The 72,089-nt window shown below is 44.8% G+C and overlaps 1 long non-coding RNA gene across 1 annotated transcript; it reads left to right on the top strand.

The window, feature by feature from the left end:
- Positions 1-16,756: 16,756 nt before the first annotated feature.
- On the top strand, positions 16,757-41,850 carry LOC117354323. Its single transcript, XR_004538181.1, has 3 exons — positions 16,757-16,966; positions 40,904-40,981; positions 41,698-41,850. It is a non-coding gene; the product is annotated as an uncharacterized LOC117354323 (long non-coding RNA).
- Positions 41,851-72,089: the final 30,239 nt, after the last annotated feature.

Raw genomic sequence — 72,089 nt, 5'->3', positions numbered from 1 at the left:
TTCTGGGTAATTATATCTAAATTCTGAACAAGGTCTGACTTATCTTTTGAGCAGTGCTGTTTTCCTCCTCTCTCTGGGACTAGGTTTCTCCACTTCATTCCATTCTGCACCACTGCTGTTGCTGTTCTACTGCCCTCTTACTACTTCCTCCTGTCTATTTTTATTGGAGCTCAGGCAAAAAGGAACAGGTGTAGGTCATTTCCTGATGACTTGCCTGCTGCGCTGTGTGGTGTGCTGCCCCAAACCGGTCCCCCACTTGCTATCAGGTGTAACCTGCTTGGCAACATTCCTAGGAACTTTGACTCCCCGCTTATCAGTTCCTCCTGATTCAGGTTTACCCTTCCTAATCCTAGGACTAAGGAAATATCAATGGGGTATTGGTTGCTCAGTGGTGTGACCTTTATCTCTGCCAGTTTCTGCTTTTGCTTTATTTCTTGATCTGGGTTGAGGCACAAGTTGGAAATGATTTTAATTTTTTTTCCTGCCTAACCCTAGGAACAGATTTCTTTAGGCTGATCTCAACAGACACAGGGGCTTCCCTGTGACAGTACTCAGTGGTTAAGTAGGTTATAGAATACATCTCAGTAGTTAAGTTAGCTCAATGGCTGGTATAACTGCTCGTGCCTAAATGCTTGTGTCTAAACTTAGATATGTAAATGAAGAGTTATACTAGTATTCTATTATGCCAATTATGCATGTAATTGCCATTATAAGTTTGCACTTTATGTACACACTTTTAAGAATTACCCCTTTGGAGGTTCTGGGAAAGGGAGATTGGAGGATGGGTAGTCTGGAGTGGACAGTTGTAAGATACGCATGTATACTATACTATATGACTGTATACACCTGGACTGAGGCAGAAAAGTTCCACCCACCTCAGAGAATGCGTAAGCAGTTTTCAAAGGCACATATAATGGTTTTATAAAATAGTCACAACCATAGGCGTCGGAATGGGGGAGGCCCAGGGGCCATGGCCTCCCCCAAAATTGGCAGTCAGAGTCAGTTATGGCTCTACTCCCTCCACCCACCCCCTCCCAGCCGCTGTAGTTTTAAATCTTCCGGCAGCCGCTGCGCATGCATTGCTGCAGAATGAAGACTTCTGGGACAGGCCTGCTTGTTGACACTGCGCAGCGGCTGCTGGAAAATTTAAAATTACAGCGACCGGGGAAGGTAGGTAGGTTGGAAGCTAGAGAGAGGTCATGCCAAGGGATCCTGCTGGGGCTAGGACAGAGCTTTTGGGCCCCCCCCCCCCCCCCGAATGAAAAAGTGTTCTGCTGCCTATGGTCATGCCCCTTTAACAGCAATTCTATAACCGGGGTGCCCACATTTATGTGTGCATTTAGAATGTTAGCATTTGCATATGTCTGCACAAACCAATGTAAGTGCTAGCAGGGTACCTTAGCACTATTCTGCAAATAACTGCTTAACTTATACAGCATCTATATGAAGGAGATGCTGTGCACATGGATGGAACATGGGCAGGAGATGAATATTTTAATTATATATTTAATTCGCTTTTATTTTTACCCCGTTCTCCCCGTTGAGCTCAGAACAGGTTACATACATAATATACAGTCAAGACGGGTTACAATTTGACATACCGTGTGCGTCCTAACTCAATATACATCTCTTTTATTTTTCTCCTACGGCAGGGGTGTCAAAGTCCCTCCTCGAATATGCATGCAAATAGATCTCATGCATATTCATTGAGGGAAATCCTGAAAACCCGACTGGATTACCGCCCTCGAGGAGGGACTTTGACACCCCTGTCCTACGGGAATAGGCAAGGGTTTAGGTGAAGAGGTAATTTTTTTTTGCTTTTCTGAAATTTAGAAATCCTTTGAGGGATATGATCTGTGGGGGGCAGTTGATTCCAGTAGCTTGGTAATAAATGGGAGAAGGATCGTCATTCCAGGAAGTTCTTTTTCACTCAGAGGGTGGTGGATACATGGAACGCGCTACCGGAGGATGTGATCAGCAGGAGCACGCTACAAGGCTTCAAAGAGGGTCTGGACAGGTACCTGGAGGACAAAGGGATTGAGGGGTACAGATAGGAGTAGAGGTAGGTAATAGGGATAGGATTAGAGGCAGTTACAAAATTAGTCAGGGACATTGTTCAGGCAAATAGGCCTGATGGGCCGCCGCGGGAGCGGACCGCTGGGCAGGATGGACCTCTGGTCTGACTCAGCGGAGGCAACTTCTTATGTTCTTATGTCATCTGGTGTTCTGTAGTTGGAGGGCTCGACTAGGGGGTGTTTGGAGGCGTGTTTCCTCCTGGGAGTGGAGCGATCTGAAGCTTAGTTGACCTGTAGACTGGTGCCATGACTCTGGCTCCCACTTATACACATAGAGGGCCATAATAAATAAATACGTCTACGTCCGATTTGGAAGTAGGACGCTAGTCGCCCAAAGTCAGCAGCAGCAAAATGTCCATTCTCGAAAAGTACGCCTAAAACTTTTTCGAAAATCGTCTATATGTACGTCCAGGTGTTTGATTGTCCAGACCACCACTACGTCTATCTTTATACCACATTCTTGGCCAAAATTTTGTCCAAGTCCAAAACGCCCAGAGCAAAACTTTTTTTGGAGATGGGGGGGGGGGGGGGCAGCATTATGATGGACTGGCCACCTAGACATGACAACAGAGAAGTGGGGCACCTTACAGGGCACTGCTGTGAACTTCACAAAAAGGGTGCCACATAAACATCTCACCACAACTCCCTTGCAGGTCATGGTGAGCCACCCCAAAACCTGTCTACAATCCCAATAGCCCTTAGGGCTGCAAGTGCCACCTATATGGTTATACATGATAAACTTTTCCTTGCACTTATGAGACCTCATTCAGAAGACAGATAACTCCACCAGACATAATCTATTGCAAATTAACTGCAGTTTTAAAGTGGATTACTGTTTCTAAGAACATCACCGGAATGATCAAATTCAACCCTGTTTTCCTAACATACTATGAGCATTATCCGATTGTAAGGATAACTTCCTTCCCGCTCGATAATTACAAAAATAAGATACTTATTCCATGCATTATTTTTAGAACGAGTGCATACACACCTTGTTCGATTTCTGCAGCCAGAGAGAGCTTGCAGCTCTCCTATATTTAAATTTAATTAAACAAAGGAAAGCAAATGGGAATTAGGAAAGGTGCCTTAGAGGTTTTTCATTTTACACCACATAAACATGCATTTGTAGCCAAACCCGGAAGAGTGTATATTAAGCATAACAATAAGACAGTATATTATGAATTTGACTTTTTGTTGCTGCACACAGTACTAAGAGAAGTGATGTTGAAGGTGTAACGGGGTCAAAGAATACGTCAGCCCGAGAGCTCGTCTCAACGGGAGCAAATAACACGGGGCTGGAAGGCCCACGTGTTGGCCCATCGGGATTGGGTCCCGGAGGGATGCAGAGTGGGCGGTTCGATGAGGCGCAGCGCGATTGGCCTGTTTTTCTCTCCCGCTGCGAAGTGCAGAGGTCGCGGTGGGAGGGAAGGGTGGGACTTCAGGGAAGTAATGGCTGCTTCGGAACCAGCATTTTTTGGTCCTCGGCGGCGGCTTCTTCTTTCTCCCGGCGGTCCTTTTGTCTCCTGCTTCATGGCAGTTTTAGTGGCTGGGGCCTTGACGTTGGACCTTTTGGTGCTGCAGGACTCTTTGGTGTCTGGAGATGGCTGAAGGTGGTGGCGAGAGGCAGGAGAAGTTGTACATGTGCGCAGGAGAATCCTTTGATGAGGACCTAGCATCAGACCCGGTGAGTACAAGGGAGCCCAACGCTGGGTTTTTGAAGCGTGGTACAAGAGTAGCTGAAGTAGCTGCTCTTTCACATTTGGTAATCGTGGCAGAGCCAGAACACAGGGGCAGGAAGGACAGGTCAGCAGGGCATGGCAAGGCTGCTCGATCTGGGGTGGGAGCTGCGTTGGCCGTTCTGCCTGTGGAGGGCCCTGTGGTGGTAGATACTGGGGGGGGGGAAGTATTAGGAGGGAGTTGCTGTTGCCGGTTAGTCTGAGTGAGTGTGGGGTGGTGCAGGCCCTCTCTAATTCTGGGCCAGATGGTGTGGTGTCTGAGGATGGGCATGAATCTGGGGGCACAGCCCTTGCAGCTGGTGATGTTGGGGTCCTTCCTGGGAGAGGGAGCGGATCAGACCCTGGGTTATCTCACAGTTTCGGGGCAGGTGGGGGCCTGTTGCTACTGAGGGACAAAGCTTCATGTTGCCTTTGCCTACCTCAGGGGTTCCTCCTTTTGGTGCGGGGTTTTTTCCTTCATTTCCAGGTATGGGGCAGCCTGTTCATTCTCTGCAGGGAAGTTGGCTGGGTTGGCCTCAGGGGCAGTGTGTGCCCGGGTGGGGGCCGGCTTTTTGGTCGCCTTTTCCTGCTCAGTCTGCAGCTATGGGGTGGGGGCCAGAGTCACCAGTTGTCGAGCTTGGGGTCTCATGGTCTTTCCCTGCTGCTGGGTTTGCTGTTCCTCATTTGGGGTCGGTTTCTGCTCCCGTGTCTTTTCTTTCTTCACAGGATTCCAGTGCAGTGATGGTATCTACTAGCAAAGGAGTGGGAGTGGCCCTGTCGGGGATAGACCAGTCAACATCAATGACGGTGCAGCGGGGTCCTGGTCCAGGACTGACAGATGCGGTGGCTGCTGGCAGAGGCGTCACTAATGCAGCAGCTGGAGGAGCGGGTAACAGGGATAAGACGGGAGGGGGTAAGGTTTTGGGGCCCAAGCAAAGGCGGTAGGGCAAGCGGAGGGGTAGGGGACGTGCTTCATTCTTGCCTTCGTTGTCATTGGATTTTTCCTCGTCGTCTTCTTCATCGTTGAAGAGATGTAGTTCGGAGGGTCCTGATGGTTCCACGCCTGCTGTGGATGGGAAGAACAGAGGAGCCCCGGTTTTGGTGACATTGTCTGAACTTTGGGAAAAAGTTCCAAGGGCTCTGCGGCAGAAGATCAGGAAGCGTGCTTGCACTGACGTCTTTCGATTGATGGAAGGTCGCACCACGAAGAAGGGGAAGAAGAAGGCAAAGAAGGTTGGGGCTATAGCGCATCCGTCACCTGTTTCCAGAAATATATATAAATTGGATTGGGCATTTTTACGCTTGGCTAGTATATGTGGAGGGTGACTAAGAGGGACACAGGTCTCCTGCTGGCTTATGCTGATTCCATTTTAGATGTGTATCAGCACTTCAGTGGTTGGGCTTGGCTCAATTATGACGAAGCTTTCAGAGACAAGATGGAGGAGAATCTGCATATGTCTTGGGGAACGAAAGTCATTAATCTCTGGTTGACTCACATGGCGTCCAAATTTGGTGGCCCGCAAAGGGGGTCGACTATGAGTTCTACAGTGATGGATGTTGAAGTGGGGTGTTCCTTTCGGTCCTCCGGGGAAACAGGGTCTGACTTGGGAGGGTCAGGATCAGTTGCCTGTTGGAAATTCAACAAATCCTCCTGTCCTTTTCCAGACTGCAGGTTCAAACACATCTGTTTGCTTTGTGGACAAGGAAATTCTGCCCTCAAGTGCCCCAAAAAGGAACCCACTGGTGGATCTGCCTTCAGCAAATAGCCTTAGGGATTCCTTACCTACCCTGGTGCCAAGGCTATGGATTTTTAAGGGTTTTGCTGAGGGGTTTGTGATTCCATATCAGGGTTTGTTCAGATCCAGGGTAGGATGTAACTCATCTTCGATCACGCATCTTCACTCAGTTGTGCGTGACAAACTCGCCCAAGAAATCTCCCTGGGTTGGATTGCTGGTCCGTTCACTAACAGGCCTTTTCCCTTGATGTGTTTGTCACCTCTGGCTTTCGTCCCTAAGAAGATGTCCAGCCCATTTCGTCTAATTCACAATTTATCTGTGCCCGTAGGTAAATCAATTAACGATGGCATTCTACATCACTTATGCACGGTTCGCAAATTATTCGACGCGTGGGTCCAGGTGCGCTTTTGGCGAAAGTTGACATTGAATCTGCCTTTCGTTTATTGCTGGTTCACCCTGATTCTTATCCATTATTAGGTTTTCATTTCAAGGGTCACTTTTACTATGATCGATGTTTACCAATGGGATATTCCATCTCTTGTGCTTATTTTGAGACGTTCAGTACCTTTTTACACTGGGTGGTTGAGCACAGATCAGGTCTCGATTCATTGTTGCATTATCTCGACAACTTCCTATTCGTAGGCTCGCCTACTTCAGAGGAATGCAGTGTGCTGAAGACTACTTTTGAACAGATGGTGGTGGAGTTTAGAGTACCTACAGCAGCGGATAAGTCTGAGGGGCCTATTACTTTGCTTTCCTTCTTGGGCACTGAGATTGACAAAGTAGCTATGGTGAACAGACTTCTGGACTTGAAGGTTCGGAAATTGTTGGATCTTATTAGGTCTGTACTGGGGGCAAAGAAGGTGACGTTGCGTGAACTGCAGTCTTTGTTAGGATCCTTGAACTTTGTGTGTAGAGTACTTCCGATGAGTAGGGCTTTTTTGCAGTGGCTTTCTCACGCAACAGCGGGCGTTCATCATCGTAAACTTTTTATTAGAGTCACAGCAGGGATGCGAGCGGATTTGCAAGTCTGGTCTCATTTTCTCATGTCATTCAATGGTTAGTTGCCTATACAGGCCTTGGAGAAGTCCAACTACGACCTTGAACTATTTTCTGATGCTGCTGGGAGTACGGGCTTTGGGCTATATTTCCAAGTGGACTGGTGTGCAGCCCATTGGCTGCAGGAGTGGGTTGAATGGGGCCTCACAAGGAACATTACATTGTTGGAGCTGTTTCCTTTAGTGGTGGCTTGTGAACTATGGCCTGAGCATTTGAGAGATCGCAAGATTGTGTTTTGGCGTGACAATTCAAGGGTTGTTGAGGTCATCAACAGACAGACTGCTCATTGTTTGCAAGTTAATTCACTGTTGCGTGACTTGGTCCTTAGATGTCTTTCGTTGAATTTGTTCATTAAGGCACGGCATGTGCTGGGATTTCGGAATGGTATTGCTGACTCCTTTTCTCGCTTTCGTGTTTGCAGTTTCGACTACTTGCACCAGAGGCTCGAGAAGTAGGTCGTCAGATGCCTGAGCACCTGTGGCGGCTGGTGTCGAATCCATCTGGCAAAAAACAAAAGGAATTGACCCCGAAATATCTACAAAGAAGAAAATCCAGAGAAAACCAAAAAAACTCTGTGGAGTGACGATGTTCCTAAATGGACTTTATTTGAAAGTGTCAAAGTTCCAAAGGTACACTGAAATCATCCACATAAAATAATTCCATCCACATAAAAATAAATCATCCACATAAGAGCCTTAAAGGACCTAGTCCGCTAGGGATACAGGACCCAACATGGTCTGCGTTTCGACAAAAAGTCTTCTTCAGGGGTCCTATAAATAATGAGGGGTACATTAAGAATGCATGTAAGTTATGAATAGTAGTGGTGATAAGATGTGAGACTGTGAATGATATCTAACGTGCAAAGAGTATGAAAGATATGTGATAAAGGACACAGTGATGGCACTAATAAAAATGCTGAAGAGATCAGTGGCCTCTTCCACGTGGTTGCATTATCGGGCAGGATGGATGGCGGTTTATACCTTTCTTTGGTCACAGGGCTGGGAGTCTGGTGTGGTTCCTGATGAGCTTATGGCAGAATCTGTAATGGACTGTTTCATTAAGGAGCTTCCAGATGCACTGTACAGGGGCAGGTGGCTGGGTTCTCATTTTTTTGTAAGGCTTTGGGTTAGGGTAACCCTGATGCCAGATTCTTGGTCAGGTGAATGTTGGCGGCCATGGGGCGGCTGCGACTGACGGCCCATGACTTGCTGTTGAGCCTCTTGCGGGTCAGTTGTTTATTCCCCTTTTCAAGATATCCTTCTCTTTGGCCTTTTTTCGTGACATTGTGGGTGGGGGAACTGTTAGCAAATGCATCTGGAGTCACGGGGGCAGATGGAATTGGGTTGGAACATGTGCGTATCGATGGTCAAAAACAGACCAGACGGGGCGCGGTCTGTGTATTCAACTACGGCGTGTTCCAGGTAGTGTTTCATACCCAGTATCCTATGGGGAGTTCAGTCTTGCTAGTCCATGTTGAAGAGTCTCCGTTGACTTGTTATCAATTTTTGGCGGTGCTTCGGAGGACTCTGGGTAGATGTGGGCAGGATCCGTCTTTGTTCGGCACTCACTCTTTTCGGATTGGAACTACGACGAGTGCCAGGGAGTTGGGCTTGACTGATATCAATATTCAGAGGCTGGGTAGATGGTCTTCCGGAGCTTATCGTAGTTATATTAGAGTAGGGTTGCACAGATCAGGGATGTTATAATGGGGCACTGACAATTATTGGTAATTCCTATTGGGTTTGGGGAGCACTTCTTGTTTGCATCCGAGTCTGTTGTTCTATGCTTCCTGGCATGCATTACTAACCGACTGTCTGGGGGATGGCTGTCTTAGTTCTGTGATGTTTAGGTGCACCCCTGCAATCCTTTTCAATCTGGATTGTGGGAAACTCCTTCATTCATTGGGCCAGTGACAGAGCACGGATATACCCAGGCAGAGTATATCTTGGTTTGGCGCAACAGGGCATTCAAGTTTCCTGGTGGGGCTAACAGGGAATGAGATAGTTCAAGCTTCTGCCGTTACTACATGGACTGAGGTTCACGTTACCTAGATATATTGCTTATCCACCTAGGCGGCAATGAGGTTGACTAGTGGACTGGCAAGCAACTTGTCAACGCGGCTCGTGATGACTTTCGCATGGTGATGTCATGGTTCCCGAACATTATTTTAGTCTGGTCTGACGTTATTCCACACCCCCGCTGTCTGGGATCCAAAAAGTGGACAAGGGAATTGGTGAAGGTTAATAAGCAAATAGGATCGTGGGTCGTGGCAAGAAGTAGCTGGCATGTTCGACATGACTGGGTCGACGTCTCTTGTCAGGGACTGTTTGCTCGAGACGGGATGCACTTGTAAGACATTGGGTTGGATTTGTTCCTTGATGACTTTGCGACCTGTTGTGAGTCTTTGTTGAGGAGTTCCGGTAGTCGCAGCTCTGTTCACTATGGGGGAGCCTATAAGGTGATTACAGGCTTATGGCGGGTATCGAGCTACCAATTGGGGCTCATCGTGAGATGAGTATATGATGGGCAGCTGTTTGAATGAGGGGCCCCAGGCAGGCTGGGGACCCATTCTAAGGGGGCAGGGAGGTCCCTGCCACCCCCAGACCTTTGCTGGAGCTGAGGCGGGGTCATGGGCAATAAGCAGCTTGGATATCCTTCTGGAGCTCGATTGTTGTTTTGTTTAATTTGTTCAATAAACAGAGCTGCGACTCGGTTTTACCAAAAGTAGAGTCTTGTGGTTATTGTGTATTGTTAATTGTTCTAGGGTTGGTTTAAAGGAGGGGGAGGGGGAGGGGTTAGGAATTAAGGGACAACTGGGCCTTTCCAGGTCCAGATGTTAAAGTGCTACAACAGAATGTTAATAGGCAAATGTCAGCGCTTTGCTGTTTCCCTCTGCAGCTGGTCAAACAGCTGAATATAGCTTCATGCTGGTAGGTCTTTTATATATCAGAGACCCCCAGGGTCAAAGAAGGGCTATTTTATTTTAGGGGCAACTTTAGGAAAACTTATAACAAATTAACAACTAGTTTGTTTGAGGAAATTGATGGAGGGGATGCATATAAAGTTTAGCACGTAAAATATCTGTTCTTATATTAGTTCTCTTGATGGTTTTGGTGTTTTGCTTTCTTTTGTTGTTTTTTTTACTCAAAAAAAATAATGCAGAGTTTCTGATGAAAGATTTTAGTAAATCGGTTACCTCCAACCTGTACCACAAGGTTAAAGGAGTGAGAGAAGAAAGAGGTAGAGCCGAGGGACAAAGAGGACTCATATTTTGAAATATCCTGTACAACGCTGGGGTGCATAATCTGAAGGTCAAGTGTCACTTCCTCTCTCAGTCAATCACCAGTATTCCCTGTAATGTTTTTCAAATAGATGAATTCATTTTTGTGGACGTCTGAATGGGGAAAAAAGAATCCATCAAAATGAATAATCAATACCATCCGCTGACACCTTTAACTTTCATACTGAAATATTAGGTTGCCGTGCAAGATACTAACATTTTGCGCAGACACATTTCTAGAAGAAGAGAAGCGAAATGTGAGGAGACTTTTAAAAGGCCTAGTAGCTCAAGAATATTAAAAAAAAAAAATCTTTTGGATATGTAAAACTTGATTTATAAGCATTTTTTCAAAAGAAAGGATTTTTAAAAAAATATTTGGCAATATTGTGAAAGAAGTTTAAAAGGATCAGTTCAAGAATGTTAAAAAAAGCTTTCAAATATTTTAAAATTTGTTTTGTAAGCATTTTCAAAAGTAAAGGATTTTTTTTTTTTTCAATTATTGCACCATATTTTGAAAGATAATATTTTAAAATTATAATGTCGAACACAACTTTACTATAATAACCAAAGAGTACGATAGTTCCATTAACCAAAAACCGATCTGCTACACGAACATCTTGGAGAATGTAACTTAGGGCTCCTTTTATCAAGGCGCGCTACGGGATTAGCGCGTCGGATATTTCATCACGCGCTAACCCCCGCGGCAGCCTAAAATCCTAACGCCTCGTCAATGGAGGCGTTAGGTACTAGCCCGGCAAGTGGTTTAACGCACGGTATTCCGCACGTTAAACCACTACTGCGCCTTTGTAAAAGGACCCCTTAAACTTTTCATTAGTTTTCATAAGATTCCTATATATATCTATATATTATATACACAAATTGCCACGCCAATAGTTTCTTGAATCTAATAAAGAAAAAGCAAAAAAGAACATAAATCAGATTTAGGTACATGTTATTAAAGATCTAATTAATCGCCTTTCATTGTCTCTTCTTTTGAGATAGAATGTATTTATACCAATCTACGCTGCATAATGTCCTTAATGAAACATATTTGTTGCATAATATACTCTGAACCACTGTTTATTTTTATTATTATTAGGCTGAAATTATATTTAGTTGTAGATCCTAGCATTAAAATTGCCTCTCAAAGAAACTGTTGAATTACTATACAGCTTGACCAGATCTATTTTCCGATCATTTCTCCTCTTTGGTAAACAATTTTGAAAGCATCTGGAGAAAAAAAAAATTTGCGAGGTATGGCCTCATCGAATAATCAGGTTGTGCCTTAAAATAGTGCAATTTCTTTTTCCGTATTTAACGTTTCTGTCTATTAGATCTAATTATTAAAATTGTTAATAATCATCGTTGTTGTTTTTTATTATTTTAAAAAATGCAGGATTTCTAAATCCGTTGCTTTGCAATTCTACATTACATAACTATCTAAGGACTGCATGGGGCCCGTTTCCCTAAAACTTTGTCCATTGCATATGTACGGGATAATCTTAGATGGAAAAACAGTTTATGGACGTTCGTAAATGTTCAAATGTAGATCTCTGATATACAAAGTTTTAGGACTTCATTTATCTTTAAAATTTGATTTGACTCATTAAGATGGGTAATAGAAAACAAGAACTACTTTAAATGAGAGAAGTTGCTTTAAAAAATTAATTCACTTGCATTATTATAGAAAGAAAGATTTAATTTTGTGGCGAAGATTGCCCGGTTGCTGAAAAGTTCTCAGCCCAACCAAGAAGAAGAGAATGATGTGGGGGGGTCATGAAACTTAAAAGTTATTCCACACTTTTCTTGACACTTTTCGTTTCATTTCATATTATTGAAACGAAAAGAGTCAAGAAAAGTGTAGAATAATCAGTTTCATGCTCTTCTTGGGTTGGGCTGAGAACTTTTCAGCAGCCCCTCCTATAGGGACACTTCCCCTAGCTGAAGTAATTACAGGTGTGAGCTAAGCGAATGCCTTTCTCCTGTGTGCAGAATGTCTGTTGTGGAAGATGGGGGACTTAAACGTAATAACCAGATGAATGTCAAATTATAAAGCTCTCGGACTCCTATACTCCAAAGAACAATAACTGTTGTTTAAACAAAATGCTTTGCAAATTGGAGTTTAAAAAATACTTTTGTATTCAAAGTTATTTAACATAATGTTCGCTTACTAAGTAATTAGTATTAAATGATAAACATTGGATTATATTGGAGTATATTCTTGAAGTTTATTTTAAATTGACACCATCTTTTGGGGAGATGTAAAACAATGAAGGAGAAGCACCTAACTAAAATATTATGACACTATATATTTTTTTACGGATTATACAACCCGTCCACCAAATGTCCAGTGCTTTGCAAAATCAAATAACTATAAAAGCTTCTCTTCCTTTTCAGTTAAGTATTCTGGGAAAATACGAGTATTTTACTTGAGCACCTAACTTTTTGTCCACATTAATGCGATCATTATTTCTAACAATCTTATAAATATGTCAGTGTTGTAACATCAGAAATATGTTTCGTATCTCTTGGGGAAGATCAATTGTATTTTGAGATTAGTTCAGAACCGGGATATAGGATATATTTTTATCAAAAATCCAAAATATGAAAACATTGAAAAGGGTGATTTCGTATTAAACCCATGGGCTCCTTTTACGAAACTGCGATAGCGGTTTTTTAGCGCACGCTATATTGCCCCGCGCGCCAGACGCTAAAGCCAGCATTGAGCTGGCATTAGTTCTAGCCATGTAGCGCGGGTTTAGCGCGCACTAAAATTCTGCGCGTGCTAAAACCGCTATCGCAGTTTAGTAAAAGGAGCCCCAGGTGTTGTTTTCTTAAAACCTCATTCAACTAAGACTTTGTTTCAAAGGAACTTGAATCCACGCTTGGCATCTTTTGAAAGGTTCGCCACTTATTACTGTTTATATGAATAGCCCGTGATGATCTTTTTAACATAAGGACATTAATCAAACAAGGTTTGATTTAAGCAGAAGGATGTTTTAAAATTGTTTGTCCAGAACATTTGAAATAAAATAATTTTTTTTAAAACCTCCCAAATATTTCATTTTGCTTTTTAAATTTGGTGATATTCATTGCTGAAGGATCCTTTTACAATCTAAGTTTTAAGCTCCAACCCTTTATTTGGTTGAAAATAATTTTAGACATTCATTTTTTCAAATGCACAGAGGTCTATAAAAAACGATCTCCAAGTTATAACCTCTTTAAATTTGAATAAGGAGCAAAATTGGTTTTGGTTTTTTGAAAGAATATTTTAAGATTTTTCCACTTTTTCTGCGTAAATAAATAGGCCAACAGAAGTCAAGAAAAGAGTGTTATTGGATTATGGTTGACCTTTGCATTGAAGTAGATCTGGAAACCAATGTGTGTCCCTTGCTTCTGTAAAAGTCAAATACGATAGGATTTGGATTTTGCAGCTTACTTGGCGTGTGGCTGCACTGAGATTAATACATGCTAAACGTTTTATTCATCGTAAATATTGGCCTGGGTCTTAATGCTAATTAGCAGTGTTTTAATTATTAAAATGATCTCAGTCCCAAAGCTGAAAATAATGTACATGTAGAATCAAATACAGCTTTCATCCTGAAAGGCTGGCTAAATCAGAAAGCACTAGCTCAGAAGATACAAGAGTTGCTGTTACCTGGCTGATGTTTTTAACTTTAAATTTATAATACATCTCTTCCTCGAGGCGGATTTCTTTGCTTGTGTTTCTGTGTGAAGTTATTGACCCTCATTTAACTCCCCCCCCCCCAACTCCACTTCCACTTGATTACATTTTCAGATCATATCTTATCATCAATAGCGAAATAAACAATAATTTTATGTGGTACAAAATTGTTGTTATAAACAAAATCTGATGGCTATTTTATAAATCAATTTTAGGCATATTTAATGGCATTTCTCATTATTTAACCAACAAAACTAATATTATGAAGAGTTAATTATCTTTTAAAACGTCTCTTTTGACTCCTTTTTGGTTTAGAATACAGGGCTTGATTTATGAGTTCCTTCTTATCCTGAGAGTAACAGGTTCAGTCTCACTTTCGGTATGTAAAAACTATATTTTAAAATGTGCAAATTCTATCCCGAATCTTCCCTTTGGACTCCGACCCTCCTCACACACATTTTTTTTTTAATGCAAATCAAGTCTAAATGAAAATATTTTACGGCTTTGAGGCCTCTGCTTAGGACAAGGCACTGGGGTGATGAAACAGCTCTCTGTGTTCCAGATTACTGTACTTTATCTTTCTAGAGATTTTATTAGGAAAACAATGATAGCAGCATAATAGTAACAGTCGTAATAGCCTAAAAGAAATCCTAAAAGGTGCAAAAGATATATATATTTTTTTAAAAGGTATGTATCTGCTTCCATGAGTCTCAGTGCCGCCTCTTTACCTCTCTCCTTGTGACCTTGGGCAAGTTACTTAACCCTCCATTGCCTCAAGGTAAAAAAAAAACACAAAAAACCCCCCACATTCCCAACCTAGATTTGTAAGTCCTCTGGGGACAAGGAAATACCTAGTGCACTGTGCACCTGAATGTAACCCACATGATCTAGTATTGAAAAGGTGCAAGCTAAATGCAGAACATAAATTGTGTGTATACATATATATTAAATATATGCAGTGCGTCAGAATACGGAAGCTAAGCATCGGTGCGTTTGTTATTTCTCTGTCGCGTAAAGTCGTCAGGTATGCAGCACGGAAATAAATAGGTCGGCTAGCAGAGGCTTGCTAGCAGCTGGCTGCGATAAAGACATACGTCAATCAGGCCGAGCAGCAGAGGCGGCTGACAGCTCGTACATTTCACCTTCTGCCCTCACTTCAGGAATGTGCAAACTCGTAGTGATACAGCCAGATAGCCGAGAAAATTAAAATGTCACAAACAGTATTGAACCTGCAGCAAGATAACCGAGAGCTGCCGCCGCCAGCCAGGCGAGGGAACGAGGTGCTGCTGCCCTGTAGGACAGAAACTGGTTTTAGAAAGGAAGGAAGGGCTGAAGGTCGAGGGGGGGAGGGTAGGAAGGTACTTGCTCTTCCTAAACCTTTTCGGCTCCCTCATTCACATAAATCGCTGTGATAGACTTTTCAGGTAATGTGTCGAGAAGAGGAAACTTCGGATGATTTTTTTTTTTTTTTTTTTTTTTGCGTGGGGCTACCTGGCTAAGGTCACTTTCTCCTTGAGCCAATCGGGGGAGTTTCGAGCTCTTCAGAAAGGGCCTGGTAGAAGTAATCAAAGCAAGAGTTTCCAACCGGAGAGAGCAGTAGAGCTTTGGATTCTTGCCCAGAAATAGCGAAGAAGAAAAAAATTTAAAAAAATTTAAATTGAATTAGGTTGGGCAGACTGGGATGGACTATTTGGGTCTTTATCTGCCGTCATCTACTATGTTACTATAAAAACTGCAAGGCTTGGTTCAGAAGCAAATAAGGCCCTGGCCTGATTTAGGCTGGACTTAATAAATGAAACCGAAACCAATTTTCCTAGTCCTACATTAAGACATTTGGGCTTATTCTATCATTACAGATTATAACTGCGCATATTTAACCAAATCCACAAAAGTAAGCAAATGTGATTAATTCATACTACTTTATTTATACACACAGGGTAAAATATAGGTTACTGAAAACAATGCAGAAAAGGCTTCGCTAAGCTTTCCAATTTTTTCATTAAATATTTCATCCCTCTTTGTCTCTTGCTCTCTCTATTCCCCAATTGAATTGGCTCCCTGACATCCTTTGTCTTACAAATTTGACTAATTATTTTAATTGTTTTTATCCCAAAAATCTTATTAGAGAAAAAAACCCAGAATAATATTTTAAGAAAGACGGCAACATACGAGGGGACCGTTGAAAAGTCCTCAGCCCAACCGAGACGAGAATGATGTGGTGTCATGAAATTTACAAGTTATTCCGCACTCTCTTCGTCTCAATCATATGAAACGAAACGTGTCAAGAAAAGTGTGGATTAGTTTGTAAGTTTCATGGCTCCGCATCATCCTTGATTGGGCTGAGAACTTTTCATTCGTCCCTGATATATTGGCAATTCATTTCAACAGAGAGCGAAAAAATACTTTGTAAAGATTTGCTTTTCTCTAAATTGAACAGAATAGGGGGGGGGGGGTCATCTTGCAATTGTCTATTTCTTTTTGCAACGCTGACATTTTTTTCTTTTTTTTTTCTTTATTTAATTTTCATAAATACAGTTGTGCACAATAATTGATACACATACATATTAAGATTAAAGCACAATAACTTGGAGGATTTGATGACAGAAAATTATCTCCCCCCACCCCTCCCTCAATAGGCATAGTTGTTAGCTATCCTCTATCATCAGTGCGACCATCTATAACCTATCTTTGACCTTTCTGGCTATTTAAACTGGTTTCCTGAAGCTTTCCTGCTTTGTTTCCTCAAACATGTAAACTTGGCTGTCATGCCATTCCTCGGTGCCATTCAATGTGCAGCCTGTTATGTTTTGACGATGCTACATAATTAACTGAGTACAGTTCAAATAATTACTTCGACATGCATTATGTATTGCCCTGGGGATGGTACCTAGTGCAATAACATAAGATCACAATTTTAGTCAGACTAAATGTATTTGTACATAAACCCCTGGCAATTTGGAACTAGGCGTCCCATTTTGTAGTTTTCAGGGCTTGCTGTTTACGTATTTCTTTTTTTTTTTTTTCCTGGAGTCATGAAACAGATTTTTTTGATGTCCGATTGCGATGGGGGGGGGGGGGGGGGGGGAGGGGTTGTGTAATGGAAACTTGCACGGCTTGCAAACGGGTCCATGTCCCTGTGTAGGGCGCCAGTAAAACGCGAGGGGGCACCAAGGAGTTAAGCAAGACCTACGGTAACTAAATCCAGACCTAGCTAGGCCTGAAAGATAAGAGTCTGCGTGCACGTTGTTGGCGAAAAGTTTCTGAGTGCTAGGAATTGCATCCCAGATCTTATCTGCATTATGCACGTTTTGAGCGTGTAAGTAAAACTGAGTCTTAAAATAACAGAAGTCTAGAGCAGAAGGCTGGGAGCCAGCGTTACCAGGATTGATCCCACTGCCCTCCCTTGTGACCTTGGGTAAGTCACTTTAACCTCCCCTTTGCTTCTGGTACAAACTTAGATTGCGAGACCCCCAGGAACAGGAAAATCTCTACTGTTATTTGAAAGTTAACCTCCAGCTACTACTGGAAAGGCCTAAGCTAAATTCAGACAAGCGTAAAACTAATTCTACAGGGGTGACGCAGTTTAAAAGAATCCTTCATCCTACTTACCTTGCTGATATTTTGACCTACGTCTATTTTCTCCATGTATTACACTAGCACATTCCACATGCCTGGTGAAACCTTTACAGGACAGATGCCTTGTGCCTTTCCTGTAGTCATAGATCTGTTAGGCTAGCAGTGAGCGTTCAGGCTGGAGGTCTTTAGGAGTTATGCAAGCTAGACCGGAACAAAACCAAACCACTCAAGGGAAACTTCGGAGAAGAAACACAAACACACTCGATTTCCTGATTTTTTTTTTTTTTTTTTTCTTTCCTTTCCTTCCAGGATTATTTATTTTTGCAGGTCTATGAGCACAAATTGAATGCCCTTCACACTAGCTCATGGCATTCCTAGCAGACCCTTCTCTGCCTGTTCAAATAAACCAGCAGTTTCTATTCCTGCCTTATCTCTCTGGACTAGATGTCTTGCAGATTTTAGGGACAATGAAGCACAGTGGTGGTGTATATTGCATCTTGCTTCTTTTCTAGCATGAAGCCCTTGCAAAAAAAAAAAAAAAAACATTTATTTTTCGCCCTCCCAAGTATTGATTTGGATGGGGGGGGGGGTGGCATTTTCTACAGGTTTTTCATAAGAGAGGCAGATGTGGAAAAAAATAATCTGAAACTTCAGGATGATCACGTTTTTCATACTTTCTCTGGCGATTTCGATTTTACCCATCAGTATGCCCAGTGTATCATTTTCCTTTGAAATGTCATGAACTTGGTGTTTTAAATTGAACCAGCCTGGGCTGCAGAACAATGGCGATTGTCAAAGGCCTTGGGCTGGGCTTTTCTGTGTGTGCACAAAGCGTTAAAGCTCTCTCCACCACAAAACAGCTCTGTCTGCCCCCTGCTAGACAAAAGGCCACTTCCATTTTCTCTAACACTGTACCCAGAAAGAGACAAGGGCAGGCAAAGCTACTAAGTGAAGCTAACTGTTCAAAAAAAAAAAAAAAAAAGGAAAAACCTCTCCTCGCTAGCTTAAATTTTCCTAAAGATTCTTCATTCTTTTCTGCTCCAGGAGGAAGATCCTATTTGCCTAGGCTTGGCTCCTCCATGTCTTCTGCCCCTTCCACTTGCCTTTAAGCAATAATGGTGTTAGTGAATGGAGGCTTTCATTTCCTCTCTTGTAATAGTCTAATTAATGCAAAAAAAAAAAAAGGCGCCAAAATGCCTTAGCCACCGGCTTCCCCAGCAGGCCACCTGCTACAATCTAGATTTGTGGTTTACCTCAGTTTTTGAACTTGAGGACGTTAACAGTTTTACCTCCTGCAATGGCCTTAGTATCCATGTATCTATTTCAGAATACAGTGTTTGTTTAGTACCTTTGCTCTCTGGCAGGCAGCCGCAGCCCTTTCACCTCAGTGCCATAAACAGTCTGCTAATATTGGGAAAACTTGACCTTAGAGCCAGGGACTTGAGGGAAGGACTGGAGAAGGAGGACAGTTGTATAGGTGTTGCTAGAGGGTGGCATGAGGTAGCATCCTCACAGAGGGGGAGGCAGGGGGGATGGTCCACCCTAGGCATAATCTTGGTAAAGATGCGGGCACCCGTCCTCCTCCTCTCTTCCCTCCTGCTCCTTCCTCACCTTCCCCCCCTCCCACCCACTGCTGCACATGTACGGCACTTCTCTTCCCCTCTGAAACGTTCCTGGCACGAGCAGCAACCTCCAAGATGCTGTTGTGCCAGCGCCGGCTCTTCCTCTGATGTCACTTCCTGGACCTGTGCCTAGGAAGTGACGTTAGAGGAAGAGCCAGTGCTGGCACGGCAGCAGCTTGGAGGTTGCTACTCATGCCAGGAATGTTACAGAGGAACAAGGGGAAAGGAAGCGGTACGCGTGCGGCAGGAGGGGAGTGGGGAAGGAGCGTGAGGGCGGGGGAGGGGTGCCACCACCCCAGGCACCTCACCCTCGCTACACCACTGCATCCCCAAAATATGGCTTGCCATCTTAACTGAACCAGACAGTAGATGCTAGCCACAGGTCCAATGGGCCCCTCTCTCCTGCAGCCACCAAGCCAGGCAATTGGAACCTGTGCTTGAATCTTGGGGTTCTGTGTCTACAGAATCTATGAGGTTCAGTCAGATGATGTCTGAAATTGGTACACCTCCGCAGACCCAGAACTCCATGGATCAAACACAGGTTTCAATCTCGTGGCTGGTTGGACGGAGGAAGGAGGGGGCCCATGCCACCTGTGGTTGGCATCAGGGCTGCAGCCTCAGCCAGACCTGCTGGTGAGCCAGGGCATAGCTATGGGGGTAAGGGAAGAAGATCAGCCCCCACCCCCCTCAGCCAGCAAGCCAATTACATTTGGTAGTGGCAGCAAAGCTCAACAAGAAGGTCAACAGCACCTTTGTACATTGAAGGCATGCCACTTTTCTGACCACTCTATTGAAAGCATACCATGTGATCACCCACTCTATAATGGGAAGTCTGTGTTGGAGTGGGTAAGTACACAGTGTGGCGCTCATTTAAAAAAATAAAAAACAACAAAAAGATATACGTCCAAAAACAACATAAGCCAGCACTTGGATGTCTTACTAATCAAAATGTCCAAGTGATCATTCTCAAAACAAACTTTCTAGATTACAAAGCCTGAGAGCTAGTCTCAACGGGCGATATTAACGCGGAGCTGGGAGGCACGCGGGGTCGCCCGTCGGCTAGGCGAAGGGGGGGGGTCTTAGTTAGTAAGGGTAGAGAGTTAGGCAGCGGGGGAGGTCTTTCCCGCCGGGGGATTGACCTCTGATTGGATAGGTCGCGGCCGGAGGGAATGGTGGGTGGGAGGATAAAAGGGAGGGCTCTCGGAGGACCTCCAACGGTTTCCGGTCCTCCGAGGTGGCTTTGGTCTCCAGCGCGGGGTTCGCGGTGGCTTCGTTTCCCTTACGTGGAGTTCGTGCAAGAAGTGCCGGTGTTCCGCTGTGAGCCAGAGCGCCCATTGGAGCTGACGGTCGGAAGGAGCATGGAGCATGCGTCCACCAGCGCGACAGAGGAACCCGCGGAGCTGTCCCTTCTTGCTGGCAATTCGTTCGATGAGGACGTGCAGGCGCCGGTGAGTGGGACGGTATGGGTGGGGAGAGCACTACCTCAGAAGCGTTCGCGGTCGGCTGCCCGAACTGCGATCGCTTTGGAGGTCGTGTGGGAGGTGCCACTTCACGCGGGTGGTTCGGGATTGGCCTGCAGGGGTAGGATGCTGGGGGTCCAGGGGCGGCGGGGGAGGTCGGAGGAGGGGCAGAAGGGACCCTGTTGGAGAGGATAGGTCTGCTGTTGGAGTTTCTCCGGCTGTGCTTCCAGAGGGGGAGGTGTCCTGCATGCAGATTGATGTAGTCAGGCAGGCAGCGTGTGGTTTTTCCCAGGATGGGGGTGGTGAGGCAGTGGGAGGAGAGGAGGTGGTTGGTGCACGCTCCTCAACCTTAGGAACGGGTCATGGCCCGTCGGCAGGTTCTGCTGGCTGGGCGTCGCCTTGGGCAGCTGGGCTGTGGGGTCTTCTTGAGGACCTGTACCCTGGTCGACATTTCCGCCTCCGTTTTATGGAGCTGTTCCACCACAGGCTTGGGGTCTAGGCTCTCCTGGGGGAGGGGGACCAGGGGGGTTGTGGGAGTTGGAGGCCTGGGGGCGGGGGTTGGTCCCGCAGGGCTAATGTACCCTCATGCTGTGCAGGTTGCTGGCCCCTGTCCGGATTTTTTCCCACAGGGTCACGCCGTTGGATGTGAGCTTGTGGCGGGGACGTCTGCTGCTGCTGGGTCTCGTGGTGGACTGGACGAAGCTCCACGGATCGTAGTCGAAGAACCTGTGCGGGCGGCTCTCCAGCGTCCAGCTGTGGTGGTTGCTGCGGACGGCACCACTTTGAGAGTGGACGGAGTTGGACACAGACCTGGAGGTGACCAAATTACGGGTAACATGGTCCTAGGGGCTGGGACTAGTGGCATGGGGAAGAGGGGGAAAAGGAAGGGGAAGGGTTGAAAGGGCCATCGGGGTAGGTGTTCTTCTTCGTCTTCTTTAACATCTTCTTCGTCGTCTTCCTCTTCGGGGTCACCTCGGCGGGAGGGGGTGAGAGGCCAGTGCAGGAGGGTGATGACCGGGGGGCTCCTGCCCTTGTGGTGCTCTCGGAGCTATGGGAGAAGGTTCCGCGGTCTCTCCAGCACAAGATCAGGAAGCGTAGTGCGTGGACATTTTCAAGCTACTGGAGGGCAGGGTACACGAGCGGAAGAAGAAGAATAAGAAGGAGGGGGAAACTGAAAGCAGGTGCAGTATCCTGCAATGTTTTAAACTGGACGCGAGCATTTTTGCGGCTGGCTAGTGCCTGGGGACGGGATCGTCCCCCAGAATTATGGCCTCCTGCTGGCCTATGCAGACTCCATCCTCGATGTGTGTCAGCGTTTTGGTGGTTGGGTGTGGCTCAACTACGACGAAGCGTTCCGCGACAAAATGGAGGAGAACCGACACATGTCCTGGGGTACGCAGGACATTAATTTGTAGCTCACCCATATGGCGAAACCTGGGGGGTCGGGGCTGGGTGCTTCAGGTAAGCCAGGAGCTCCAGCCCCTGGGGGAGCATGTTCTTTTCATCCCACTGGGGTGCCAGGGATGGCCCCGGTCTCTGCTGGCAGTTTAACAAATCGGCCTGTTCATTTCCCGACTGTCGCTTTCGTCACGCCTGTTCCTTGTGCGGTCAGTGACATTCGGCTATCAAGTGCCCCATAAAAGGAGTCGGGGTACCTACCGCCCCTGCTAAGTGAGGTTGGGGCGCAGGGGTTGCCCACCCCGGTCAGGGTGGCTGCTGTGCAGCCTTGGCTGGACCAATATGGGGTTGCGCAGGCTGCTGCAGTTTTGACGGGGGGTTTTAGCGAGGGTTTTGTCATCCCGTGTGTGCTTCCATTGGCTACTGTGCAGGCTTCCAATGCCTCCTCGGTTTCTCAGTTGCGGGTGGAGGTACTTCGGAATTTGCGGGAGGAACTTGTGAAGACGTGAATTGCTGGGCCCTTTCAGGAGCGCCCTTTCCCGGTAATGGTGTTGTCTCTGCTGGCGATTATTCCGAAGAAGGAGCCCGGCAAATTTTGCCTGATTCACAACTTGCCCCGGCCCGTGGGGCGATCAGTGAATGACGGCATTCCGCGGGATCTCTGTTCTGTACGCTACGCTTCCTTTGACGGTGCATTACGTCTCGTTTGGCGAGCAGGCGGTGGGGCTTTGTTGGCCAAAGTGGACATCGAATCGGCCTTCCGGTTGTTACCGGTACATCCGTCCTCGTATCCGTTGCTGGGATTTCGGTTCGAGGGTTCTTTCTATTTCGATCGCTGTTTGCCGATAGGTTGTTCCATATCCTGCGCGTTCTTTGAGTTATTCAGCTCCTTTTTATGGTTCGGCGAGCAGGGAGGGATTCTGTGGTTCACTACCTGGAAGATTTTCTTTTTGTTGGGGCGGCGGGCTCCGGTGATTGTGGGCGGTTAAAATCCAATTTCGAAGGCATGGCTGCTGAATTTGGGGAGCCGTTGGCGGCTGACAAATCCGAAGGGCCTACTACTTGTCTCACCTTCTTAGGGATAGAGATTGACTCTGTTGCGATGGTAACTCTGCTTCCGCAGGGGAAGGTGCGGCAGTTGTTGGATTTGATCTCGCTGGTACGGGTCACCCGTAAACCTACTCTGCGGGTAGTTCAGTCTTTGCTGGGATCCTTTAATTTTGCCTGTCGGGTCCTGCCTATGGGCCGTGCCTTTTCATGTTGACTGGCTGCAGCGACATCAGGTATCCATGACTGCAGACATTTTGTCCTTATTACGGCGGGGATACGGGCAGATTTGCACATGTGGGCCCTGTTCCTTGCGCACTTTAACGGATCGCTCCCGATACAGCAACCTGATGTCTCTAATTTGGATCTGGAGCTGCAATCGGATGCTGCTGGAGGTGCAGGTTTCGGGCTCTATTGTCAGGGGGATTGGTGCGCTGTGGCGTGGTCGGAGAGTTGGCGGCAAGCGGGTGTTACTCGTAACGTGACCCTGCTGGAGCTTTTCCCTCTGCTGGTGGCATGTGAGTTGTGGCCGGATAGGTTGCAGAATCGGCGTGTCGTTTTTTGGTGTGACAACATGGGGGTGGTAGAGGTAGTTAATCGGCAGGCCTCAAAATGTTTGCAGATGAACGTGGTGATGCGGGAACTCGTCTTACGCTAATTACGTCTCAACTTGTTCATTTGGGCGCGCCACGTCCCAGGGATGCAGAACAGGCTTGCTTATGCTCTTTCTCGCTTTCAATTCTTGCAGTTTTGTCAGCTGGCGCCGGCAGCGAAGATAGATGGATCGCCGATGCCCGAGCATTTGTGGAGCCTGGTGGTGAACAGATCTGGTGGTTGTTGCAGCAATCCGTAGCTCTGGCTACTTGGAACCGTTACAGTCAAGGTTTCGCAACGGTGTTCGCCTTTCCGCTTACACGGGGTTGGGTTCCTGGACCTGTATCGGAGGTCCTGCTGGCGGACTTCGTAGCGGACTCTCAGCTTGCAGGTTATTCCCGAAGTGCGGCAGCAGGTCACTTGGCGGGCTTTGCTTTCTTTTGTAAGGCTTTCGGTTGGCCTTGCCCGTCGTCCGGCTTTTTGCCTCACCGGTTGATGGTTGCCTGGGGTCGGGTGGCTCCGCGGCTGTCGGATTCTCGGCTGCCGATCACCCATGCATTGCTATCGCGTCTCATCGTGGTGTTGCCAGTGGTGACGCGATCTGGTTTTGAAGCATGTTTATTCCGCGCAGCTTTCTCCTTGGCCTTCTACGAGGCTCTGCGGGTAGGGGAGTTTCTCGTACACCCGTCGGATGTTCAGGGCCTGCGAGGTCTCCTCCGCAGTCAGGTGCACATGGAGGGGTGAGCGGTGCATTTATTCATCGCTCGGTCTAAGACGGACCAGCTGGGCAGGGGGCGCATATTGGTCCTGCACCAGGTGGAGGGCTGTGCGTCGTGCCACGTCCGATCTCTGGAAGCCTTCATGGCAGTTCATCCTTGCTCGGCCTTGGCGTTGTTGGTACACAGGATGGTGCTCGTCTTTCTCGATACCAATTTCTGGCTGTATTGCGTTTGGCCCTGGGGCAGTGCGGAGAGGAGCTGGCGCGTTACGGCACGCATTCCTTTCGCATTGGGGCCGCTACCAGTGCATTTGCGGCGGGAGTGTCTTCTGTGGTTATTCAATGGCTGGGACGATAGTCATCGGAGGCTTATCGTAGTTACATTCGTCCATAGGGTCAGGCTGGGTGGGGTTTCCGGTCCGGTGGGTTGGGTTTATTGGGGAGCTCCTTGGTAGGAGACGGGAGTGAGGTGACACGGAGGTGAGTTTCGGGCAGTGCGTGGGCATGGCATGGGTGGGAGAGGGTCAGCTGGGTCACTGCATGACTGCCCCTTACTAACCTTTTGGTTTTGGCGACGTTGACTTGACTGCTGAGTTTTGCTTTGCAGATGCTGTGCGGCATGTCCTGTCGGTCTGGATCATTGGACACTCCTTTGTCCATTTGGCTGGGGAGCGTGCAGTGGTCCGTCCGTGCGGACAGCACTTGTGCCTTCGTCATCGCAGAGTACACGTCTCTTGGTGGGGACAGAGGGGCATGCGTTGGCATCAGCTGCTTCCCCTTCTGGAGGATCTTCGGCATCGTTCTCGGTGCCCGGGCCTTCTGTTATTTCACCTTGGGATAACAATGTGGATTCACTTAGTGGCAAATATTTAATTGATACAATCATCGGCGATCTGGGGGTGATTCAGGGGTGGTTTCCTGGTGCCCGACTGGTTTGGTCTGACATTATACCACGACCGAAACGTTTGGGGTCCCGCAGGTGGACCAGGGGGCTCACTAAAGTGAATCTCCAGATCGGCCATTGGGTGGAAGCCCGGGGAGGGGTACAGATTAGGCACGACTGGGTGGACATGTCTTGTTCGGGGTTGTTTTATAGGGATCGGGTGCATCTTTCGGACATTGGGTGGGATCTTTTGCTCGACGACTTTGCATCCTGTTGCGAGCGTGTGTTGGACCCTTAGCAGCAGCTCTGTTCATTCGGGGGGGGGGGGGGGCCTGTAACGAGTTACAGGCCTGTGGCGGTATTCCGAGCTACTGGCTGCTAGGCTCATCAAGGGATGAGCGGTGGGCCGGCTGGGAGCCGTGCCTGGTGGATCGGATGTCCCGGGACAATGGGGCATGTGGGGACATGCCACCCCTCGGACCCTTGCTTAGACGGCGGGGTCGGGGGCCTTTGACATCTGTGATGGTAGCTCAGGATCAGGGGCACAATGGTGATACCATTGTGTTGGTAAAATTCGATAATATGTTATTTAATGCTGTTTGTAAGATGTTTATTTAAGATATGTTAATATGTTATTTGAATATGTTATTTTGAATATGTTATTTTCAATAAACAGGATTGCGGCCAGGTTTCACCATACAGGTTTCAGCGTCTCCTTGGGTTTGGTTAGTGGTATGAGGGGTAGGGGAGGAAGTACTTGCTTTGGGGAAGTGGGCCGCTCCAGGTTCCGCTGTTAGTCTTTCTGCTCACTTTCTCTCTAGTGTGACTAAGGAGGTGTGGACTTAGCACTTGGACGTTCTGCAGAGATAATCAAACTTTTAACAAAATGTCTGGGGCACCATTTAAACGTTTGAAGCTAGACATGTTTTGAAAACAAGGGTCAAAAAGGTGCCCAAACTGACCAGATGACCACTGGGTGAATAAAGGCATAACCCCCCCCCCCCTTACTCTCCCAGTGGTCACCGACCCCCCTCCCTCCACCCAAATATGTAAAAAGAAAACCAGTTCTTCCCAACCTGGCTTACAGATTCACATGGCTCATTTATATCTTCACAGTAGAGTAGAGGAGCACGCTAAGGGTTACTGCAGTGAATTTCACATGAAAAGTCCCAGGTCAGATAATAATAATAATAATAACAGCTTATATACCGCAATACTGTTAAGTTCTATGCGGTTTACAAAGATTAAGCAAAGGTACAAATTGATTGACTTTAAGAGGGGAGGAAGAAAGGTCAGATGTCACCATAACTTGCTTATATTGTATGGTGAGCCATCCAAAACCTAATATACCTACATAAAGATGCCACCTGCAAGCATATGGGCTATTGTTGTGGTGTACAGGTGGGTACAGTACGTTTTGGATGGCTCACCATACAATGTAAGCGGGTTAACTCTACATGGGCATATCAAGCAGCAAAACTGTGGAAAGCATTACCAACTAGTATTAACCAGCAATCTAATTTTAAATGTTTTAAAAAAAGACCTATCTATTTCATGAATTTGTTACTAATAATTCCTAAATATTGTAACACTAGTTTTTAATTTGTATTACCAAAATTACTTATGTAAACCGCTGTGAACTTCATGGAGGTATTGGCGGTATACAAATAAAAATTGTATTATATATTGTATTGTTATAGTGACAGGTGCACCTTGGACTTTTTATGTGACATTCAGTCCCTCTTCGAGTGTTCCTCTGCCGTGATCAACTGTCTGTGAACAGTTTGCTAAGAATGTTGGCTGCTTGAACATCTGAAAAGCTTGCTTTTGTGCATTTTTCAGGTGGACGTCTTTATATTTGAGAATGACCATAAAAAATAGATGTACTAAGGATAAAAACATCTACATAAAATATTCTAAAAAAAAAAGATATACATCTTGCAGTTTTGAAAAAAAACACCATTTTCTCTACTGGTTTTCTGGACGTCTTTCTCAAACGGTCCAAACTCAGATTTAGACGTTCCATTGAAAATGCCCCTCTATGTCTTCAGCGCATGCAGGTGCAGATAGCTATTGTGATCTGCACAGAATTTTCATGCAGTGCTCCAGGTGCTGATTTTATCAGTATTGGATTATTGTAATTCACTTTAGGTCTCTTGAAAAATACAGATCATTCAAAATTATGCAGCTAGAGAGTTGCTAGGCTTATCAAAATCTGAGCATATTTCATTTGCATTGAAGGAGTTGCACTGGTTGCCAGTTTATTGGCATATTAGATTCTAAGTACTTATGTTGATTTTTAAAGCTTTGGGTAATGAAGCCCCACTTGCCTTGGCGTCAGTGCCGAGGTTTTTATCATCCTATTCATAGCCTGTGGTCATCTGAGAAATTATTATTGGATATTCCATCATTTAAATAAGTGAAATTGGAAGTGAATTGTACTTTTATGATTTGAATTGAGGGTACACAAATATGGAATGGATTACCAATTGAATTACACATGGTGACATCAATACTTCAATTTAAGGAATATTTGAAGGCTTTCTTTGTCTCTCAAGCTTTCTCAAAGTAACAATACTTGGTGGCTCACTATATGATGACTATATATTTTTATTGTTGTTTTATTTGTTTTTGTATATTGTCTTGTTTATATGAAATTAAGTATGTGTAACTTGTTTACTGCCTAGAACAATTGGATAGGGTGTTTAGAAATACCTTAAATAAATAAACAAGACCCCATACTGCCTTTTTGTTTTAATTGCTGGTCTTCCTATTGCATTTCAACTGTTTCTTCTTTCCCCTGCCTTTTCCTTGTCACCATTGTAAATGGAACAAAAGAATTCTAGCAAGTTTCCGGGTCTCGCCGCATCTATGTAGAAAGAACCGACATTTCAGCTATCATGCTGTGGCTTTCTTCAGGATATTATGTGAGGTCTGCAGTGTGTCTTTATATATAGTGGGTTCACAGACCTGATTGAGAACAGGGCAGTCTATGGGTCAAGAAGTTTGAATTTTTGGCGGGAAAGTTTGTTGGGCTGACCTGATTGAGAACAGGGAAGTCTGTTGGTAATGAATTTGAATTTTGGCGGCTCACTATATGATGACTAAAGAAATTGGAAAAAAACAAAAGAGAAAACTGCAGACAGTATGTACAAGATGAAGGCTGTGTTTATTAAACCAAATATAAAATACGGTAACTATTATCCCCTTTGTCTTACAAACCCTGGGACCCGACACGGTCTGTGTTTTGGAGAACACGCCTTCTTCAGGGGTCCAAAGCGTCTGTGTTAAAGCAATCAATGCGATCCAACTGAAATATATATCCTGCTAGAGACATAAATGGGGACTGCAAAGCCCAGGCAGTGCTTCTTTAGCTTCCAGCTGGCTTAGGGCTCTCTCTGATCAGGAAGCACTCCCCTAACACTATTCCTGTCATGTGTGACTTCAATATACTGTTAGCATGATATTTCTGTATAGCATTCTGTAATAATTTGGCTTGTTCAGTTTTCTTGATAGTAGAGGGGATATATGTGAAGGGGAGGGGAGACAGGGGTTTGTTGGTCCTCGATCTGTATATTTGTATTTATAAAATGACAATTGTACAGAATATTGTTTCTATTTATACTTTAATAAAAATACGTTCAATATAAAATCATAACTGAGGCTTGTGCGGATGGATCAGATGGTTTGCAGGGACAGAGCTCGCGGAGTCGGGGTGGAAATGGTTTTATAAAAAAAAATTTCAGTCTTAGTAGTTTGCTGGTCCATAGAATAATTCTTTTATTTCTGCCGGTCCACGGGTGTAAAAAGGTTGAAGAACACTGTTCTAGACTACAGGAGGGAGATGCTGGAGTATGGGAAAGAGAGAGAGAGCAGAAAGATGTTGGATGGAAGGGAAACAGAATAGAGAGAGAATGATAGACCATGAGGAGACTGAATAGGAAGCTTCTGGACTACAGGTGGGGAATGCTGGACTATAGGAGAAGAAAGAGAGCAGGGAGATGTAGCTTTGGGTAGTGAGGAGGTGAAATCCAAAAGAAGGTAGGTGAGAACTGAGGCAAGGGTAAGTTCAAAGGATATGGGGGACTTGTATCCTGTCTTTTTGTCACTTTGGCATTACAAAGCAGTGGGCACTGGAGGGGTAAGTAACTTGCCCAGGGTTACAAGGAGCAGCACCAGGATTTGATCTCGCAACCTCTGGGTACAGAGACATCAGCTCAACCAGTGAACCACAAGCATAAGAGGCATGTAGTGCTCCAAGCCGTGGTAGAAACCTCTACCGCAGCTTAGTAAAAGAGGGCCAAAGTAACTTGCCAAAGATCACGAGAAGTAGCAGTAGCAGGATTTGAGCCAGACACCCGTAGACATCAAGCCCAGTGCTCTAACCACTAGACTTCTCATCCATTAGACTGCGTGTGGCACAGTGGTTAAAGCTACAGCCTCAGCATCCTGAGGTTGTGGGCTTAAATCCCATGCTGTTCCTTAATTACTCATTGCCTCACCAGGACTAATAGGGAAAAATGCTTGAGTACCTGAATGTAAACTAGAGAAGGACATGGGGACAAATTTTTCCCCGTCCCCACGGGAACTTATTTTCCCATCCCGTCCCCGCAAGTTATTTTCCTGTCTCTGCCCCATTCCTGCAAGCTCTGTCCCCATTTGCATAAGCCTCAAACACTTTAAAATCATAAGTGTTCAAGGCTTGTGTGGTTAAGGTAGAGCTTACAGGAATGGAGCAGGGACAATGATAAAACTCGCAGGACAGCTGGGGAAATTGAGTTCCTGTGAGGACGGGGACAAATTTGTCCCCGTGTCATTCTCTAATGTAAACCACTTAGGTTATAAGTGGTTTAAAAATGTTAAAAATAAATACCGTATTTTTCACTCCATAAGATGCACCTGACCATAAGGTGCACCCTAGATTTAGAGGAGGAAAACAAGAAAAAAACCATTCTGAACTAAATTCTCCCTGCCAGGCTCTGAACCAAGCCCCCTTCCCTCCCTCCCTACCAGGCTATGCAGCCAGCCCCTCTCCCTGCAAGGCTCTGTACCCTGTCCCACCGCCCTGCCCTATACCCTGCCCCGCCTCTGGTGGTCTAGTGGTAGGCCGGGACAGGAGGGATCTGTCCCAGCCAAGTAATAATTTTTTTACACCCCCAGTACCTTTTAAATCATACCCCCGTACCTTTTAGTTTAAAACAATTTATATTGATGAATAAACAATCCAACAGCAGTAGTATACATCATACCACCTTTCCAAAACCATACTACAAACATCAAATAGAACAATTCAAAGAAGGTATCACAAAGATGAGATCATCAATTTTTTTTCCTTTGTTACATAAAGAAAAATACCCTAATTCCCCTTCCCCCACCTCTCCCCCCCCCCACCATCCAGCCTGTGAAACAGCAAAAGGTAGAACACAACATTCCAGGTGTCAGTGTTCTTAGGACCCTGGATATCAATGGATAACCCCCCCCCCCCAACAGTCAAAAATACCAACCCCCCTAATCTAAAACAAAAAAGCAGATAAATCCCAAGACTTAGCCAAAACAAAACCCTAACCCCTGGACCTTTTAAATCTCTCCTTCCCTCTCTAGACGGCTCTCTTACTTGGTGGCACACAGGTCAGCAGCGCGGAGGTCAGGTGCGAGCTTTCCGTGTTCCTTCCTGGCCCCGTGCCATTTTCTGAATGGCTGGTGTCAGTTCCCACGAGTCCCGCGAGAACTGACTCCAGTCATTCAGAAAGCAGCGGCGGGCCCTAGCGGGAGTGTGTAAAACTTGCTCCTGACATCCGCGCGCCTGACCTTAGTACCAGAGCCGTCTAGCAAGAGAGGGATACCGCTGGACCACCAGGCTGTTTAAAAAAGGTACCGGAAACGGGTGGGCGGGTGTTTGTTTTGAACAGGTGCGGTGGCAGTGCTAGGGGGGGTGTTTAGAAAAGGGGTGGCGGTAGGAGGGTGTTTTACAACAGTACGGGGGGTACAAATTTTGTATCTTCGCTACATAAGACGTACCAAGATTTCCACCCACTTTTGGATAGGGAAAAAAGTGCGTCTTAAATATTAGTTTTGCTGGGTGACTGACTGAGGGCTTCTTTATACATGTGAAAGGCAGTTTTATAAGGCACCTACAGTTATGTGCCCTTCGTGTATGTAAATTCTAGCAGAGGCACATAAAAATACAGGGTCAAGCATTTGGGCTACAAAAACCAGAGGAAGTGGTACAGTTTAAGGGGTGAAGTATTTCTGTGCATAAAAGAGGAGCAGAACTTGGAGGTGATTGTACCTGATGATCTTAAGGTGGGCAACAGATAGAAAAGGTGACAGCAAAAACCAGAGGGATGTTTGATTGCATAGGAAATGGGGACAGGCTTAAAGATCTCACTTTGGAAGAAAGATTGCAGAGGAGAGAGATGGAGACATTTTTACCTCTTCCTCCTCCCTCCAAACCCAACATCTTTCTGAGAGACAGGAAAAGGAAGAACATAAGAAATGGCTTCGCCGGATCAGACCCTAGGTCCATCCAGTCCGGCGACCCGCACCCGCGGAGGCCAAGCCAGGTGTTCCCTGTTGAGAAACCTTGTTTACTCGTATCCCTCAATGTGATTTGCGAGAAGGTGTGCATCCAACTTGCCCTTGAATCCCGGAATGGTGGTCTCCATCACGACCTCCTCCGGGAGTGCGTTCCAAGCGTCCACCACTCGTTGTGCGAAGCAGAATTTCCTGATATTTGTCCTGGGCCTGGTGCCCCTCAGCTTCAATCCATGACCTCTTGTCCGAGTCACATTGGACAATGTGAATAACGATGTTTCTTGCTCTATTTTGTCGAATCCTTTTAATATTTTAAAAGTCTCTATCATGTCCCCTCGCAGTCTTCTCTTCTCGAGGGTGAACAATCCCAGTTTTCCGAGGCGTTCTTTGTAGCTCAAGGTCTTGATACCTGTAACTAGCTTCGTGGCTCATCTTTGCACCCTCTCCAGCAGGGTTATATCCTTCTTTAGGTAGGGAGACCAGTGTTGGACACAGTATTCCAAGTGTGGTCTGACCATTGCTCTGTAAAGCGGCATTATGATGTCCTCCGATCTACTCGTGATCCCCTTCTTTATCATGCCCAACATCCTGTTTGCTTTCTTTGCTGCCGCTGCGCATTGTGCTGATGGCTTCAGGGTCCTGTCTATCAGTACCCCCAGGTCCCTTTCTTGTTCGCTCTTGCCCAATGTTACACCTAACATTTTATATTCATGTTCCTTGTTATTCTTACCCAGGTGCATCACTTTGCATTTGTCTATGTTGAACTTCATCTGCCATTTTTCTGCCCATTTCTCTAGCTGGTTCAAATCTCTCTGGAGTTCTTCTCTGTCCTTTTGTGACCCAACTACCCTACATAGTTTTGTGTCGTCTGCAAACTTGATTAAATTACTTGTTGTTTCTTCTTCCAGGTCGTTTATGAAGATATTGAACAGGATGGGCCCAAGGACCGAACCCTGGGGTACACCGCTCGTCACCTTTTCCCAGTCCGAGAACTTCCCATTTATGCCCACCCTCTGCAATCTATTTTCCAGCCATTTGCCTATCCATCTTAGTATATCTCCTTCTATTCCATGGCTTTGTAGTTTCTTCAGAAGCCTTGCGTGTGGAACCTTGTCGAACGCTTTCTGGAAGTCCAAGTATATTATATCCACTGGTTCACCGTTATCGATTTGTTTGTTCACCTCCTCAAAAAATTGAAGTAAGTTTGTCAAACATGACTTCCCCTTCCTGAAGCCATGCTGACTAGCTCTCATCAGGTCGTGAGATGAAGGAAGGGAAAAGGATTGATGAGGTGCACATGGAGGGCGGAAAAAGACAGAGACAAAGAAGAGATTGAGAAGATATGCAGAGGTGATATCATTGTCAAAGACAGTAATCAAAAATGTAATTTCTGTAGACTTTTTGGAGCTTCAGGACCAATCAGCAAAGCAGCTTAACCTTCACACAGGGCAAGATTTTCAAAACTTTAACGCCGTCGCTAAACTGTTTTCTGGTGGTTTAGCCTGCACGCATTTTAGCAGTAGATTATCAAAATGGATTATCTCTGTCTTTAGCGAGGTTTCTAGCAGTTTCTGACAACGGCATGCAAATGCACTCGTTAACATTGAAATGAGCCCTCCGGTGGATTCTTACAAATCGCCAAGGCATTTTCGAAGAGTGGCGTCAGCTTATGGCGACAAAAAGCAGCAACTGGTCCGGGGGTGCCGTTACAGTGCCAGCACTTGTGTTTTGACTTTGGCTAATGAAAAAAAAAACTGTCTATAGTTTTTTAGTGGAGGGTTGTAAAATCACACTTCTTTTGAGTTTTTGGGAGAGATAGGCATGTTTCATGCACGCTTGTTAAAAGCCAACGTTTCTTCTTGAGCGTGTGTATAATACCCTTGTCTTGTGTGTTTCTGCCTGTGCATCTTGATTAAATTTTACATTAAAAACAAATGACAAGATTTACCTGAATTATAGTAGTTTTTTTGAGAGAAAGGCATGTTTTATGCATGATTGGAAAAAGTTGACATTGCTTCTACCCTCCTTTCCCTTCCATTCGTCCAGTAGTGCAGCAGGAGAGTGTGTTTTGGGGTTGTTTTTTAATGGCATTTTTCTGTGCATGTGCCCATCAGCGATGGGCGTATGCAAATGTAGGAAATCTTCGCTGCTGTCCGCCGATCTTATTTGCATGTGCGATTTTTAAGAATGTCTTGGGCGTTTAGATTCAGTATCAAAAAGGCTGCGGTAGCAGACCGTCGCTTTTTAACGCGGGTTTTTGAAAATCCTGGCCATTGTAGTTTCGAGACTACAATGGGAACTCACGGCAGCCATTTTGATGACAGCTCTGCATGGGGCAGGAGCGTAGGACGATCGATCCTGCCCCAAGTCGCCGCTAGACCACCAGGTAAGGTCTGGGGAAGATCCAATGCAGAATTTTGTTTTTTTAAAACCGAATCCATGGGTACTGAAACCGTGGATTCGGAGGGGGAACTGTACTTCCATTCAATTAATAACTCACACAGGTAGTTTTGACCATATTATTCCTCATTTCTTCCTTTATCTATGCAGCCTATTCCCTTCAGGGTTTTCCATAAATTTCTTACTCTGTCTCACAAAATCCTTCATAGAGGCTAACCACACTCTATATTCCATCTTGAATTCTTTGATTAGTGTATGAACATTGCCTAGCCTTACCATTAGTTTTTCACATTCATTTTGATTCCACTCTAAAGAATACCTATGTAATACTTCCCGCTTTGTGGAACTTCCTGCCAATTTCATTATCAGTTACCATTCCTTTGTTTTAAAGCTGCTTTAAAACCCCACCTTTTCATCCAAGCTGTTTTGGGCTGAGCAAAGGCACCAGACTGACTGGATTAACAAAAGTACTTTTTACTTTTTTAAAACTTTTTCGTTTGCTCTTTCCTCATCTTTGATCATTTATTATACTGAAGTTCCTTTAAAATTTGTTTTTGGTATTGTGACCTCTTTGCTTGTATCCACTGAAAGAGGTAGTATTGTGACCTCTTTGCTTGTACCCACTGAAATGTGATACATTAAGAGACAAACAAACATCCCCCCCCACCCCGGATATTCAGCTGGCAGGGGTCAGCATTTTTTTTTTTAAATGCTGATCATCACTAGCTAAACTATCCCCTGATATTCATTGCTAGGCCTTGTCCAGGCGCTGGCATTGAATATCAGGAGATAATTCTGGGCGGCAGTTATGCAGACCCTGGCTGAATATCGGACTGTGACCAACCTAAGTTTATTGAACAAAATTTAAGTTCCCCTCCCACGACACATCCCCCCTCTCCCTCCCCTCTGACCACAAACCATTCCAAAAGGCCCCACCCTCAATCTCTCAGTAGGTCAGGTAGGCCCCCCATTTTTTTTATTTGGTCAGAGGTGATATTCAGCAGCACTGCCTAGGTGGCACTTGCAGCTATAAGGGCTGTTGGGGTTGTAGACAGGTGGATATGGTAGGTTTTGGGGGTGATTTTGGGGGCTCACCATGACCTGCAAGGGAGTTGTGGTGAGATGTTTATGTTGCACTCTTTTTGTGAAGTTCACAGCAGTGCCCTGTAAGGTGCCCCACTACTCTGTTGCCATGTCTGGGTGGCCAGTCCATCACAATGCTGGCCCCTCCCACATCCAAAAGATCTTGTTCTAGGCATATGAGACTTGGATGATTTTTTGGACGATAATGTAGTATAAAGATATATAGATGTATTAGCGGTCTGGACAATCAAACAGCTGGACATAGAAGTAGACAATTTTCGGAAAAAAAAATTTGGACGTATTTTTCTGTTCAAAATATTTTTATTGATTTCATAGTTATAAAATAGAAAATATACAACAAAGGCTTCCGAGGAAGCCTAACAAGAAAAACCAAGTGACAGCTCCCTTCAGTACATCATATCACAATAAGAAATATTATCGATACTCAAGGATAGAAGCAACAAATAATAATGAGAAAACTAACACAGTCTTCTGGTCATAGTACATTGCAAGATAAATACATAAATAGGATGGCAGGACCATGAATTATGTATAGTATCATAATGTAGTCTAGTATGTAAAGCCATAGAGAATACAAAAGCTTAATAGAATCTGGCATTATAAATGGAGAGAGGGTCATATTGATTCCTGAGATATATCAGATAAGGAACACCAATGAAAAGTGTGAAAGATTAAAACAAATTGATGAGTGATGTTATATCAATAAATGATCTCATAAGCATTATTTCAAAGGTCTTGAGTAGAATGGTCTATTAGTATAGACCATGTATTATCATAAGTGGATAGTGACTTAGAGCGTTCTGCCATATGTTTCTCGTATTTAGCATGTAGGCATACTGAATTCCACCAATGAGTGAGGCTGAGGTTAGAGAAGTCTTTCCAATTTTGTAAAATTAATTGAAGAGCTATGAATAACAAAAGGGTCAAAAGACGATCATGATACAAAGATAAAGGTGAGGACAGTGCCGAGGATCCCAGAAGTAAGACATCCAATGTGAAGGGGTCATTAATAATAAAAAGTTTGGTAATCATATTCCAGATAGAGGACCAAAAAATCTGTAAATGGGGACAATCAAATAACATATGTCGTAGGGAGCCTTCGGAGGATTTACAGGTCCAACAGGAGCTATCCGTGGATCTCTTAATTTTAGCTGTTTTGGACGGAGTCCAGAAGGCTCGATGATACAGAAAAATCGCAGTTTGTCTATGGGAGGCTGAGTGGAGCGATTTAAAGATCCTAATCCACAGTTCCGTCCACATACGATCAGTTAACGGAGATTGCAACACCAAATCCCACTTAGTCAGGGAAGCCGAAATTGCAGGGAAACATTTTGAATGTATATATTTATACCAATTAGATGATTGTCCATGGGATGCAGAGAAGGAAAGAGCCATAGAGTGTAGGTCTGAAGTGGTATGAAGAGAAGTTGGAGAAGGATACCTCGCAGAAAGGCAATGGTGGAGTTGAATCCAATTGAAATATTGAGAGGGAGGGATGTTATATTTGGCCATGATATCTGAAAAAGTAATCCATTTGTCATTAGTCAAAAGATGGGAAATATGCCAAATTCCTCGCTGTTGCCAAGTTTTCCAAACCATCACCGCGTTGCCTATCTTGAGTTTGGGGTTATGCCAGATAGGTGCAGATACTGAATCAGCCAATTTCATATTTGAAAGGGAGTCAATATAATTGATCGCCTGCCAAGTACTTAATATAATCGGGTTTTGTTTTGCCAATTGAGGAAGAGGAATGGCAGGAGCATGATGCAATATATAAGAATCAACTAAAGAGAGTTCCAAAGGTAACCACGTAGGATTTACATGCATAGACTCAACATTCAGCCATAAGGAGCCCTGAGACATCAAAAATGCATGGTGATATTCGCGAAAGCTAGGAAAATTGACTCCTCCCTGCTCCTTAGAACATTTCAGTTTACGGAGTGCAATCCGAGGCTGTTTGCCTTGCCATAAAAAGGAAGTGAGTAAGTGTTCAATACGAGAATAAATTGAGTGAGGGAAGAGAAAGGGAAGCATACTAAGGATGTAATTGATTTTCGGAGTGATCATCATACGTATTGTAGATAGTCTACCCCACCAGGAGAGATTAAGGGGGGACCATCTGGAAGTGCAGGAGCGAATAATAGAGAAGATATAGTCAGAGTTAAGTCGTGAGGTGGAGTCGAGAGAGGGCCCAAAATACAATCCAAGATATTTGATCTTAGAAGGGGACCATATGAAACCATATTGGGAAGAATCAGATTGAATATCTATACAGTTTAAAGGTAAAAGTTCAGATTTATTGATGTTTAATTTGTATCCAGAAATCGCCGAATAGCGATTAATTTGTTCAAGGATAAAGATAATAGATTCTGGATGAACATAAAGAAGAACATCGTCGGCATATGCCGAGAGTTTAACTGAAAAATCATTGTAATGAAAGCCAGCAATTCGAGAATCATTCCGTATAGCAGATAAAAGTGGTTCAAGAGCAAGATTGAAGAGTAAGGGAGATAGGGGGCAACCCTGTCTCGTGCCACGGGATGGAGAGAAGGGTTGGGAAAGAAGTCCATTTATCATAATTCGTGTCGTGGGATGAGAGTAGAGAACTTTAATCATAGATAAGAAGGGATCAGGAAAACCATACCAACGTAGAATATGAAATAGGAAGGGCCATTCTAGACGATCAAAGGCTTTTTCGGCATCAAGAGCCATGATTACCAGTCTATCTGCGTGAGAAGATGAGTGGTGGATAATGTGAGACAAGAGTCGGGTATTATTAGAAGAGTAACGATTATTTAGAAAACCAGATTGGTCTGAGGAAATGAGCAGAAGAAGTACGGTTTGAAGCCGAGAAGCAAGGATCTTAGCGAAAATTTTTGCGTCTACATTGATTAATGAGATGGGACGGTAATTTTTGACCTCTTGAGGGTCCTTACCCGGTTTAGGAAAGACAATGAGATTAGCTTCTGTAAAGGAGCCTGTGGAATGACCTTGATTGCACAAGAAGTGAAAGAAAGGAAGCAAATGTGGAAGTAAAATTGGTAGAAAGGCTTTGTAAAATTCTATTGTAAGGCCATCCGGGCCTGGAGATTTGTTCGGAGCCATGGAGTTAATGGCATCCGTGATTTCCTGGGAAGTGAAGGGAGAAGAAAGTGAGAGAGAATCTGTAGGAGAAAGAGTGGGGTGCGGGAAAGATAAGAAGGAATTGAGATTAGCTTCAGAGGAGGTGATTTCTGAAGAATAAAGATCTTGATAGAAATTATGGAAGGCGGATGAGATGATTGAAGGATCTGTAGTAAGTATTCCTGCGGGGTCTTTAATGGATGATATGGTAGTTTTATCCTGGGATTTTTTCAAATAATTCGCAAGCAGATGTCCAGGTTTGTTATTTTCTGCGTAGTACGAAGCCGCTTGGACGAAGACTGAATTGGCAGCAGATGAACTCAATAAAGAGTTGTATTGGATTCTAAGGTTACGAAGAGTAGTCAGGGCTGTAATATCAGTAATGTCTGAAATATGGGTAGCTTCTGCTTCACGTATGCGAGATTCAAGGTCTCGTAGGGTTTGTTTTCTAGAGGAGTGGAGTCTAGCAGTAAATTTAATTATTGTCCCACGTATGAAAGCTTTGAAGGCATCCCAGGTGTTGATCCAATTGGACTGAGTGGGGATGTTAAAATGAAAAAATTCTTGGATGGCCGCAGTAATACTTTCAGAGAATTGGTTTTCAGCAAGGAGTGAAGAGTTGAACCGCCATTGCCTACTGCGAGGTGTAAGAGAAAAGTAAGAGCAAGTCAGGGAAATAGCTGCATGATCAGAAATTGTGATAGAGTGAATATCAGAGGTGGTGATGTGAGGTAAGATAGAAGAAGAGGCAAGAAAGTAATCAATCCTGGAGTATGTCGAGTGTGGTGCTGAAAAGAACGTAAATTGATCAAGGGTGGTATGCTGCAATCTCCAGGGATCTGTTAAGTGAAGCTGGGATATAATATCATGCAATGCATACCATGATTTTGGTTTCTTGTAGGAGGCATGTGATTTCCTGTCCTTGGAAGGATCTAAAATAAGATTAAAATCACCTCCAATAATAATAGGGGTGTCAGGATCCTGTAAGATATGATTGGCCAAATTATGAAAAAATTCAGGAGAATCTAAATTTGGTGCATATATATTTAAAATGCGTAATGTGCGATTGGATATAGAAAGTTTGGCACTAACCCATCTACCATAAGTATCATGAGAGCTAGATAAAATAGAGATGGATGGATGATGTTTAATTAGGGTAATTACACCATTTTTTCCATTCAGAGCAGGGGAAAACAATGGCGCACAAAAGCCTTGTTTAAGAAATTTACTTGAGCTAGATTCATTGAGATGAGTTTCCTGAAGCAGAATAATATCTGATTTAAGATCATCAATATAAGACAATAATTTCCGCTTTTTAATCACATTATTTAGACCTTTGATATTTAAAGATGTTATTGATAATGACATTGAAAGCATGGATATATGATATTTAGCATGGTTGAGATACCTAAATAAGCCAGACAAAATTTGGTGTGGGACTTATAAGCTGTAAATAAAATTATGGCAAAAAAGGCAGAAGCTGTATGCATCTTATAACAAAAATGAAAAATCAACAAAAGGATTATAGTAGAGGAGTAAGAGATGTACCTGAAAGGAGAAAGAGCCCACTGTAATAAAACAGCAAGCAAAAAACTTTGGGTGGCCGAGGAGGGGACAGATAGCCGAGTGAACAAAATAAACTCAGCAACCATTTGATCAGTGTATTGCAAAAGGTAGCTCTAGCTGTATGCACAATTAACTAAAGTAAACAACAGGTCAAAAAGTTTAAGTGCTGTGTTTATAATGAATGAACTATGCCAACAATGGCAATCCACAGCAACCACTAAAACAAGTGAATCATCAGAATAAAGAGGCACATTCAATGTCAGTCAGCCATGAATGCCTGCTGTGGAAGTAACATTAATGAAAAACTAAAAACAATATATAATGATTATAGAGTTCAGGAGGATAAATAAATGGAAAGAGAGGCATAATAATACAGAAAGATGAACTACTCAGGCAGTCAGTGTGTCCCACTAAGGACATTAGCACTCAGATCTAGTATAAATGACATCAGATAGCAAAGCCTATGATGTCATAGGATAATACAAGTAAGGAAATTCATAAAATAAATAAAAGATTAAAATCCGTGGCACAGTAATTGAGTCATGTGTGAAAAAATTGCAGAAGACCAAACATATGTAGTAAACATTCATCATCTAAGTTTCTGGACATTTAAAAGTGTAAATTTAAAGCCACTGTACTTTCATTATGCTTACCAATTAACATCCGCACCAACGAGAAGAAAAAGAGTAAGAGGTTCAAAGGGTTTTAGCAGGTAGAGTGAGCATAATAGTCCAGTAACATAATATAATATTTAAAAAAAAAACAAAAAAAAACACAAAATGGCTGAGGTGCATGGTCTTGCAGTGCAGAGTCACATGTCTGTAAAAAGAAGAGAGTAACGAACATGCCTAGAGGTCCTGCGATGCAGTGGAAAGGTAAAATGGTAGTAAAAATGAAAAATAAATTAGAGAAGGAGTCATTCAAGCGATATATAGTAAAAGAGAGAGAAATAATCATGGAAATAACAATTGTAGAGTTAGAATAACATGTAGAAAGAGTCAGTTTCAGAGGCAGCATGGCAGATGAGCATCAGGCACAGAGGGAAACAGGCTCACACAGAGTCAATCGGGGTTGGTGAAGTCTCTTCGATGTAAGTAGCCAGAAGCTCCGGGTCAGTGAAGTCTTTTGTTTGATTTAGGTAAGTTACCCTCATTCTTGCCGGGTAGAAAAGACCGTAGCGGGCTCCCATCTTTTTTAGTTGTGGTCTGAATGCAAGCAGTTGTTGTCGTGCTTTAACAGTGTTCTTGTGCAGATCTGGGAGGAAAAGGATCTTATTTCCCTCGTGGGTCACAGGCGCTAGTGATCGGGCTTTTTGTTGAATTTCTAGGACCTGCGGGTAGCGGAGGATCCGAAGCACTATGGGTCGTGGCCGGCGATCACGCGGGAACCTGGAGGATGGAGAGCGGTGAGCACGTTCAATTTCAAAATCATGCTTAAAGTGCAGATCTAGTATTTTGGGGATGAAGGACTCCAAGAACGCCACCATATTATTGCCTTCCTGCCCCTCCGGGACCCCCAAAAGACGCAGGTTATTCCGGCGGGAACGATTACTGGCGTCCTCCATTTCTTTTTCCAGGGCCAGCGTGCGTTTCACGTGGCCCTGTAATGCCTTAACATTGGCATCTGTGGTTGCTGATTTTATTTCCAGATCAGCTATTTTCACTTTGAAGGTGGTCAGTTCAGTTTGGATTGAAGATAAGTCATCTTTAAGCTCAGAGATGGCATCCTTGGTCTCAGTCATCAGATCCTGGACTGTTTTGATTGCATTCCACAAATCAGACATGGAGGGAGCCTCAGGGCCATCCTGTGTCACCAATTTAGAGTCCTTTGCGGGAGAGGGAGGGTCGGGCTTGTGCCTTTTGCCCTTAGTAGCTGTAGCCATCGTTTATAGTGTGGATGGAGCTGGATGGAGGGGTCTAACACCAGTGCAGTGCAGCCAGAGAGTAAAAAGATGGTGAAGGTTGCTGGAGCCTGCTGTTCAGACGACCATCTTTGTCGGGCTCAACAGCGCCCCCCCCGGACGTATTTTTCAAGAATGGACTTTGGGTGACTAGCACCCTAGGCCCAAAATGGACTTAGATGTTTGTTTTGATAGAAAATAACTTTTCCATTTTATCATAGGGGGATATCCACGAGAAAGCCGTTTGGTGTTGAAACATGTTGGATATGTTCCCCTGGCCGATGGACTAAAACACCTTTACGATAAGTGATTTTTAAATATTGAATACTAAAGCGTTAATGCAATTAAAGTGATTGAAGATTGAAAATGTAAGCAAAGAGATGGTCTATTTAAGGGCTAATGACAATGTGGGTGCATGAAGCTATGAGAGTTATTGAGCTCCGAGTGTCACCACTGAAGCCCAGTAAGCATTACAGATAAAAGATCGATGAAATCCTAAGTATTTTTTTTGAATGAAATGATGATATTAGTGCATGTTCATTAATGCAAGAAATAGAAAATTTGCCATTTTACTGCTGCGATTAACATTGCCTTAGCACATGGGAAAAATCTGCATAAGGGCCCGCTAAGGCCACTTTATACCAAAGCCAGTGGTGTAGCGAGGGGCATCTGGGGGCGGGGGCCTCCCTTCCCTATACCTTTTTATCTTTGGCATGAGCAGCCACCAACTTGCTGCCCACGTCGGCTTTGGTGTAGAGAGTTGCGCGGGGACAAAAATTCCACCCGTCCCCGCCAGGATCCTCTCCGTCCCCGCCCATCCGCGCAAGGAATTGCCTCCATCCCTGCCCGTCCCCATAAAATGCAGCAATTTACTTCTGACAGGATCATCAATTCCACAGTTTCTTTTGTGTTTGCACTGTTGTTTTCCTTGTGGAAACTCTTTGGTGGAACCCTTTTTTGTTTTCTGTTCAGGTAATTAACTTATAAACCCCCTCTTTTACTAAGGCTGACGTGTCCATTATATTATATGGACAAACCCTGCTTCCAAAGCCTTCCATCCCCGTGGGAGTCCTGTTGGCTAGAGGGGGGTCCCCGTGGGAGTCCCGTGGGCCAGAGGGGGGTCCCCGTGGGAGTCCCGTGGGTTAGGGGGGATTCCCGCGCAGACCCGTTCCCGTGCAGACCTCTACTTCGGTGCTCTCTCTCACTCTCTGACTTCACTTCCTAAGCGCGGGTCCCGGAAGTGACGTCAGAGAGAGTAGTGAAGCTGCCGCAGGCATCAAGTTGGTGGCTGCTCGCGCCAAAGATAAAAAGGTATGGGGGAAGGGAAAGGGCGCACACGCAGCAGGGGGAGGAGTGGGAAGGGAGAGGAGGAGGGGGGTCGGCGCCCCAAGCAAGATGGCGCCCATGGCGGACCACCCCTCCCTTACTACGCCACTGACCACAGTGTATTAAAATGACCTCTTAATCATATAAAATCACTTCCCCGTAAACTATGGGGTCCTTTTACTAAGGTGCACTAAGCGATTTAGTGCGCGTTAACCGAGGTGCCCTTAGCATTTAGCACGTGTGCTAATCTTTAGCATGAGCTAAATCAATTAGCGCACCTTAGTAAAAGGACCTCTATGTTATAAGCATATTCAAATGGAAAGACTGTCTGCTTTGAGAAAGATTTTGGTGCACATGCACTTCACAGGTTGCTTCCTTATCTTTTTGGAACAATATGCTGCTTTCCCTGTCTCACTGAACACTGATGAAAGCTCTTTTGTTGAAGAAAGCAGAAGGCTATGGAGAGTAGGTATTGTTTTAGGCTGGTGAGTCCTGTGGGAAGAGTCTGCCAGCTAATTGTTAAGATCCACACTGCCCACATTCGGCATTTCAGCAGCTGCACAGCAGAATAACGATGCGTGTGCCTTCGTGGCGGCGTTATTCAGCATGGTCATTTTTTTTTTCAGAAAAGAGCCCAATAACTCCTGACCCAAATGCTCTTTCGCTACGTGAGGAAATGTGCCTGCAGGCTGAATATCTCCCAAAATGAGCAGCCCAGGAGTGTAGCAGCACTGAGGCCTGTTTGAAGGAAGTTGGTGTAATGAGATTCTTTCCATGAAGGGCTGCAGTAATTTATTAGAACATTCACCTGCAACTGATGCTTTGGCGCCTCCGGGATGTCACATCTTGTTATCATCGTTGTCACACCTGAAAACTTGTATAAGTTCAAAGAAACTGAAATTTGGAATGGTAGTTAAAGTAAAAACATTTTACTGAAACATATATGAAAATCTGCAAGACACCAAATAAAGTAAGGGAACGTTTTACTGACCTGAGCTAAGATTTGCACCTAGCATGCATTAACAGCTTCAGTTACGGCACATGTGATATGATAAGAGGTCTACAACATCCTGAATGATATAGAATGGGTAAATAGGAATTGATTGTTTCTTCTTACAAAAAGTACTAAGACTGAGGTACACTAAAGGAAAGTACATGATAATACTTTTAAAACAAATAGGAGGAAATATTTTTTTCACCCAATAAATAGTTAAGCTCTGGAACCTGTTACCAGAGGATGTGATAACAGCAGTTAGCATATCTGCAGTAAAAGCTATGGCTGCAAAAGTAAAGATTTTTTGACAGAAGTAGGGTTGCCAGATTTTCCAATCAGAAAAGCAGGACCCCCCTAGACCCGCCCCCAGGCCCCCCAGTTCCGCCCATCCCTGTCCTGTAATGCCCAAATCCTGCCTGTCCCGCCCTAGCCCCGCTCCCCGCTGCCTACTCTTGTCGGGCAAGGAGGATGTCCACACATGTGTGGATGCCACGCGATGACGCCATTTGCGTATGACATCACGTGGCATCCACGCATGCGTAGTCTCATCCCTGCCCAACGCGATTTGAGAAGGCTTTTCAAAGCCGTCCAGACTCCTGGACATGTCCTCAAAAGGAAGACATGTCCAGGGATATCCAGATGTCTGGTAACCCTAGATAGGAGCAGCTACATCAAACGTGGAGGGGCATTTTTGATTTGATATCCAAAACCAAATATGAACGTTTTGTAGAACATGCGCAAAAATCCAGTAGCGAACATGACCATTTTTTTTTTTTTTAAACAGCAAAACTTTTATCTTTTTGTTTCAAAAATGGTCATTTCTCAGATGTGTTTGTCCTCAGTGTGTCTGCCTTTTTGAAAAAGAAAAATGCAAAAAAAGTCATTGGGATGTAGGAGGCCAACATTTATAGTAGACTGACCACACAGACAATCCAGCAGAGCAGTGGGACGCTCTAGGGAGCACAGCAGTGAACTTTGCTTAAAAAGGCCCAGGGTCACATCTCACCATAGCACCCTTATACTGTAAGATGAGCCCTCCAAAACCCACCTAAAACCTACTGGACCCTTATGCCTGCAACACTTATCTGGCTGGCAAAGAGCTATGGAGTGCAGATATTGCTTTAGGCTAATAGGTTAGTGAGTTCTGTGGAAAAAGTCTCCCAGCTAGTCATTAAGATGCACACATTCAGTAACTGAGCACTTTACAACAGAATCAGAAGTTCATAGGTCCGTGGGAACCTTATTCAGAATAGAGCCAAATAAATCCTGGCCCACTCCAAATATTTTTTCAGTGCATAAGGAAATGTGCCACAGACTGAATTTCTCCAAATCATACAACTCAGAGGTATAACAGCACCGAGGGCAAGCAGTAAGACATTAATTTATTAATAGGTTCGTTGGCAGCAGAGTATTGTCCATTTACCCCCACTCTCTGTTTCCTATCCACCAACCAGTTTTTAAGCCACGTGAGTATTTCACCCTCGATTCCATGGTTCGCAATTTTATGAAGTAGTCATTCATGCAGGACATTGTCGAACGCCTTCTGAAAATCCAGATATACAATGTCGACCGGGTCACCCTTATCTATCTGCCTGTTTACTCCCTCGAAGAAGTGCTGGAAGTTCGTCAAGCAAGATCTTCCTTTGCTGAAGCCATGCTGGCTGGTCCTCATCAGATTGTGTCCGTCAAGGTGATCAATGATGAGGTCCTTTATCAGTGCCTCTACCATCTTTCCTGGTACTGAGGTCAGACTCACCAGTCTGTAGTTTCCCGGATCTCCCCTTGAACCATTCTTGAAGATCGGCGTAACATTCGCCACTTTCCAGTCTTCCGGAATCCTTCCTGATTTGATCGACAGATTGGCTATTAGTTGGAGCAGTTCAGCTATAACCCCTTTCAGTTCCTTGATTACCTTCGGATGGATGCCATCCAGTCCCGGGGATTTATAGTTTTTAAGTCCCGTTCTGCAACAGTTCTTGCTAGGATCTCACCATTTAGGGTGTAAGTCTCGCATGGATTTTGAATGCACCTTGGCAGTCAAAATCCATGCGAGACTTACACCCTAAATGGTGAGATCCTAGCAAGAACTGTTGCAGAACGGGACTTGGGGGTAATCATCAGTGAAGACATGAAGGCTGCCAATCAAGTGGAGCGGGCTTCATCTAAGGCTAGGCAGATCATGGGATGTATACGCAGGAGTTTCGTCAGCCGCAAGCCTGAAGTCATTATGCCACTGTATAGATCCATGGTGAGGCCTCATCTGGAATACTGTGTACAATTCTGGAGGCCTCATTACCGCAAGGATGCACTGAGGCTTGAGTCGGTCCAGCGAATGGCCACCCGGATGGTCTCGGGACTCAAGGATCTCCCGTACGAGGAACGGCTGGATAAATTACGGCTATACTCACTTGAGGAACGCAGAGAGAGGGGAGACATGATCGAGACGTTCAAATACCTCACGGGCCGTATCGAGGTAGAAGAAGATATCTTCTTTTTCAAAGGTCCGACGGCGACAAGAGGACATACATGGAAAATCAGGGGCGGGAAATTGCACGGCGACACCAGGAAATACTTTTTCACCGAAAGAGTGGTTGATCACTGGAATAGACTTCCACTTCAGGTGATTGAGGCGAGCAGCGTGCCTGATTTTAAGAAGAAATGGGATCGTCACGTGGGATCTCTGCACAGAGATAAATAGGGGAGGGTCATTGGGGTGGGCAGACTAGATGGGCCGCGGCCCTTATCTGCCATCTTTTTCTATGTTTCTATATCAATCTATCTGTATACCTTTTCTAGACTGACCGTCAACCCTGTCAGTTTCCCGTCTTCGTTTCCTGCGTATAGCCTGTTGGCTTCCAGTATGTTGTGTATATCCTCTTCGGTAAATACAGACGCAAAAAATGTGTTCAGTTTGTCGGCGATGGCTTTGTCCTCCTTTATCACTCCCTTTATTCCATGGTCATCCAACAGCCCCACCACTTCCTTCGCGGGTCGTTTCCCCTTAATATATTCCATTTGTTCCCGGAATTTTGGCCCATAGATATTCTACCTTATTTTTCATTTCCGGCATGTTCTCTCCAGTAGACTCAATTCGCTCTTTGATGTATAGGGCAATACCCCCACCTTTTTGACTTACTCTGTCTCTGTGGTATAGCTTGTATCCTGGCAGCACAGTGTCCCAGACGTTTTCCTCATTCCACCATGTTTCCATGATGCCGATGATGTCAAGGTTATCTTTTTGTTGCCATAGCTTCCAATTCCCCTATCTTATTCCTTAGGCTCTTTGCATTCATGTACATACTCTTGAGTTTGCAGCCTGTTACTTTCTTGCATTTCTTTCCCTCTTGTGTCCGTTTCGATCCATCAGGATTTCTGTCTTGTCTAAGATCCGATGAGTCTTCCCTGCAATCTACCTGCCTGGTATACCATTTCCCGAACCATCTACTCTTGGTCAACTGTTGGCTTTCTCCTTCTTCCTAGTTTAAAAACTTCTCAATTTCTCACTTGATATTGCTTGCAAGTAGCCTCGTTCCGTTTCCACTGAGGTGGAGTCCATCCTTCCTGTATAGCTTGCTCTTCCCCTAGAACGTAATTCAGTTGCGCACAAAGTGGAATCCTTCCTCAAACCAGCGCCTCATCCATGTATTGACTGTTTACAGCTCCGTCTGCCTCTTCTCGTCGGCCCTGGGTACCAGCAGGATCTCTGAGAATGCTACCCTTGGCGTTCTGGTCTTCAGCTTCCCTCCTAGAATCCGGAACTGTTCCTTCAGTGCTTCCCTGCTGTAGTTCCTGTTGCTCACGTTGTTTGTCCCCATGTGGATCACCACCGCCATATCTTCCTCTTCCATGCTGTTGATGATCCTGTGGATGCGGCTCACTATATCTTCTACCTTGGCTCCTGGTGGGCAGGTCACCAGCCAGTCCTGTCTTCATCCCGATGTTCACATACAGAATGGGGGGAACACCGCTAGGGGTCAGTAACCTGGAGAGAGACCTGGGAGTTATGGTAGATGCAACACTGAAGGCATCGGCGCAGTGCGCCACAGCCTCAAAGAAAGCAAACAGAATGTTGGGTATCATTAAGAAGGGTATTACGACCAGGACGAAGGAAGTCATCATGCCGCTGTATCGTGCAATGGTGCGGCCGCATCTGGAGTACTGTGTCCAGTACTGGTCGCCGTACCTCAAGAAGGACATGGCAGTACTTGAGGGAGTACAGAGAAGAGCAACTAAACTGATAAAGGGAATGGAAAATCTCCCATATACCGACAGATTGAATCAGTTGGGACTTTTCTCACTGGAAAAGCGGAGACTTAGAGGAGACATGATAGAAACCTTCAAGATCCTGAAGGGCATAGAAAAAGTAGACAGGGACAGATTTTTCAATTTAAGGGGCACCACAAGTACAAGGGGGCACTCGGAGAAATTGAAAGGGGACAGGTTTAGAACAAACGCTAGGAAGTTCTTTTTCACTCAGAGGGTGGTGGATACATGGAACGCGCTTCCAGAGGCTGTTGTAGACAAGAAAACATTAAATGGTTTCAAAGAAGGTTTGGATAGATTCCTAGAAGAAAAAGGGATTGAAGGGTATAGATAGGTATAGACCACTACTCAGGCAATGGGCCTGATGGGCCGCCGCGGGAGCGGACCGCTGGGCAGGATGGACCTATGGTCTGCCTCAGCGGAGGCAACTTCTTATGTTCTTATGGGCTGTTGACTTGTCTGATGATGGAGTCCCTCATGACGATTGCTGTCCTCTCTATCTTCTCTTGTCTCTCAAGCTGCAGGTCCATGTCCCTGGTGTATGTCCATCTCTCCAGCCGTACATCTGAGTCCTCTATGCACTTCCATCTTCCCTCATCCTTGCGTTGGCTTGCACCGGACTCGCCTTCCTGTGGATTCCCTCCGCTGTTTCCAGGTCTTGCTGCTGTGTTACTTATTTCTTCCTTATGGTAGTCTTCCAGGTGGTCCTCACTCCCTGTAGGTGTATCTTGGCAGTTCCACTGTTGTTGGTGATTTTCCCCCCTCATATGTCACCCCAAGGATTGAGGGGTCCAAGCCAGAGCTCCTCTCCCTATCAGGAATCCAGTTTAAGGTTCTAGGAGTTTTAGCAAAGGCAGATCGTGTTTGACGAACTTGCTGCACTTCTTTGAGGGAGTAAACAGACTGCTAGACAAGGGCGATCCGGTCGACATTGTATATCTGGATTTTCAGAAGGCGTTCGACAAGGTTCCGCATGAATGACTACTTCAGAAAATTGCAAGCCATGGAATTGAGGGTGGAATACTCACGTGGATTAAAAACTGGCTGGAGCATAGGAAACAGAGAGTGGAGGTAAATGGACAATACTCGGACTGGAAGAGCGTCACCAGTGGGGTGCCGCAGGACTCGGTGCTTGGACCCGTGCTCTTTAACATCTTTATAAATGATCTGGACATAGGTACGATGAGCGAGGTGATTAAATTTGCGGATGATACGAAGTTATTCAGAGTAATAAAGACGCAGGGGGATTGCGAAGATCTGCAACGTGACAAAATCAAGTTCGAGAAATGGGCATCGACATGGCAAATTAAGTTCAACGTGGATAAGTGTAAAGTGATGCATGTCGGTAACAAAAATCTCATGCACGAATACAGGATATCCGGGGCGGTACTTGGAGAGACCTCCCAGGAAAGGGACTTGGGAGTTCTGATCGACAAGTCGATGAAGCCGTCCACACAATGTGCAGCGGCAGCAAAAAGGGCAAACAGAATGCTAGGAATGATAAAGAAGGGGATCACGAACAGATCAGAGAAGGTTATCATGCCGCTGTACCGGGCCATGGTACGCTCTCACCTGGAGTACTGCGTCCAGCACTGGTCGCCGTACATGAAGAAGGACACGGTACTACTCGAAAGGGTCCAGAGAAGAGCGACTAAGATGGTTAAAGGGCTGGAGGAGCTGCCGTACAGCGAAAGATTAGAGAAACTGGGCCTCTTCTCTCTCGAACAGAGGAGATTGAGAGGGGACATGATTGAAACATTCAAGGTACTGAAGGGGATAGACTTAGTAGATAAGGACAGGTTGTTCACCCTCTCCAAGGTAGGGAGAACAAGAGGGCACTCTCTAAAGTTGGAAGGGGATAGATTCTGTATAAACGTAAGGAAGTTCTTCTTCACCCAGAGAGTGGTAGAAAGCTGGAATGCTCTTCCAGAGGCTGTTATAGGGGAAAATACCCTCCAAGGATTCAAGACAAAGTTAGACAAGTTTCTGCTGAACAAGAACGTTCGCTAGTAGGGCTAGTCTCAATTAGGGTGCTAGTCTTAGACCAGAGGGCCGCCGCGTGAGCGGACTGCTGGGCATGATGGACCACTGGTCTGACTCAGCAGTGGCAATTCTTATGTTCTTATGTTCTTTTCTCTGCCACTTGATTCTTATGCAAATTAGGATGCAAATTAGTTATTCAAGTCTAATGGCAAGGTCATTCAGTCTTTACTATTGGGCAACAGAATACTCCGGAGTAATAGGGGTAGCTGGTTCCTAACACCACACACCTAGTCTTCCACTATGACTAGAACCACCCCATTAGGAACTAGTTAAACCCAGCTATTCCCTGTTTAACCCTGAGTACTCTGGGGAGAGGTCGACTCTGATGTAGCCTTCCCTGGGGGCGGCACTCTCTCACGTGATGGGACATACACCCCATCACAGGCAGGATTGTCTTAGGCGCACTCATGTAGGCCAAGAAAACCCTGGCCTAAATTGCAGTGCACCTAAGAATTCAATGCCTAAGAATGCTTAAGCACCACTAGGCATGAAAAGGTGCCTAATGGTTGATTGACAACTATGCTCAACAGTGCCTAGGAGTTAGACATCCGAATTTGAGCATCGTTTCCTGAATTTAGCCCAGTATGTAAACCACTTTGATTGTAACTGCAGAAAGGCAGTATATCAAATCCCATCTTCTTCCTGGAGATTTGTTCTATTAAATCCTCTAGATTTAGTTGCTCCAAATCATCACTCCCATACAAAGTTTCCGGGGTGAGTACGACCCCCCAACATCTTCCTCAGTAAAGACCAAGGCAAAAAATTAATTTAGGCCCTCTTTTATAAAGCACGATAGAGATTTTTAATGCAGCCCGGTGCGCTAAATGCTCTGATGTTCATAGGAATTCTATAAGCGTTGGAGCATTTAGCGCTCCTGACCATGGTAGAAACCTCTACCGTGGCTTAGTAAAAGGAGGGATTAGATCTTCTGCTATGACTGTTTCTCCCTGAGCATTCTTTTTATCTCTCGGTCATTTAGCAGTTCAACAGACTCCCTCAAGCACACTGTGTTTGAAAGGTGCTTGAGACTGTTATGGGAAACACCAGCTAAAGAGCATTAAAGTCCTCCAACTTGTTTATATCTAGTGCATGAATGAAAGTTATCCAAGCATGATCTTAAGGATTGCATTGTTGTCAAGGAGTGGAATGAAATTCCCACCAAGATGGATATGTATTAATGAAAGGAAAGTTTTTATCTAAGAACAACATAAGAAGTTGCCTCCGCTGAGGTCCATCCTGCTCAGCGGTCCGCTCCCGCGGTGGCCCATCAAGCCCATTGCCTGAGCAGTGGTCTATATCTATCTATACCCCTCAATCTAATGTTCACTCAAATGGCTCTTTTCACTTATCTCCCCCTACGATTCCCCCCTTGAGCTCCGCTCAGCTGGTAAATCCCTCGTATCTGTGCCTTTCTCTTTAAATTGCCAACTCCGTCCCTTCTACCTTGCTGCACCGTATGCTTGGAACAAGCTGCCCGAATCCCTATGGCGGGCTCCATCTTTGGCAGTGTTCAAAGCCCAGTTAAAAGCCCACCTCTTTGAGAGTGCTTTCAATTCCTAACTCCTCTCACCTTGGGTTCTGCATCCCTCAACCCTTTATGTCAAGTCTGTCTGTCCAAGTTAGATTGTAAGCTCTTCTGAGAAGGGACTGTCTATAAATGTCAAAATGTACAGCGCTGCATACGTCTTTCAGCGCTATATAAGTAATAGTAGTAGAAGACAGTAGTTTCTTTAATTGGAATTGATGTGCCAGTGATAGCTGGCTGATGAAATGGAACAACACTGAGTCACATAATCCTTTAAAGCTAGAGGCCATTTGGTTTAAGTACCAGCTTTTGGGACCTGGTCCAATAAGCAATTGTTTCCAAACCATAATCATTAGTTGAATCTAGGAAATTGATGAGATGTTGAGCTATTAAAGGTGCACACCCTAAATTTAAGCTACCTATTATTCTTTTTAACCAGGGTTGCTAATAGGTCCGTTATTAAAAATAGTGGAATTGAAACTGATGAAAGGCTCAAGGAAGCAATATTGTTTTCTAAACTAAATTCAATGTTCTTTCTGGAATAGGCTAACGAGTTCCTGCCCAATCCTGAGATCCCAGTAGAGGGCTCCTCAGATAAACAAGATACTGATGAAGAGGGTCCGCAGCCAGGCGGTGAAACCGAGGCCAGCATACTGTCAGCGGATCAAACATTGCTTTAGCAAACAAATCTGCCAAGATAAATACTGTGAGTGTTTGAAGAACAAAGTTTCCTCATAATATAGCATAATTGTTTAGAAAAATTTCCCCATCATGTTAATTAGTTAATAGATAATCAAGTTTTAGTGATTTTAAACAAATATGTCTACTAAGATTGGAGATGCTCACAATTAAATTAGAAATCTGGGGTGGGGGGGCATTTTTGAAAGGGAGTCGAGGTAAGTAAAATGGACACCATTTCACATGCATTTTCCAACAGAAAATATGTCAGGATTTCCTGTTCAAAAATATATGAGATGACATACGTGCTCTAAGGACGTCCAGCATGAATAGCGAGTTTACAAACTAGAACATCCAACCTATGAACGCTTGGGGCTGCTTTTACCCAAGGTGCACTAGCATTTTTATCGCACGCACCGGATTAGCTCGCGCTACAGTGTGCGCTAGCCGAAAATCTACCGCCTGCTCAAAAGGAGGCGGTAGCGGCTAGCGTGCGTGGCAATGTAGCGCCCGTTAAGCCCCTAGCGCACCTTCGTAAAAGGAGCCCTTGATCTTGAGCTGTGTTTGGCATTTTCAGGGCACAGAGCAAGAAGTCTGCCTGGCCCTGGTACTTACTGTCGAAGCTCACTCCAGCCCAAACACAATCGGGACACAAACTGTTGACGTCTGCCTGATACTAAGCCTTACTTCCCATCTACTGAATTTGTTGCTGAAGCACAGCTAAGTTGATTTGATTCTGTTGTCTTTCCATATCGGAATCCTTTGTATGTATCTCAAAGTTTTGAGTATATGCTAAGGACATTTGGACATCCGTATATTTTATGCTTATAAAACTAATTCTCTACCTATAAAATATATTGCTCTTAAAGAGAGGAATATATTTTATAAAGAGATATTAATCTGGGGAAAGCCCTGCCTGTTTATAGCTTTGACTGAATCAAAAAAAGTTCTATGATGTCACTGTCTAACAAATTGTGGAGCGCAGCCACAGGAGGTATAATGCATATCAAAACCTTAAATAAATTAAAATGCCCCTGTTGAATAGCTATAGCACGTTCCATTCTGAAGATATGGCATAAAGAATTCCACCAAAAACTGTAACTTAGCCGATCCCAATTTTTTGTAATGTGCTGTATGGCAACCCCTGTCATGATAAGTAGCAATTTATTATTATTAGACAATATTTGGCTCTTCGCTCTCATTGATGTGCCAAATAATACCATATCATACGATAAAGCCACCGGATTTTCCAATAAATTATTTCCTTAACTCCAAATGGATTCCCTAAAACTATGTATCAATGGACAATAGAAAAGTAAATGATCTAATTTGAGGATGTTTGGGAGCCATGAACTAATTACTGTAAAGAATGAATATTACTTTTTCCCTTTGAATATACATGTCCAAGAGGGGGGTGGGGTGGGGATGATTTATTGTTTTCTTATAATTGAAGTTAATTGTTTGGGTATTAGGGGGGGTGGAATATTAGATTTGAATTAGTTTCTGATAGAATAGTAAGTGATCTTAAAGTATAAACTGTTTTTATCTTATATTGCACTTATTGGAAGTTTTTAAAATGAATAAAGAATTTTTTTTTTAAATCCTTAAATACATTTTTTTGTGAGAAGACCTCAGTGTGGATTAAAAAGTCAAATAAACGTATAAAACGTTCAATACTTCAACCCGTTTACGGGCAACAGCCCGTCACACCACACCACCATAGTCTTCATGTGTGCTGTATAAATTAAGTGAAAATAAAGTACAATCCCACTAATAATTAACATAAAAGTGTACACTTACGGTGCTGCGCTAATACATTTTGAAAGACAAGAAAACTGCACAGCCATCCCATCCAATTTAGCTACCTCAGACATACCCGAATCATGTAATAAATTATAAATATTCAACACACCTCTTTTCCTTTCATTCCATTACTCCACATTCCTCCCTATCTTAATTAATTGTCGGTTTTTCCCTATGACCGGGATAGCCAGGCAAATGGTTACTCATAATTGAAAAAATTGAGATTGCCTTAGTTTTACTTTTTGGTGAGCGAATTCATGCTTAAGTTATAAGTATGAGAAAATGAATGCTGACATGCTAGGTCATACTAAGATATTCAAATTGGTTTGGGGTCCATTGACATCTTTTGTGGCTTTATTATAGTTGTCATTTATCTATATTTTCTGTTGTTTTAGCACACATCCAAAGGAGGAGGGGTATCTTTTTTTTGTTTTATTCCCTGTTTGAAAAAAAGTTGACAGGGGTGGGGGTTTTAGTCTTTATGTATTGTTACTGACAGATTATAAGTGCTTATTGCGATTATTTATATATGTATGTATAGTGTTTGCATTTGTTGCTAGTTTGAAAATTTAATAAAGAATTAAAAAAATAAAAATAAAAAAAACTGCACAGCCATAAAAGGTAAAACAAATGAACTTATCTCAATGGGAAATCCGATGTAAGCCAAGACTCCCAGAGATGCTTCAAAACCAAAAGCCTGGATGCATAAAGATGTTACACTTCAAATGAGACAAAAGCTGCTCAAAATGTAGATGGTTCAACTGAGCTTCAGTTTCGAATAAAAATCCTTCTTCAGGAACCTCCAGTTATTGAGTGCTCAAGACAAAAGTAGCAGCAAATAAGCTGAGAAACACCCGGCACGGGTATCTGACTTTTCAATCCACACTGAGGTCTTCTCACAAAAAAATTTATTTAAGGTTACCTCCCGTGACTGCGCTCCACAATTTGTTAGACAGTGATGTCATAGAACTTTTTTGATTCAGTTTGTGCTGGTGTTCTATACATAGTTGGGTTTTGTTAACTTTGATGTTTATAGCTTTGAGCATTTGAGAGGAATTTGAATTTTTTTTTTCCAGAGCAGATTTATTTTTAAGATCGGGCAGGTAGGATTGTAGATGCAGTTACAAATTCAGGGGTCTTACACGAGGGAAAATGTGTCACAAGATAAAATATTACTAGAGAAGTAGAATGATTCATTTAGCTGGGTTTAAAAGTTACTCACTATGATATAGGCCTTTTCTGGATGAACAGTCATTCAGTGGCACATGGTAGAGCTGAGAGCTTTTCAGGAACACATGGCATTAGCTGGGAGCGCATGACCTGTAGAAGAGATGCTGCAGCAAGATCTAATCTAATCTCTTATTTGTGCGTCACTCACTACCTAAATAGGCTCAAGGCAACTTACATAAAGAAGGAGTTACATTAGAACGTGAGAGGTTCAAGTAGGAAGAGGAGGAATTTAAAGGGAATTGGAATTAGGGCAAAACTTAGACATACTAGAGTAGAGTTTCTGGAAAGGGAGGAGAAGGAAGGAATGAGTCAGAAAAGGTTGAATTTAGACACATGTAGAGATCAGCTCTCAAAAAGAAGGGTTCTCAGTTTCTTCCGAAATGTGATGTAGTCGCTTTCTGTTCTGCTAGTTTCTGTAAAGTCATTCCAAGTTTTCTCTCCCAAGAAGGAGAGCATGGAGTGAAATATTCGTTTGTGCTTGAGATTTTTTTGTTGTGGGGAGGTTTAGTTGTAGCCTGTTAAGATTTCTGCATAAGGCAGACCGTGCTGTGGAGAATAGGTGAATGAGTATGCAATGTATAAGGCATGATGTCTTGAATTTTATTCAAGATGTAATGAGTAACCAGTGGAGTTGTTTGAGGTAGGAGGAGACCAGGTCGTATCACTTCGGTTTGAATATGAGCTTTATAGCAGTGTTTTGAATGAGCTGTATTTTACGGACAAGGGTAGAGTTGATTCCCATGTAGGCGGAATCACAGTAATCCAGCTGGAACAGTATCATCATCGGCACAATTAGGGCAAAATGATGTTGATGGTCTGATGAGTGTTAGTTGTCTCTTGGTGTAGAGCAGTGGTCTCAAACTCAAACCCTTTGCAGGGCCACATTTTGGCCTCAGAAAAAAATAGCCAAAAGGAAAGATATATAAACTATAAAGAGGTGTACTTCATGCAAAATTGTCATTTCTTTAATAAGACATTAACTAAGTCTTAATAATAATATTGTAATTTATAGCTATGATCAAGAAACTGTTTTTTTTATACTTTTGTGATTATGATAAACATACTGAGGGCTTCAAAATAGTACCTGGCATGTGGTCCCCAGGCCGCGAGTTTTAGACCACTGGTGTAGAGGGTCTTCTTTCAGAGGTGGGAGATTTGTGGTTCCATGGTTAGTGTGGAATCCAAGATACAGCCTAGGATTTTGGAGGTTTTGTCTACTGTGAGGGTGTTGCCAGAATAGAAAGTGATGCTTATCAGTGCTGTCTGTTGGGCGGTATGAAAGTAGAGAACTTTGGTTTTAGAGGTATTTAGCTTCAGTTTGTGAATTGTTGCCCAGGTTTGGATTCTTTCTATGTTATCTGAGATTTTCTTGGGAGTGTCAGTTTGATTGTTGGTTAGAGGGATGAGGACAAGAATGTCATCCGCATATGACATAATGCTCTCATCCTTGAATTTGATGTCTTCAAGTGAGCTCATGAACTGGTTGAATAGGATAGGGGAGAGCGGGGAGCCTTGTAGAACTCCTCAGAAGGCCTTTCAGCTATTGGAGAGGACCCCCCCATCCTTTTTGAAAATGTATTCTCTGATCTGAAGAAAGTCAGGAAACCAGCTTAGAACAGTAGCTGTCACTCCTATCTCAGAAAGTTTTGTTAAGAGAAGATGGTGGTCAGCAGAGTCAAAGGTGGCAGAGATACTGAATTGAAGGAGTATTGCCTCTCGGCCCATACTTAATAACTGTTTGATTTTACTGATCAGGGTAAGATGTGGTGCATGTCCCACGACCCCCAAGAGAGAGAAAACACGGTGAATTGTCCTTTTTTATGGATTCTGTGGAATTGAAATCTGGTAGGCAGGAACCCAAAAGCAGTATCCAGTCCCTGAGGCTGGCATAGTATTATCCAATCCCAGAGTAGAATTTCATTTCAAAACATTTTTCCTGTTCCTGATTGAATTTTAATAGTGTTTGTTGTCTTATCTCAGTCTGAATGTCTTCAGTTCTGCTATGTATTGGCTGGGTAGGGCCTGATTAGATCTTAATAGTATCTTTTCAATCTTGGAGTTTCAGGTGATTAACTATCTTGAATGGTTATAAAGCTAGATTCACTAAACCCTCTGATCCTGTCCCAAGAATCACAAAATCAGTTATACTGGTTTTGCGATCGTTCCCCAACCCCAACCCGATTCATTAAACTGCTGCCGATCAAATTTCCTACCCGATCCGATCCACCCATGCAAATGAGGGGAAATGGCATGCAAAAAAAGGAAGCCATCGATTCACTAAAACACCGATTGCATTTGCCAATCCAATAGTAAGCGACTGCTGAGGACCAGTCACTTACTATCCTTGCCGACTCTTCCATCCTTACAACCCCATATAAATCAACCATCAATACTGTAAAATATCTTTAAAACCACGGGCTTTTAACCCAACAAAAGTGCCCCCCGAACCCCAAAAAATGCCCTCCACACCGAAGTCCCTGAGGCGCCTCAGGCCCCTCCCAAGGGAGGAGCCCGAGGCGCCTGAGCCAATCAGGGCCTTAGGCCCCTCCCCGTGCATCACATGATGCACCAGGGCAGGGCCTAAGGCCATAGTTCTTCGGAGGATGAGGCCTGGAGCAGGAGGGACTGAGCACTCCTCTTACTCCCAACTTTTTAAAGGTATGGGAAGAGGGGCCGGACCTGGCCGATGACGATGAGGGGTTTGCAATGGCAAGAGGGAGTTGGCATCCCATGGGTTAAAACCACAAGCACAAAAATTTTTTTTTAAAGTTTTCTCTTCAACTCTGCCGGGCACAGATTGCCAGCGCATGCGTCAGGATCGCTGGAGAGCAGTCTGTGCAGTCGGTGGGGGCGTGATTCCGATCGACCTCATTTGCATGAGGGCGATTTGTGAATCAGCATCCCAGACACGGATCAGATCATTCATGGTTCGGATCCGATCTGTGCCCTTAGTGAATCTAGCCCTTTGTTTCAAGCAATAATTTCTGTAATTGCTAAATCCAGCCAAAAATAATCATATCTTGGCTCAGGCAATAAATTTATACTTTAAATCCAGCAACATCAATCATATCATACTATATATACAGCTCTTCTAAACCTACAAAATTCCAGTTACACTCAAGTAGTTATGTTTTTGGCAAATGGTTGCTAAATTACCTAAGGCTAATAAAAGAGTATTTTTGCATACTGTCATATTTTCTTCCACAGACAAAAGACTTAGGCCCAGATTCACTAAAGATAGTGATTCAATCGGTGTTGGCCGATTCCTGGCCGATTTTAAAACAGCGATTATTCACTATCTTTTGTGCATTCAAATGATTTGCACGCAAACTCCCATCTCAATCGCTCAGTGAGCGATTCAGTCAGGGCAGCCCTGACAGTAGTGACAGGAGAAGCAGCCTCCTGTCACTGCTGTCAGGGCTTCTGCCGGGTTGTTGTTTTTTCGGAGGGGGGGGGGGTTAATGGCACTGATATTTTGTGTATATTACACACGCAAAATTTCTTGCCAATAAAAAAAATGAAGAAAAAAAAAGCCTCCCGCCCCCCCGACAGCACTCCCAACCCCCCAAAAATTGCAGGAGAAATGCCCACCCCCACCATCAGGATGCCCCCTGGCCTGGCTATCATCTCCCCATTCTGGGCCCCGCCCGGTGGTTCCTTTAGTCGAGAGCAGGGTTCCCCTCCTGCTTCTGAGGCCAGCTCCTGCATAATGTCAACCTTAGGCCCTGCCCCAGTGCATCATATGATGAACTGTGAGGGGCCTAAGGCCCTGATTGGCTCAGGCACCTCCAGCTCCTCCCTTGGGAGTGGCTTGAGGTGCCTGAACTAATCAGGGACTTCCTTAGGGTTGAGCCTAGGGAAGTCCCTGATTGGGGAATACAGGGAGTGGGAGGGGAGGGGATCCAATTTTAATTTTGCAAGGGGCACCAGAAACTTTAATTTAGGGGCACTTTTACTTAGTTGCATGCCTTTAATGCAGGTTATTTTCCTGCATACTAAGGCCATTTTTACCACAGCTGTCATTTTTATATTACTGGCTATGAACTAATGCTGCCTTTAGTGCACAACTGTTAAAAAATTTATCCCAGGACAAGCAGGCAGCATATTCTTAACGCATGGGTGACGTCACCGACGGAGCCCCAGTACGGACCTTTTTAACTAGAAAGTTCTAGTTGGCCGCACCGCGCATGCGCGAGTGCCTTCCCGCCCGACGGAGGAGTGCGTGGTCCCCAGTTTCTTCGTTTCCGCGGAGCGAAGAAGACGCATGTGTTTTCAACGGCCGTTGAAAAACTAATTTTTGCCTTCCCGCTCACGTATTTTCTCACTTTTTTCCTATTTTTCTTTTCGGATTCCCTTTATTTTTGTTTTTAAAAAAAAAAAAAAAAAACTCGTCAAGTTTTCCTTATTTTTTCAGGCCGGCCCCGGTGGGGCCTGTTGCCACCATACAGGCCTCCGGATTCAATTTTGCGGAGGCCGTGTTTCCCTTCATGCCCCCTCAACCGGGTTTTAAGAAGTGCCAGCGGTGTGCACGCCCGATCTCCCTCACCGACCCACACAATTGGTGCCTCCAGTGCTTGGGTCCAGAGCATCGGGCTGACACCTGCACCCGCTGTGCTACGCTTAAAAAGCGTACTTTGAAAAATCGGCAGATCCAGCAAAATATTTTGTTTGGTATCGGATCTGCCATGGAACCGGCTGCGACGTCGACGGCACCACAAAAGTCGGCACCGACGACATCGACACCACCGGACCCTTACTCGGGGTCGTTGGGCCCAGGTAAGCCGGCTAAGAAACCTCCCACTTCCCTTGAGCGCCCTCCTGCCACGGTTGCGACACCGGCCCTCCCGGCACCGCACCGGCCCCGCAAACGCTCCGCTCCGATCTTGGTGAGTGCCTCATCATCGGCCTCCTTATCGCCGGAGCGTAGAGCGGCACCTATGGTACCGAAGAAGAAAAAAGCGGTACCGGTGCCTCCCCTGGACGACCGCATCGCGGCCATACTCCAAACACAGTTACAGGAGCAGCTGCAACAACAGCTCCAACAACTTTTGCCGGCGTTGCTGGCACCGCACCTTCCGGTATAGGACCGGTCCGAGCCTCACACTGTCCCATCGGTGTCGACCCCCTCGGTACCGATTAATACTTCCATACCGGTGCTCTTGGCAGAAACACCTACCGTACATACCCGTGATGCTGCCGACCCTGTCCGGTCCCAGGAACGACATCGGTCTTCCTCACCCGGTACCGCCTCGGTGCGCTCGGGCAAATCTCTTTCAAAGACCCGCCATGCCGAGCCCTCCACACCGATGTCCAAACGTATGCATCCCGACGTTAGGGACCCAGATTTGTGGGAAGACTCCCCTCACGGTACCGAGGAGGACGCTTCATCAACCGATGAAGAACCCTCCATGACCGACACCGTCTCCAAACCAGAGCAATCCTCTTTCTCCAAATTCCTTAGGGAGATGTCAGCAGCTCTTTCCATTCCCTTAGAGTCCGACTCTAAAAAGTCTCAGGCTTTCCTAGATGCCCTAGACTTTGAGCAACCTCCCAAAGAATTTCTGAAGTTGCCCGTCCACGCCATCTTACGGGAAACTTTCTATAAAAACTGGGAAGCTCCCCTCACGGTTCCTGGAGCCCCTCGTAAATTGGATAGCTTGTACCGGGTTATTCCAATCCCAGGGTTTGACAAACCTCAATTGCCCCACGAGTCCCTCCTGGTAGAATCTACTTTGAAAAAATCTCAGGGTTCCAGTGTATATGCCTCCACCCCTCCTGGCAGAGAGGGAAAAACCATGGATAAATTTGGTAAGCGCCTTTTCCAAAATGCCATGTTAGCCAACAGAGCCAACAACTACACCTTCCACTTCTCCTTCTACATGAAGCATCTGGTGCAACAGCTCTCCTCCTTACAGAAATATCTTCCTGAACGTAAGGTCCCTCTTTTCCAGCAACATATTTCCAGCCTCCTACAACTCAGGAAATTCATGGTTCGCTCCATCTACGACTCATTTGAGCTGACCTCTCGCGCATCTGCCATGGCGGTGGCCATGCGCCGTTTGGCATGGCTGAGAGTCTCTGACCTAGACATTAACCACCAAGACCGCCTGGCTAACGCACCTTGTCTGGGTGATGAACTCTTCGGTGAGTCCCTGGACTCAACAACCCAAAAACTCTCAGCACATGAGACCAGGTGGGACACTCTGATTAAACCTAAAAAGAAGACTCCACCTGCTCGCACTTACAGACAGCAGCCTTCCTACCAGCGCAGGTTCTCGGCCAGACCTCTCAACCCGCCTCAACAGCAGCCACGCCGACCTCGACAGCAACATCAAACTCAGGCTCGCTCTCAGTCTCACCAACCTGCCAAGCCTCTACCTCCGTCAAAACCATCTCAGCCCTTTTGACTCTTTTCTCCAGGGCATAGCCAGTCTCCCAACATCATTGCCTCTTCCTCAGCCTATCGGAGGTCGCCTCCACCTTTTCCTCAGCCGTTGGGAGGTCATCACATCAGACCAATGGGTCCTCAACATCATTCGCCACGGCTACTCTCTCAACTTCCAGACTCTTCCACCAGACAATCCTCCCATAGAGTCTGCTTCTCACTCCTCCCAAACCCCCCTCCTCCTGAGGGAGGTCCAATCCCTCCTTCTTCTCAATGCCATCGAAGAGGTGCCTCCGGACCAAAGGGGTCAGGGATTCTACTCCCGCTACTTCCTGGTTCCCAAGAAGACAGGAGACCTACGCCCCATCCTCGATCTCAGGGACCTCAACAAGTGTCTGGTCAAAGAGAAGTTCAGAATGCTCTCCCTGGCCACGCTTTACCCTCTTCTCTCTCAACACGACTGGCTATGTTCCCTGGACCTCAAAGAGGCCTACACTCACATTCCAATCCATCTGAATTCATGTCGCTACCTCCGCTTTCAGATTCAGCACCGCCACTATCAGTACAAGGTACTACCTTTTGGCCTCGCATCATCGCCCAGGGTGTTCACCAAGTGCCTTATTGTGGTAGCGGCCTTCCTCAGGTCTCACAACCTCCAGGTGTTCCCCTACTTGGACGATTGGTTGGTGAAAGCAACTACGTCTCCACTTGTGCTGCAAGCCACTCATCACACCATCTCTTTCCTCCATCTCTTGGGGTTCGAGATCAACTACCCCAAGTCGCATCTGCTTCCCACACAGCGACTTCAGTTCATCGGAGCAGTTCTCGACACCACTCTGATGAGGGCGTTTCTCCCCTTCGACCGCCACCGGACCCTGCTCCACCTCTGTCGTCAGGTGCTCCTTCATCAAACCATCCCAGCTCGACAGATGATGGTCCTCTTGGGCCACATGGCCTCGACGGTCCATGTACTTCCTCTGGCGCGACTCCACCTCAGGACACCTCAGTGGACTCTAGCCAACCAATGGTCACAAACCACGGATCCTCTTTCTCATCCCATCTCTGTGACATCGTCTCTTCAGCAATCTCTTCAATGGTGGTTGAACTCCTCCAATCTTTCCAGGGCTCTCCTCTTTCATCTACCCCCTCACTCCATGATCATCACCACAGATGCCTCCCCCTATGCATGGGGAGCTCATCTGGGAGATCTACGCACCCAGGGACTCTGGACCCCTCAGGATCGTCAACATCACATCAATTTCCTGGAACTCAGAGCCATGTTCTATTCTCTCAAGGCCTTCCAGCACCTTCTCTGCCCTCAGGTTCTTCTCCTTTGCACAGACAATCAAGTCGCCATGTACTACATAAACAAGCAAGGCGGCACCGGATCTCGCCTCCTCTGTCAGGAGGCTCTCCGCATCTGGACCTGGGCCACGGACCACAGTCTCTTCCTCAAGGCTGTCTACATCCAGGGCGAACAGAACTCCCTGGCCGACAATCTCAGCCGCATCCTTCAACCTCACGAGTGGACTCTGGACCCTCCAACACTCCGCTCCATCTTTGTTCGCTGGGGCACTCCACAGGTAGACCTCTTTGCAGCTCCTCACAACCATCAGCTGCCCCAGTTCTGTTCCATACTCTTCTCTCCTCACCGTCTGGCCCCGGATACATTCCTGCTCGACTGGACGGATCGGTTCCTCTATGCCTTTCCTCCACTACCTCTGATGTTGCGGACATTATCCAAACTTCGCAGGGACAGAGCCACCATGATTCTTATCGCTCCTCGGTGGCCTCGCCAACACTGGTTCTCCCTTCTGCTTCAGCTCAGCTCCAGGGAGCCCATTCCTCTTCCTGTGTTTCCTACTCTACTTACACAGCAGCATCAGTCTCTACTACATCCCAATCTGTCTTCGCTCCACCTGACAGCTTGGTTTCTCTCGGGCTGACCTCTCCAGAGAATCTGTCTCAGCCTGTCCGTCGCATTTTGGATGCCTCCAGGAAACCGGCCACTCTCCAATGTTACCATCAGAAGTGGACCCGGTTTTCCTCTTGGTGTCTCCTGTATCACCACGATCCCACCTCATTGGCGGTAGAAACTGTACTGGACTATTTGCTCTCTCTGTCCGATGCTGGCCTCAAGTCTACCTCAATCAGAGTCCACCTCAATGCCATCACTGCATTTCATGAGCCTATCCTCGGAAAACCTCTCACGGCTCATCCTCTGGTTTCCCGGTTCATGAGAGGCCTCTTCAATGTCAAACCACCTCTGAAGCCTCCTCCAGTCGTCTGGGACCTGAATGTGGTTTTATCGGCCCTCATGAAACCCCCGTTTGAGCCCCTCGCCACAACTTCGCTCAAATTTCTTACATGGAAGGTGCTTTTCCTCATTGCCATCACCTCTGCCAGGAGGGTTAGTGAGCTGCATGCACTGGTTGCCGACCCACCTTTCACTGTTTTTCACCATGACAAGGTGGTTCTGCGTACCCATCCTAAATTCCTTCCCAAGGTGGTCTCGGCTTTTCACCTCAACCAGTCCATTGTGTTGCCTGTCTTTTTCCCTAAACCCCATTCTCATCCTGGGGAACAGGCATTGCACACGCTGGATTGTAAACGTGCCCTTGCTTACTACCTTGACCGTACCAGGGCTCACCGTTCGTCTCCTCAGCTCTTTCTGACCTTCGATCCTAACCGTCTAGGTCGTCCTGTCTCTAAACGGACGCTTTCCAACTGGCTTGCTGCCTGCATTGCGTTCTGTCATGCTCGGGCCGGTCTCTCACTGGAAGGTGCTGTCACGGCCCACAGGGTCAGAGCTATGGCTGCTTCTGTGGCTTTCCTCCGTTCCACGCCCATCGAGGAAATCTGCAAGGCTGCCACTTGGTCCTCAGTTCACACGTTCACTACTCACTACTGTCTGGACGCCTTCTCCAGACGGGATGGACACTTTGGCCAATCTGTGTTACAAAATTTATTTTCCTGATGGCCAACCATCCCTCCTCCCTCTCTGTTAGCTTGGAGGTCACCCATGCGTTAAGAATATGCTGCCTGCTTGTCCTGGGATAAAGCACAGTTACTTACCGTAACAGGTGTTATCCAGGGACAGCAGGCAGATATTCTTACGTCCCACCCTCCTCCCCGAGTTGGCTTCTTAGCTGGCTTATCTTAACTGGGGACCACGCACTCCTCCGTCGGGCGGGAAGGCACTCGCGCATGTGCGGTGCGGCCAACTAGAACTTTCTAGTTAAAAAGGTCCGTACCGGGGCTCCGTCGGTGACGTCACCCATGCGTTAAGAATATCTGCCTGCTGTCCCTGGATAACACCTGTTACGGTAAGTAACTGTGCTATTTTACCGTTTGAGCAGTTACTACCAGCCATTTTGTAGGGGGTAAGGGCTCCTGTGCTATCCCTGCAGTAACCAGTGAGTGTGCGGGAATGTAACTGCGCTGATTGGCTCAACAATGTCCACTCTCCATCCTCTGACACGCCCCTCAAAAAATTATTTTTAGCATGCAGTTAACCTGTGCACGTTTTGAAGTTTCTGCAGAATGCTTGAGCGCGTCCCACAGTACGCCATTTTAAACTGCACTAGATGAGCATTAGTATCTCATGCAGCTTAGTAAAAGGGCTCTGAGTTCAAGTTTCAAGTTTATTTAAAATTTGATATCCCGCTTATTAAATATCAAAGCAGTGTACAAAATTATAAAAATTTAAAATAAATATGGGGTATCGGGTGCAGACTCCCAGACTAAGACATAAAATATCATACATGTGGTAAGGTGGGGGGAAATACAACGATTGATAGGACAGAGATACAAAAAAAAGAGAGAGAAACACTGTGGTGCAGTCGTTCAAAATATTCAAAGGCAATTCTAACTGCAGTTGAAGAGGATTAGTTAATAAATGGATATTTGCAACTAACTGCATTTGTTTTCCCTGCAATTCTGAGGGGTGAAGAAGACTGTGGCTGTGTATTTTTCTCTCCAGGTTAAGGAATGGAGAATGAACGAACTCCTTTTTTAAACTAAAGCTTCTAACAGGGTTGCAATAATACAGGGGGGGGGGGAATCAAAAGGCACTGTCAAGGGACGCTTCCTGGCTCCCAAGCTCTCCCGGTGATCTGTAAAAGGTAGCTTTTAGTATCTTGTTCAGTGTCAAATTTATCTCCAAAAATTTAATGAGAAAGCCAATCGATGAAGAACGTTAACAGTTATTGTCTCAAATGTGGCAGTATTTCTAGTCTCTTCTCGAGAACGTGTCTTCCGCTGTGGCTCTATAACAAAAATGGTATTGTTACTGGAAGATAGTGGAAAATCCTGCATAAATATTAGCTGCTCTGGAGACGGCAATAAAGCCTTCTGCCAAACGTTGTACTGCATTGTGCTTTGGAAGAGCTAATTAGACAGTAGCAGCGAATTATCTAATTTTGATATGAATGCTACACTGTCATAAGGACTGCAGTGAAATCTCTCTCCTGTGCATACGCTTAAGGCAGTTCCTTTCAGTTACCCAGTCACGGCAGCCGCACCAGGTAAGAACATGGGAGCTGTGGTTTATGAGAAAAGATGTTAAGATATCGATTTTAAGAGGAGAAAATCAAGGCATCTTGATGTCTGTCATCTCAGTCGACAGTAGCATTCATTGCAGCCTATATGTGTGTGTGATAAGAAGACGAACAGAACAGATTCTTATTAGATTCACAATCATTTTATATTCACTGTAGTTTAGTTTATTGTCATTTCTAGCCCACCTTTATCTAAGGCGGATTACAAAATATACAGGACATACACAATAAACAATTAAAATACATATACAACAATTAAACAAGACTGCTTACCTATAAACCAGTAGTCTCAAAGGCGCGGCCCGCCAGATACAAAAGTAAAATAAAATAGTTTCTTGATCATATGTCTCTTTAGCTTTAAATGACAATATTATTATAAGACTTGGCCAAAAGGAAAGATTTATAAACTATAAAGAGTTTTATCTCATGCAAAATTGTCATTTTTAAAAAATAAGACATTAATTAATTATTTTTTCTGAGGCCTTCCAAGTACCTACAAATCCAAAAGTGGCCCTGCAAAGGGTTTGAGTTTGAGACCAGTGGTCTAAAAGGTGCCTCCAGAAATGGGGCAGGTTTAAGGCACGGGCAAATTAGGCTTGCACATAGAACCCAAATGTTTAGGAGGAGCCATCGTCAGATATACGAATTCAATAGTTTCCAAGGCAGACTGTCAACTTGTTAAATCATCTGCTGGGGGAAGGAGGACTGTGGCCACCACTGCCCACAGAAGTCTGTTCTCCGCATCCCATGTCTTCCTGTCTGCTGGAAATATGATCATGCAATGCTTCTTCCGTGGTTCTTCCTTCTCTGGGTTGTTATCCTCCACAGTCGGGCCTTGTTTGTTGGATTTTTAAGATGAATTCATATCAAGTTGGGGGAGTGGGTAGAAGACTCCAATATGCTTGTTTGCCTAAAGACTACCAAAGGGTCAATTCTGCCATGAAAGAAAAAGGGATGAAAATTTGTTTTCGATTGTTTCATTTTAAATAAAATCGGGCATCAACATAGAAAAATAATGTGAACTTGGAATTGCTTCTGCCCCATTTCAATCCCCTGGATGGGGGCTGGATCCTGGGAAAGAGATCTGGTAGGGTAGAAGGAAGACAAGGCATGGCAGGAATGGAGGGCCTTTGCTGATTTTTTAATCACCCTGCAATTAATTATATCTATCATACTCTAGACCAGTGTTCTTCAACCTTTTGACACCTACAGACTGGCGGAAATAAAAGAATTATTTTGTGGACTGGCACCGGTCTGTGGACCGGCGGTTCAAGAAAACTAGGCTGTCGTGGGCCAGACCCCACCCCCATAATAGTACTAATTGTAACACCATTTTTTCCATTCATTTTTCGTATATACACACACATACAATGTAATTTTATTAACAACACATCATGGTTAACCACAAAATTAAACTACACAAAGCACACTATGCTTTTCAACATTCATTCCTACCAGATACCTCGTGCAAATGCAGGACCACAAATTAAGGGCTCCTTTTACTAAGGTGTGCTAGTGTTTTTAGCGCATGCAGGAAATTACTGCGTGCTACGCGGCTAGCTCAATGCTGGCGTTAAGGACTAGTGCGCAGGGCAATGTAGCGCGCGCTATTCCGCATGTTAAAACCATAACACAGCTTAGTAAAAGGAGCCCTAAAAGTACTAATATATACAAACAAACCCTAACATTCAAGACTCTGCATGCAGTACAACCCCAGAGAAAAAGAAACAAATGCAATTTCTTCCTGAACAGTGCAAAATACAGACACAGATGTAAATTCTCAAAATTGACACAATTCAATCACTAAATTCAAAAATAAAATCATTCTCCCTACCTTTGTTGTCTCCCTCCCTCCATGCTGTGCCTTACCCTCTGGCCTGCTCCCGCCTTGTTGTTTTATGCCGCTCCTGGTATTATCTTCGGGCCGGCTCCCTCTTCCTCACTGCCGCAGTGCACAAAGCCACGGATAGCAGCTCCTTGAGCGTCCCGCACTTCATCCGGAAGCATTTCCTTTGATGTTGTTATGTCAGAGAAAAGGCTTGTGATTCAGGCACAGGATGCCTCTGCTCGCGGCTTTGTGCACTCAGCACTGAGGAAGAGGGAGCCAGCCCAAAGATTACGCCGCATCGATCACACCGCGGACCAGCGATTGAAGAACACTGTCTCAGTCCCAATGAATGTACCCGGCCCTGCGGATTTCAGGAAATTTCTGCGGACCGGCACCGGTCCATGGACTGCTCTAGACCATTGTTCTTCAACCTTTTTACACCTATGGACCGGTGGAAATAAAATAATTATTATGTGGACCAGCGCACTGCTAAGACTGAAATTTTTTAAAAACCCATCGCCGCCCCATCCCCGCGAGCTCGGTCCACACAAGCCTCAAATAGTTATGATTTTATATTGAACATATTTTATTAAAGTATAAAAAGAAACAATATTCTGTACAATTGTTATTTTATAAATACAAATAATACAGGGAAAGGATCAACAAAACCCCTGTCTCCCCTCCTCTTCACATATATCCCCTCTACTATCAAGAAAACTGAATAAGCCAAATTATTACAGAATGCTACACAAATATCATGCTAACAGAATACCGCAGTCACACATGGCAGGAATGGTGTTAGGGGAGTGCAACTAGGGCAACTACCCCCTGGTCAGAGAGGGCCCTAAGCCAGCTGGAAGCTAAAGAAGCACTGCCTGGGCTTTGCACTCCCCAGTGATGTCTAACATCAGCTCTAGCAGGATACATATTTCAAATCTGATATATTCTAATCACAAGATAGAAATAAAATTATTTTTTTCTATCTTTTGTCATCTTTAGTTTCTGCTTTCATTGTCTTTTCACTCTCTTCCATCCAGCGTCTGCCCCTTCCATCCACTGGTTGCCCTCTCCCCCTTCCATATGGTATCTGCCTTCTTTCTATACCCCTCTCCCCTTTTTACATGATTTATTCTGCTCTCTTAATTTTTATCTCTCCTACACCAGATCTAGCATCTTTGTCCCTCTCTCCTTATTTCTCATCTGACCCCCTTCCCAGCAACAATCTATCTCTACTTTCTCATTCCTTTATCTCTCCCCTTTACCTCATCTGATCTCTTCATTCCATCCTGACTCCTTCCCCTCCTCTAATCTCTCTGCCAGCTGTTTCTTTCCTATTTTCCTCCTCCCCTGTCCAGCAGTACCTCTTCTCCCTTTCCTCTTCCCCTTATCCAACAGTACCTCTCTTCCCTTCCCTTCTCCCCTGTCCAGCAGTACCCCCTTTCTCTCCCTTGTCCAGGAGTAACCCTTCTCCCTTCCCTCTCCAGCAAATGTTTCCTCTCTCTAGGCTAGCAGCAGCTCTGTGTGCTTTTAACTTCGGCACACAGCTGCCCCTAAGCAGTAGTTTAGCTGCGGTTTCATGAGGCAGCCTTGGGGCCTTTGGTAGGCCGGTCCACATCACATCATCGAAGCAGACCGTTGCTGGTCTGGGGGTGTGGAGGCAAAGGCAGGAGGCATATGCGGCAGGAGTCCCGGCATAACGACGGCAACAGGAAGTTGCAAGTCAGCTGACGCCGGCACCTTTTGTTGCAGCGGGGACCCAAATCCTTCACGAAACGGCAAGATTTTTTGCAGACCGGCACCTGTACATGGACAGAACACTGCTCTAGCAAGTTTCCCGTTTTTTTTGGATCTTAGGAAAAATTGTTTTTGTCAAACTCTGCAAAATACTCATTGATGGCATCGATGACATAATGGACTATGGTGCCATCTCATAGAAATTTACCAAACTTTTCAAACCACCTCATAGGTACAGTAGGTTTTTGGTGGGTTTTGGAGTGTTCACCATACAACATAAACGGGTTATGGTGAGATTTGTACCTGGGACTTTTTGAAATGACATTCACTGCAGTATCCCCTAGAGTGCCCCTCTTCTCTACTGAAATGGCTCTATGGCCATCTAAAGCTGTCTAAGGCTAGAATGTACTGTTTCTTTCGCATCTTTGAGTGGTGGGAGGGGATCAGTGACCACTGGGGGAGTGAGGGGAGTCGTGCCTTAATTCCTCCAGTGGTCATCTGGTCAGTTTGAGCACCTTTTTGGCCCTTATTTGTTTTTAAAACAGATCTAGCCCCAAACATGTTTCAAGTTTCTTTATTTTTTGATATACCATTTATCATACAGGTATCTAAACGGTTTACAATAGTATATAGTAAAAGTTAAAAAAAGAATAAAAACTTGGCTAAACTAAAAAAAAGGAGAAACATTTAAGCATGAACGTACATGATACATTAGGAAAGAATGGGAAGGAAAGGGTGATAAATACATCGAGATAGAAATAAAAGAGGGGAATGGGAGAGGGAGGTACAATTAGGCTGGGGAGGTCGCTTCTAAAAAAAAGCGTTTTGGTTGCCTTAAGAATTCTGTAAAGGATAATCGAATTTCAAAGGAAATAGTATTTATAAAGTGAAGGTGTCTTTAAAGAGGAACGTTTTAAGTTTGGATTTGAATTTATCTAGAGTTTTCTAGAAGAAGATCAGTGGGAAGAGCATTCTACAGTGTGGGAGCTGTGACGGAGAAAATGGATTTGCGTGTGGTGTCGTAAAAGAGTTCTCTTATTGGAGGAATAGTGAGCAGGTTTTGATTACTAGATCGGAGGGTTCTGCAAGATGCATATGGAACTAAAAATTTATCAATAAAGGCTGGTTGATGCGTTTTTTTTGTTTTGAAAGTAAGAAGTAATATTTTATAGGTAGAACGGTAAATGATGGGCAGCCAATGAGCTTTGTCCCAGACATTTTGGTAAATGTTTGATTATCCCTGCAAAACGTCCAAGACCTAAGCCCACCCAAAACATGCCTTTCAACATGCCCCCTTGGAATTTAGATAAACAGGAGACTACCAGCCCAGAAATACATCTAAAATATGGGTTTGAAAATAGTGATTTGGATGTTTTAGCAAGAAAAACATCCAAATGTCACTTTTTTGCGTGTTTTTTTTAAATATATATATACTCGTATATATTTTCATCTTTTGAAAATGAGCCCCTATATCTAGAGTTCTATCCTGATCGAACTCTCTATCACTCAGTCAAAGAAATTGATCAGATTTATCTGACAAGATCTACCTCTAGTAAAACTATGCTGCCTTGGATCCGGTAATCCACTCGCTTCCAGAAACCTCACTATCTTCTGTTTTAAAAGCATTTCCACAGAGGTAAGACCAACTGGCCTGTAGTTGCCAATAGAGAATGACACGAGGACAAATTTTTCCCCATCCCCGCAGGAACTCATTTTCCCATCCCGGCAAGTTCTTTTCCTGTCCCTGCCCCATTCCTGCAAGCTCCATCCTCATCTGCACAAGCCTCAAATCATAAGTGTTCGAGGTTTGTGCAGTTAAAGTAGAGCTTACAGGAATGGAGCAGGGACAGGGACGACAAAATTCGCGGGGACAGGGAAAACATTGTTCCTGTGTCATTCTCTAGTTGCCAACCTCCTTACTTCCTCTTTTGTGGGGAGGGACCACATTTGCCATTCTCCAGTTATCCTACCATTTTATGTCTTGATATTGGGCTCTTTTTTTTTTTACATTTATTTAACTGGGTTCTCAATAAATTTCTCAATTTCAGGTTGTGATCCGCCATGAACTGTACAGGTAATGGCAGAAAATAAATCTTTTTTTATCATAATTATTTTTTTAAAAGCATAATATAAATCTTATTGTAATTAAACACAATATAATGATCATTTTTTTAAGAGGGCACCTATTTGGAGCCTGTTCTATAAAGGACAAATGGGTGCCTATATTCCTTCATAGAATAAGAGG

This window comes from Geotrypetes seraphini, chromosome 2, assembly GCF_902459505.1.
Source record: "Geotrypetes seraphini chromosome 2, aGeoSer1.1, whole genome shotgun sequence".
Taxonomy (NCBI): Eukaryota; Metazoa; Chordata; class Amphibia; order Gymnophiona; family Dermophiidae; genus Geotrypetes; species Geotrypetes seraphini.
This window is presented reverse-complemented; position numbering and strand designations above follow the sequence as displayed.